This window comes from Saimiri boliviensis, chromosome 6, assembly GCF_048565385.1.
Source record: "Saimiri boliviensis isolate mSaiBol1 chromosome 6, mSaiBol1.pri, whole genome shotgun sequence".
Taxonomy (NCBI): domain Eukaryota; kingdom Metazoa; phylum Chordata; class Mammalia; order Primates; family Cebidae; genus Saimiri; species Saimiri boliviensis.
In genome coordinates this window covers 76,477,705-76,549,793 of record NC_133454.1, presented here as the reverse complement: position 1 = coordinate 76,549,793, position 72,089 = coordinate 76,477,705, and the positions used below count along the sequence as shown (strand labels likewise).

Genomic DNA, 72,089 nt, shown 5'->3' with positions numbered 1-72,089 from the left:
AATTTTTCACTCATTCAGTCTTGTGGGGAGCTGTGGGTGACCCCCCACATAGGCACCGAGGAATGAAAGCTAAGCAGAACCCTGGCACAGTTAGGGCTTAAAGAATACCTCACTTTATAGTGTTACTACTCAGCTATTTTCTTTTATATAATCCTTTACATAATCATATATTAGTTTATAGAAATAGGGCTTGAAGGCTCCCTTTATATAATCCTCCATATATAATCATATAATAGTTGATAGTATGAGTGCCTAAAGAATATTTCCCTACATATATACTTATATGCATATCTTAGTTCATAATCGGAGGAAGGCCTAGAGTGGACACAGTACAGAGCATAAACTAAGGGATAAGCAGCTTATAATCGGAGGAATGCCTAGAGCAGACACAGTGCAAAGCATAATTTAAGGGAAAAACAGTTATACCAGGACAAGAATCCATAGCCCAGGCAGCAGCGTTCAGTATCGTAAAGATACCTGCTGTATGGCAGGCTTGGGGCAAGAGTAACTCCTCCTAATAAAGGAGTTGTAGGACCTTGCTCTAGTTCTTGTAAAAGGCTGCCCTCAGAACGGCAATCCACCTTGGTAACTGTGAACTTTAACAGCTCTTGCTACTGTGCTGCTTAAAAAGCATCTTCCCATAGAAGCCATTAAAAGCTGCCAGAAGGTGGCAGTAACCCTGACAGCTCTGCCACTGCTATGTGACTTAAAGTATCCTCCTATAAATCTTCTTAGAAGTAGTTTTCCCATAGATAGAAGTATTGCACACTGCACCCTCTTCACTTTGCACGGCCCACCTTCAAGCCTCGGTAACCTAATGGGGGTGGACTCCTCACTGCACACGGCCCTTGCCTTCATGGGAACGGGCCCCTTGCTGTGCACGGTCCACCTCCTGGCCTAGGTAACCTAATGGGGGTGGACCCTATGTTTTATTGCTCACGACCCTATCACTATCCTTAAAGATGATTCCACTCACTGCCCTGCCCCCTAACCTATACACAATAAATACTCATGCTTCTAAACATTCAGGGCCTCGCCAGACTCCGCATATAGGTGGCATGGCCCACTAAGCCCAGCTACATTTTCTTTGTACTTCTGTGTCCTGTCTCTTTATTTCTCGGATCCTGCACCTCAGCACAGCATAAAGCTCACCCACGACCCTGTGGGGCACACAGCCCTACATCTGGCTCCCAATATGCCCTACAGGGAGGTGTATGTGTCCAAAAATTTATCTGTTTCTTCTAGATTTTCTAGTTTATGTACATAGAGATATTTATAGTATTCTCTTATTGTTGTTTGTGTTTCTGTGGGATCAGTGGTGACATCCCCTTATCATTTCTGATTGTGTCTGTTTGGTTCTTCTCTTTTTCTTATTAGTCTAGCTAGCAGTCTATCTATTTTATTACTTAAAAAAAAAAAAAGAAAGAAAAAACAAAAAACAGCTCCCAGATTCATTGATTTTTTTGACGGGGTTTTCGTGTCTCTATCTTATTCAGTCCATTCTGATGTTGGTTATTTCTTGTCTTTTGCTAGGTTTGGGGTTTCTTTGATCTTGGTTCTCTAGTTCTTTTAGTTGTGATGCTAAGGTATCAATTTGAGATCTAACTTTTTGATATAAGCATTTAGTGCTATAAATTTTCCTTTTAACACTGCTTTTTCTGTGTCCCAGAGATTCTGGTACATTGTTTCTTTGTTCTCTTCATTTCAAAGAGCTTCTTGATTTCTGCCTTAATATCATTATTTACCCAGGAGTCATTCAGGAGCAGATCATTCAATTTTTATGTAGTTATATGGTTTTGAGTGAGTTTCTTAATCTTGAGTTCTAATTTGATTGCCCTGTGGTCTAAGAGATTACCTGTTATAATTTCAGACATTTTGCATTTGATGAGGAGTGTTTTACTTCCAGTTATGTGATCAATTTTAGAGTAAGTGCCATGTGGTGCCAAGAAGAATGTATATTCTGTTGTTTTGGGGTGGAAAGCTCTGTAGACATCTATCAGGTCCATTGATCCAGAGCTGAGTTCAAGTCCTAAATATCTTTGTTAATTTTTTTGTCTCTATGATCTGTCTAATATGGACAGTGGGGTGTTAAAGTCTCCCACTGCTATTGAATGGGAGTCTAAGTCTCTTCATAGGTTTCTAAGAACTTACTTTATGAATCTGGCTGTTCCTGTTTTGGGTGCATATATATTTAAGATAGTTAGCTCTTGTTAAATTGAACCATTGACCATTATGTAATGCCCTTCTTTGTCTTTTTTGATCTTTGTTGGTTTAAAGTCTGTTTTGTCAGAAACTAGGATTGCAGTCCCTGCTTTTTTCTGTTTTCCATTTGTTTGGTAAATTTCCTTCATCCTTTTATTTTGAGTCTACATGTAACTTTGCATGTGAGATGGGTCTCTTGAATACAGCACACTGATGGATTTTGACTCTATCCAGCTTGCCACTCTGTGTTTTTTAATTGGGGCATTTAGCCCATTTATGCTTAAGGTTAATATTGTTATGTGCAAATTTGGTCCTGACATTATGATGCCAGTTGGTTATTTTGCAGACTGGTTTATGTATTTGCTTCATAGTGTCACTGGTCTGTGTACTTCAGTGTGTATTGTTTTGTTTTGTTTTGTTTTGTTTTTGTAGTAGCTGTTAATGGTTTTTCCTTTTCATATTTGGTACTTCCTTCAGTAGCTCTTGCAAGGCAATCCTGATGGGGAAGAATTCCCTCAGCATTTGCTTGTTTGAAGGATTTTATTTCTCCTTCACTTATAACACTTAGTTTAGCTAGCTATGAAATTCTAGGTTGGAAAATAATTTCTTTAAGAATGTTAAATATTGGCTCCCAATCTCTACTGGCTTGTAGGGTTTCCACTGAGAAGTCCTCTGTTAATCTGATGGGCTTCCCTTTGTAGGTGACCTGCCTTTCTCTCTGGCTGCCCTTGACATTTTTTTTTCTTTCATTTTGATCTTGGAGAATCTGATGATTATGTGCCTTAGTGTTGATCTTCTTGTGGAGTATCTTATTGGGGTTCTCTGGATTTTCTGAATTTGAATGTTGGCCTATCTTACTAGATTGCAGAAATTCTCCTGGATGATATGCTGAAGTATGTTTTCCAACTTGATTTCATTCTCCCCACCTGTTTCAGTTACCCCAATCAGTCATAGGTTTAGTCTTTTTACATAATCCCATATTCCTCAGAGGTTTTACTAATTTCTTTTTATTCTGTTTTCTTTATTCGTGTCTGCTTGTCTGCATACTTGGTTCTGATCAATAACATCATCTGTCCTGTCATTGAGAGGTAGCATTATATTTTTTTCTTCAGTTGTTATTCTGTGGATTATATCTTGTTTGAGAGAAATAAGAGACTGCTACTCCAGATATATAACAAAGGTTCCAAACAGGATAACTTAAGTGATTATTATTCATAGAACTAAAATCCACTTTTATTTTAATAAAACAAAACAGCAACAAATGACTCTATTCCACTAAACCTATTTATACTCATCTTTTTAATTCTCAGGGCCTATTTTTCTGCAATATCACAAAACAAACTTCACTTATGGTACAGGATAAAATAAGATACCTTAGGTTTCTGATGACAAGTCTACTGCTAGACATATCAGAGCTCCTTCACAGGTTATTTGTGCTTTTCTCTTGCTAATTTTAGAATCCTTTCTTTGTTCTTGATCTTTGAGAGTTTGATTATTATACGCCTTGGACTTTCATTTGGATTGAATATGCTTGGTGATCTTTAGCCTTCCTGTACCTGGATATTTATATCTGTTTCTAGATTTGGGAAGTTTTTTATTATTCTTTCAATAAGCTTTCTACCTCTTTCTCTTTCTCTTTGAAGCCAATGACTCTTTCATTTGCTTTTTAGATTTTTTTTTTTTTTTTTTTGAGACGGAGTTTCGCTCTTGTTACCCAGGTTGGAGTGCAATGGCGCGATCTCGGCTCACCGCAACCTCCGCCTCCTGGGTTCAGGCAATTCTCCTGCCTCAGCCTCCTGAGTAGCTGGGATTACAGGCACACGCCACCATGCCCAGCTAATTTTTTTGTATTTTTAGTAGAGACGGGGTTTCACCATGTTGACCAGGATGGTCTCGATCTCTTGACCTCGTGATCCACCTGCCTCAGCCTCCCAAAGTGCTGGGATTACAGGCTTGAGCCACCGAGCCCGGCCTGCTTTTTAGATTCTATCTTAGACATCTCTTAAACATCCTTTGTTCCTTTTTTTTTCTTATCTAACTGTATTTTCAAATAGTCTGTCTTCAGTCTCACTGATTCTTTCTTCTGCTTGATCAATTCCACTGTCAAAATCCTCTAATGCATTTTTCAATTCATCCATCATATTTTTATATTCCAGAATGCAGGTTTGATTTTTTGAATTATTTTAATCTCTGTTAAATTTTTCTGATATATTTCTGAATTGATTTTCTGTGTTTTCTTAAATTTTACTGAGCTTCGTCAATACCACTGTTTTGAATTTCCTGTCTGAGAAGTCATACATCTTTATCTCTTAGGATCAATCAGTGGCACCTTATTTAGTCTGTCTAGTGAAGTCATATTTCCCTTTATGTTCTTGATGCTTGGTGACATTCATCAATGCCTGGGCACTGGAGAACTAAGTATCTATTCCACTCTTCACATTTTGGTCTTGTTTGCACCTGTTCTTCAGAAAGCCTTCCAGGAATTCAAAAGGGACTGCCTGCTGAGATCTTTAAGCCTGTGCTCATTGCAGCCATTTCAGCACTAGAAGGTGCCCTAAGCCCAGGTTCACTGCAATTTCTTGCAAATTCCTAGGTCCTTCATGTCTGATAAACTTGGAATCAAGGAGAATTCCCTGGGTAATGTTCCCTGAATTATTCCATCTTTTTCACACTGTGCTACCTTGAGTTTGGAGAGAAATGACACAGGAACTCCTATGGCCACCCCAGCTGATGTCATGTTGTGTTGCATCCCAAACATGATCTCCTATCTCAGTGCAGCACTAGGGCTTAACCAATGACTGTGGTGACTATGGCCTGATTGCCCCTAAAATTAATTTAGGACTCTAGGGTTCTTCACCACTATAGTCAGCTGGTGGTGAAGCAGCTCAGCACTCAGGTTTCTTCTACTCTTGGAACTAGTAAATAAACTTAGTGAACTTGTAGAATTTAAAATTAAGATACAAAAGCCAATAATGTTTCTATACACTAGAAATGATCAATCTGAAAAAGAAATAAGGCAATCCCATTCCCAATAGCTACAAAAAAATACCTAGGATTCAATTTAACAACAACAAAAAAAAGTGAAAGATCTCTACAAGGTAAACTATAAAACACCAATGAAAGACATTGAAGAAGACATAACAGACGAAAGTATTCTCCATGCTGATGAGTTGGAAGAATTAACATTGTTAAAATGTCTATACTACCCAAAGTAATTATAGACTCAATGCAATTATAATAAAAGTATCAATAACATTCTTTATAGAAATAGAAAAAAAAAAAACCCTAAGCTTCCTATGGAACTACAAAAGATCCCAAATAGCTAAAGGCATCCTAACAACAAAGGACAAAATCTAGAAGCATCACACGATCTGATTTTAAATTACGTAACAAAGTTATAGTAACCAAAAGAGCATGGTACTTTCATAAAAACAGACATATTGACCAATGGATCACAAAAAAAAATTCAATAAATCCATTCATAGCCAACTCATTTTTTACAAGACACCAAGAACATACATTATGGAAGAACAGTCTCTAATAAATTGTGCTGAGAAAACTGGATATCCGTATACAGAAGAAACTAAATTCTCATCTTTTACCATATAAAATAAAACAACTCAAAATGTATTGAAGACTTAAATGTAATTACCGAAACTGTAATTCTACTGGAAGAAAACATTGAGAAAAAGTTATCGGATCTGGGTTGCGCAAAGATTTTTTGGGGAAGACCTCAGAATCAGAAACAACAAAAGCAAAAGTAGACAAGTGGAATGTTTCGGACAAAAATAAATTATAAATGCTTAAATGACAAATGCCTGATGTGATGGTAACCCCAATTATCCTGATTTGATTATTACACATTCCATGCAGATATCAAAATATCACATGTATATCATAAATCTATATGTATTATGTATCCATATTACAAACAAAAATTTTTAAATTAACATATAGTATTACATTATTAATCTAGACAGCTTCTGCACAGCAATGGAAACAAGCAATGGAGTGAAGAAAGGAGCCAAGAAAGAATGGGAAAAAATATTCACAAATTATCCATGCAACAAGAGATTAATAGCCAGAATATCTATATAAAAAACTAAAACAATTCAATAGTAAAAAAAAAACACAAATAATCTGATTTTAAAATTAGCAAAATATCTAAATAGACATTTCTTAAAATAAGACATGCAAATGGTAAACAGGCATATAAAAAAAATTCTTAGCATTACCAATCATCAGGGAAAGGCAAATCAAAACTGCAATGAGATATCATCTCACCTAAACAACCACAAAAGAAACACAACAAATACTGGCAAAAATGAGCTGAGAAAGAAATGTTATTACACTGTTGGTGAAACTGTAAATTAGTGCAACCATTGTAGAACAGCATGGAGGTTCTGAGTAAAGCAAAAATAGAACTACCATATAATTCAACAATCCCACTGCTTGATATATCCACAAGAAAGGAAGTTGATACATCAAAGAGATACCTACACTCTGATTACTGAAGCACTTCTCACAATAGCCAAGATTTGTAAGCAACTTAAGTATCCATCAATGGATGAATGGTTAGAGAAAATGTGATATATATGCACAATAGAATCTTATTCAATCATGAAAAAGAATTAAATCCTGTCATTTGCAGAAATATGGGTGGAACTAGAGGTCATTATTTAAGTGAAATAAGCCAGGCATAGGAAGACAAATGTCACACGTTCTCACTCATATGTGGAAGCTACAGAAGTGGATCTCATGGAAGTAGACAATAGAAATGTGGTTACAAGAGGCTGGGAAAGGAAGAGGAAAAGAGAGAATCAAGAGAGGTTGGTTAATGGGTACAAAAATAAAAATGAGTTAGATAAAAAAATGAGTTCTAGTATTCAATAGTAAGGTAGGGAAATTACAGTTAAGAATAATTTAACTGCATATTTTAAAATAGCTAGAAGGGAAAAATTGTAATGCTCTCAACACAAAGAAAAGATTAATGAGGTGATGGATATCTCAATTACATTGATTTGATCATCACACATTTTATACATGTATCAAAATATCACATGTATCCCCAAAATATGTACAATAATGATATATTAGTAAAAATACCAAAAAAAATGAGTAAAGAATGCAAGGGTGCCTGTCTGCATGTACTTTATAGTCTTGACTCTGCTGCCAAGCAGAGAGATGAAACAGGCAGAGGTGGCTCCTTGAGTCTTTCTGAGACTCAGAGCATATAGTTTTTTCTTTGTTTAATTAAGGAATATGAATTAGATAAGATTCACAGAATTCAATCTACAAATACAAAAAAAAAAAAAAAGAAAGAAAGTCCCAAGGTATCTCATTATGTGAAGAGTATCTCATTGTATAAAGTGAGCTTTTTCCAAGGACTTCCCTAGGGAAAATCTTGTTCGTATCACCTCTCAGGACCTCAGTCTTTTAGGAATTCCTCATAGAAAATTATTCAGATCAGTGTTGGTGCTTGAAAAATAATTGTTTACCCCATCCAAGAATACAGCAAGAGTCTGAAATGAAACTTGCTGCAAAGCCCTGTTTTGCTCAGCTGTCAGGAGAGATGATTGAGAATCACCAGGATTCAACACCTACTTGCAGATATACAGCTTAGCCCTCTGGATGTCTATTGTACTTGGTGTGAGAAAAAAACTCATCCTAAGACTCCAGGTAAAAAGGAAGGCGCTAAAGTGACCAAGAAAGAAAGGTTCTGAAGGGAATAAGAACCTCCCAAACTAGAAATCTTGTCTGTCCTAGAAGAAACCCAAATCTTTACTTTTATAACCCACAGTCTATTTGAGAGAAGAGATTTTTCTTTTTCCCTTCTCTAGAATTCTCAGCCTTTGAAATATTACTACTGGGCTGTTCTTGAGGGGGGACAGTTTAGGTGCTGAGAGTCCCAAAAAACAAAAAGTATTATTGTAGCTCAAACTATCTACCCCTTTTCAACTACTAGGATTTCCCTGTCCTGTAATCATTCAGTCATTTCACCACAGGTGTTCTCTTCCTCTTTTGCTTTTTTCATGATCTCTTCTTGGTGAAACCTCTGGACTCACAAGACACTGCCTAACATGCAAGACAGAGCTTCCTAAAATTGGCCACTCATTGTCTCAGAAATAGGGGGAAACCAAAGCTTGGTGAGTACAACGTTTGGTGTATGTATGCTATAAGCACCAGTACAGTAGTCTTCAGAGGTATTGATAAACACGAGGGGTAAGAATGAGAACAAAAAACAGGGTTGCAGATTGAGGGTCTATTCCTATTTCCACTGGAATAAGAGCAACTACCCTTCATGCTCTCCCATGTGCATACCTCATGTTCCTCCTTATTACATACAAGATGTGTCCATTCCAAAGAGATCACCTAGGTGGACCAACATCAACTGTGCCTTCCAAATTTCATACTGTGCTCTAGATAGGATGAATAGTGCCTAGGAACATTTCAGTGTGTGTATGTGACAGCGCCTTGTGCAAGGAGGAGTCCATTCATTCCTGGATGCATTCAGTGATTCATTCATTAATTCAGTCACACATGGAACATTTCTTGAAAACGTACTACATACCTGGGAATTCAGACGTACAGAGTGAGGCAGAGTTACTACCCTTTGAAACTTAGAGTTATGTCAGGGAGACAGTGTCATAAATAATCATGGATAATTTAATAAGTATATTTTAAAAGTATATAGTTTTATACATATATCAAAACATATCCATTTCTACACATTAAATATGCACATTTTATTGCATAAAAGTTCACCATAATGAAGCAGTAAAAAAGATGTACTTATCAAAAATTGTTGGAAATGGGGTCAGTAATGAATTATTCCATATGTCCTTAAGAACATTTGACTTACAGTGGTATTCTTTTTAAAGTTGTTGACAATAACTCTTAATCAGGAACACAGTTTACATTGTAACTCAGTGTACACACACACAAAAAAATTGAAATTAATACTTTCTCATAACTATGCACATATTGTAAGAATCAGTATTTTTTTCTTCTTCAAATTTTAATAAATACTGCTGTTACCTCACTAAATCTGTCTCATTAACCATGAATGCGTTATAAGTCAGTTTCAAAAATACTGACTTAAGCAAGAGGTTATGTTGGCTTTTGATGTCAGAATTTATCACTGATTCTCTTGTATCATGTCCTTAGAGTGAAGCTAAAGGGAAAATCTTTCTCATTTAATTTTACCAATCCCTCAAAGTGTTCCCTGCCTCTGCCTTCCTAGTCCCTCAAAGCCAATAGACCCTCCTGCAGGTTGGACCCTCCTGTAGGTTCAGGATGGATCCAATTCAGATCCAGTCTTCATGGGAATGCATGATTAGAAACTTCACTGTCACTCAGTAGTCTTGAAGCTAAGTCATATTTGACAGCTCATGTGCCAGTGCTCCAGCCACATCTCACATTTCTCCTATACTGCCAGCTAGACATAGAAACTTCTGTGTGAAAACAAACTCTAATATGTTTGTCATCTTTGATTCTTCCATTTCCAGAAGGTCCTGCCAGGAGGACTGAATTTCTACTTTGATACCTTGTTCATTCTAAAAGGTAGCTCAATCCTTTCTAGGGATATCTGATTCCAGCTGTGAGTCCCAGCCATTTTCCCCTGACCCTGCTACCTTTCCTAACTCTTTCTGATTTATTTACCCATTATTTTGGATTCACCCTTCATTAGCTTAGATTCAATATTTCTATCCAACATAGGGATGGAAAAATTATAAAATCAAATGTGTTCAACATTTACAAGAGATTTTTAGATCAAACATCTGTTCTTCCAACAAGATCTTCACTTTCTGTATTTGGTGCAGTAGTAGTCAACATTTGACTGATTGTTCTAATTATGCTCTATTACGCTACAGTAGAAAAATCTACTGTATTCCTTGTTTACTGCTGACATACAGCAAAGTATAGACTTGGAATAGTGTTTCCTGCCTGGCTTCAGAGCACTGGACCAGTGCCTGGTTTCCTATCAATGCACGCATTCAACTGGTTGAATATTCTGCATCAAACCTCAGCATGAATGAGATCAAACACTGTTATGCCAGATAAGATATTGCAACTATGCAGTAGTTGCAGCTGCATTTGGTCTTCACAAAGGGCCCTTCCTACCACAGTGTGTGGTGCTGCCTAGATGTGGCCACTTGTCCACTGTCTGAGATCTATGACAATAAGGTCTCTTCATACCTTGCTCTTGTAAACTAGCATCACCATGAAGGATAGTTTTTCTTTCCAATAAAGAATTTAGGAAAGCATCAGGACTAAGGGTCAATAACATGATCAAAAATAACTTCTTAAATTTCTTTTTCTTGCTTAGAAGGATAATAGAGAATTCATTGGAAACAACAGAAAAGTTGATTATTGGTCTCTCCTATTTGATGGAATTAAAGAAAAAATCTACTGTATTATAAGTAAACTAGAAAATAAAAGACAACCTGAGATTTCTATTAAAGGGAGAAATCGTTATATTTTTTCAAGTCATTATAATATATGTGCATCCTTTTTCTTTAGTTCAAATAACATACAATTTTCTAAGAAGACATTTTTTGACATTAGCCACACAACTGTTGAACAGTGACTCTATGGATGATAATGTTTTGCCAGCAAGGAGCAACAAGAAGGCATATTCCTGAATTCTCCATACCTACCAACCGCATGACTTTAGTAGAAATATAAGGATAGAAAAATTATAAAGTCAAGTGTGTCCAATGTTTACAAAAATTTTCTGAATCAGAACATCTGTTCTTCCAATAAAACCTTCACTTTCTGTATTTGGCACTCCATCATAGTCAATGTTTGATTGTACTAATTATGCTAACTTATAGACAGGAATAAATAATGGGCAAAGAAAACCAAACCTATCTTACTGAATTCATCTTGCTGGGCTTTTCTTCTGATCATCGAACCCAGATCCTCCTGTTTGTGATATTTCTCATCATCTACTTGTTGACTGTGTTTGGGAATCTGCTCATCATACTCCTAATTCACATTGACTCTCGACTTCACACACCAATGTACTTCTTCCTTAAAAATCTGTCATTTACTGATCTCTGTTTCTCTACAACCATTGTTCCCCAGATGCTATCCCATTTGCTCATCATGAGAAAGACCATTTCTTTTACTAGGTGCTCAATTCAAATGCTTTTCTTCCTAATAGCAGGGTGTACAGAGAGTTCACTTCTAGCAGTGATGTCCTATGACCGCTATGTGGCTGTCTGCAAACCCCTGCACTATTCCACTCTCATGACCCAGAGAATTTGTGTTCAGCTGGTCATGGGGTGCTGGGCCAGTGGAGCATTTGTGTCTTTAGTAGATACCACATTCACTTTATGTCTCCCATATCAGGGACAGAATATAATTAATCATTATTTTTGTGAGCCTCCTGCCCTCCTAAAGCTGGCTTCAGGGGATACCTACAGCACAGAGATGACCATATTTGCAATGGGTGTTGTAATTCTCCTGGGTCCTGTGTCTCTCATCCTTTTCTCCTACTGGAATATTATCTCCACTGTGATTCAAATACAGTCAGAAGAGGGGAGGCTAAAGGTTTTCTCTACCTGTGGATCTCATTTCATTGCTGTTTTCTTCTTCTATGGGTCAACAATTTTTACCTACATGCAACCTAATTTGAAGCAAATGAATAAAGGGGATAAGGTGGTCTCAGTGTTCTACTCAGTCATAACATCAATGATGAACCCTTTCATTTATAGCCTAAGGAACAAGGATGTGAAGGAAGCATTTAGGAAAGTATTTGGAAAATAGTGTCTCTGAGGCAGTAGTCTATATTGGTATGTAATCAGAGGGCAGAGACATTCTAAAATGGTTTAACGTCTTTAACAGCTTTTTTCCCTGAACAATCTCTAGTCTGAGACATCAGCAAAAGTCATACAGGTGCCCTTGCATCCCTAGAAATATTTTCAGATTTGTCTAATGCAGCCTTGCTCAAGCTTATTTACTGTGGCTGCAACTCACTTACCTCATAACAGCTTTTTTGGCTAGTATATGAAAGAATATTTTTAACAGTGAAGACAATCTTTTACATGTGGTGCCTTACAGTGCACCAATCCATGTTCACCTAGGGATGTCCCCTTCTGTCTCTAAACTCCACAGCTGCTTCCTAGACTCATAGCATGCCAACATCATCTATAGCTGTCCATTGCTTTTTGTGAAGTGGGAAAAGTAGGGAGGTACTTTATTGTTTTCCTGGAAGTAGTTTAAATGTGGAGTTCACTTCTCACTTCATGATCTCCTCTTGATGTATCTACAATAAAACAATTATGGGTGAAGAATAACATGAGCCATAGAAAATGGGTTGGCTTTGATATGAGTCAAATTTGCTACTTTGACTTCTAGCTGCTATAGCTTCAATGCCCATGGCCTGTCCTTACTTTCCAGTATTGTTTATTCTATGTGATGGTATCCTTGCTGAATTGAATTATTGTATATAGAACAACTCTGCATGGGAAAATAAATGTGTGCAATAAATACTTCACTATATACACATGAGGTATACTATTTTCAGATTATGTGGACTAACATGTTAATACAAAAAGAAGCAGATCTTTGACGAAATTGGCATTCTGTTTTCATCAGACTCTGAACTATCTCTAAATGCTGGATAATGAAAGTTGGACTTAAGAACTGCAAAAATGCAAGGTGATGTAATTTGGACTTGTGTCCCCACCCAAATCTCACATCAAGTTGTAATCTCCAGTGTTGGAGGAGGGGCCTGGTGGGAGACGATTGGATCATGGGGATGCTTTCATATGGTTTAGCACCATCCCCCTAGTGCTGTCTTATGACAGAGTTCTCAAAAGATCTGCTTGTTTAAAAGTGTGTAGCATCTCCCTGCACCCCTCCTCCTGCTCCCGCCATGTCAGATGTGCTCACTTCCCCTTCTCCTTCTACCATGATTCTAAATTTTGGTGATGCCTCCCCAGAAGCAGAAGCCTGCACAGCCTGCAGAACCATATGCCAATTAAACCTCTTTTCCTTATACCAAATACCCAGTTTCGGGTATTTCTTTAAAGCAGCACATGAATGGACTAACACACAAAGCTAATAATGCAAAGGCTAATAATGTACCTAAAATATGTGAATTAATACACATTATAAATGGATATTTCTAAAGTATTAAGCAGAATTTTAGGGTCAATGTGTGGTTTTCTGTAGATATACATAGAAATATATGTATATATATAGCCTGTAATATCAAATATGGCATATGAAAAATCAAAGCTGAGTATTGTTTTATTGCAGTATAAGAAAGCAGATAATAAAGCCTATTGAAATCATTTTATTTCAGTGCTTATCTATCAAAGACCTTTCTTGATTAGTCATTTAAGTATCTAAACCTACCACACTGGTAACTTGCCTACTGCTAGAAGCAATTTTATACCCTACAACGTTCAATATGTTGCCCTCTGTGCCATCAAAGGGAATAAAGACTATCTAAAGATTAGGTAATAATGAATATTAGGACAGAAAAAGTCAGTCTGTTTTTGCAAATATAATGGTCAGTCCAAAATTCTGTAGTCATCTGCATATTGTCTCATGAAAGGTGGGTTGGTGGGCAGATAGTGTCAAATAGTGGCATGCTGGCTTTTAAAACAATGGCTACTACCTATTAAAAAAGACTAAGACTGTGAAACAGTTTTGAAATGAAGATGACTCTACAAGAGGGTCTTGACATGGGGCATGCCAAAGAGAATTATCATGCACACATAAACTTACAAAACTGCTTACAGAAGAAATGCTATACATTGATTTAGTCAGATTATAACATTTCTAACCTAAAGCTCTGGTCAATTGTCAGTATAACCAATACCAGCACTTTTGGTTTTATCAACCTTCAGATTTGTTGAGTGGTAAAGTTGAAAATTCAAAAAGTAGGCAATGTTTGTTCCACAGATGGCAGGTTGTGGGAAAGATATCATGTGCGTCACAGATGATGGAAGGACTGTAGTGGTCCGCAAAGTCCATCTCAAGGGGCAATCACGCCCCTTGGAGATAGAAGAAAAATTGTGTCCAACTGTTCAAAAACTGCAACTAGCGTGCCATTCTAGTTTTATAAATAGAAAGATCACTAGGTTTTCAGCCTAAGGAGGCATTAAAACAAAATCTTCAAAAATCATAACAAAGGTATAATATTCCCTTGAAATTCATACTGCACATTTCTGCTTGTGTTATAAAAACCAATACTATAAATAAGTGCTACTCAAAGTGTGATCCATGAGCTGGTATCTTTCTATGAACTGCAAGTAATGTATATGCTTTACAAAATATTGGTCCAGCTGGGCACAGTGGCTCATGCTTGTAATCCCAGCACTTTGGGAGGCCAACGTGGGTAGATCACGAGGTCAGAAGTCTGAGACCAGCCTGGCCAACATGGTAAAACCCCGTCTCTATTAAAAATACAAAAATTAGCCAAGCATGGTGGTGCATGCCTGTAATCCCAGCTACTCAGAAGGCTGAGGCAGAAGAATCGCTTGAACCCAGGAGGCAGAGGCTGCAGTGAGCCAAGATCACACCCACTGCAGTTCAGCCTGGGTGACAGAGTGAGACTTGGTCTCAAAAAAAAAAAAAAAATTATCAGTCTTTAGTGTATGAAAAAATTCAAAAATACAAAAAGAAGAAAACTAGCTCTGCACTACAGATCTTTTGAGAAGCAGTGTTATAAGTAACAGCAGCTACTCTTAGACATTCGACTGTCTCATGACCACTCTCTCTTTTCTTGCCATTAAGTAATAAGGAAGTCATATAACATAATTGGAATAATCAATGAAAAAGTGCTCATGGATCACTCTGAATTTATAAAAAATTGTATACCTTGTCACCAACAAAAAACTAGTGGAGTCGACAAGGTAAGAAAACACAAATAGTGGCAGTAACTTTTAAATGAAAGCACCAACTTCTGACTAGATGCCAGACCGTCAGTGACTGCGCAGCAGTGTCTAGATAAATGTATAGCACTTGAGACACTAACAAATTACCATAGTTACATTGTTCTGGGAAACACCCATGTTTTCTAGAACAAACATTTTTTCACACTTTAAAGGTAATAAATTTTCTTTCACTTATGCCACAGTTTGTATGACCATTACTTTTGTATTTAATCAACTCATATAATATCAATTTTAGTAACAGATTGAGTCCATCTAATTTATTTATTAATCTTCTGGATGCTAAATATATAGCAATGAACTATGGTTGCAATTCCTTCTTTTCCAGAACTTACATTTTGAAAGAGGGTGATACAAAATAAACAAATAAGCATGACGCATAATATGTCTGATGTTAATAAGCGCTATGAGAAACTAAAAACAAAGGAAGGTGGATTGCAATTTTAATTAGGTAGAAAGGCTACCTAATGGTTAAAGGACGTCTTACATTCAGAGAAATTAACATTTGTGCTGTGACCAAAAGGTGGAGAACAAAGAACCAACCAAGGAAAGATTTGAAGGAAAAGGGTGCAGACAGAATAGGGAGTCTAACAGCTTGCATAAAAATACGATGTTTAAGATCAAGGCAGAGGAAGGTGTGTCTGGAGGCTGAGTGACAAGAGAGTGGTAATGAATGTCACCGAAACAGGCAGAGGCCAGACCTGTAGGTCTTACGTATTAGTTTCCTACAGCTCCCATAACAAGTTACCACAAACTCTGTGGCTTAAAACAACAGAAATGTATCCTCTCAGTTCTAGAGGACAGACGTCTGCAGTCAATCTATTTACAGTCTCTGCTCCCTCCAAATGTGGTCCTTCCTCTTCCAGCTTCTGGTGGCTTCTAGTCAATCTATTTATAGTCTCTGCTCCCTCCAAAGGTGGTCCTTCCTCTTCCAGCTTCTGGTGGCTTCCTTAGCTTGTGGCAGCATAACTTCAGTCTTCACCTCTTCATGTCACCTTCTTCCCTTTGTCTCTATCTTCCTTTCTTCTTATAAGGATGCCTGACATTGGATGTAGGCCCCACCCTAATCCAGGATGATCTCATCTTGAGATTTGCCTTAATCACATCTGCAAAGATATTTATTACAAAGATGGTCACATTCAGAGCTTCCAGGTGAACTTATCTTTTTAGGTAACACAAACTAAACCATGGCAGCCTTGGGAGTTCCAAAAAAATGATTGATTTTATGTTCAGTGGAAACCCAACATGATACTATATCTTGGAGGGTCACTTTGAGTGTTGTAATGAATTGTGGAGACAAGCGTGGAAGCAGGAAAATCAATCAGTGAGGTTGGCTCTCTTGCAGTAGCCCAGGTTAGAGATGATGGACTGAACTAGGATTGTAGCAATAGAGAACCAGAGAAGATACCAAGACATGAGTATATAGGATGTGCAAAGTGAAAAAATAGAGGATAGAAATATCCTTGCTAAGTCTTTGGCCTGAGCAATGCTGTGGATTCTGGGGAAGACTAAAAAGGAAGACTCCGGAAAAATCAAGAATTTTCCTTTGGACATGTTTATATGGTCCTGTGTTGTGTGCTGATTTAGTTTTCACATTGTTCTTCGTTATTTTGATAGATACAATAAAGCCTTCATTTAAACAGTCATAACATCCTGGACTGCACCATGTACCTCTAGTGTGTTTCCCCCATTAGCAGAAGACAATTAGAGCATTTTGAGTACAAATGCTGACAAGAGTTCTGAATTCACTGGTAGTTCTTAGTTTGGCAGGCATCATCCAGATGCAGAATATACTTACATCAGTTACCTTTTACATTATCATCATTACTGAAACCTCTATTTAAAAAATTGTGACAAAGTACTTGGAGACCCCTGAGGTCCACAGGTTGGTTTGAGAAACATTAATCTAGTACCTGACATTAGACGAGATTTAGGTATTTCAGTTTGAGATTACAATTAAAAATGCCCATGGATATCTCTTACTGTAGAATGGTTTAAAAAGTTAGCAGCACTGACTGCTCCAGGGAATATCCTCATTATAACAGCTCTTGGGGCCTCAGGTTTAAAGATTGCCTTTAAGGAAATCCTCTAGACTTGTTCCCAGGTGAATTTTGGATTGTGTCCTTTAATAAGACGGTGCTCCTTGAGTTGAGCTAGAGTAAGACTGATGAAATACCAACCAGATGAAATACCAACCTCCGCATATTTGGTAAATTGCAGTGGAAGGTGCCTAGCAGGATATGGATTAGCATACTGCAGAAACCACAACTTTCTTCATTCATCGCTTATCCCTTCATCACTGCACTGTGTCCTGTGCTTGCCTCATGCCAGTGCTCCAGGTGGGAGTGGTTAGAATGGGGAGGAGTAATTAACTCTTTTAAGGAGTGTGACATCTTGATTCTGTTCATGAGGACTTTGCCTTTCCTTCTTTTGCTTCTTTCTCTTTACCATTTGGCTTCTGGAGAGAGTATGTGCTCTTCTTTGTTGCTTCTCCTGAGTAATGGCCTCATAAATCCTGTATTGCAACTCCTCCTCGACCAAGGATACCAGAGTGTGACTGCAAGAGTTATGGATACCCACTGCCTCTCCTTCTGCAATAAAAGCTAATTTTATTGCAGATTCTCCTCTGCCCCTTGCTGTCTCAGTGCACCCCATTCAAGGCTCCCTTTCTCATTCTTCTTAACCATGTGAGTTTAGGCATTGAGAGTCAGCAAGATTAGGACAGAAACTAAGCCTGCCACCCCAGATACACAGACAGAAACTGCTTGTAGTCAGATGTCCCTGAATGGCCCCACCAGGCTGTGTGAGCATGGCAGTCTGCATGAGAAGGCATGCTGCTCTCTTCCCTATATTTGGTCTCTGTCACACTGACCTCACCCTTCTTCATGGAGATGTTGCTGACAGTGTGTCCATAATCTCCCTTTCACTGGGTGATCAATCCTGGAACTTTCTAAGTCAAGATCTTCCCACAACCCCAGGTCACACTTTTCTTGAGGGAATTAATATGTTGGAGTGGGTCTAGGCATGAGTCTGCTTATTCATTCATTAAATTAACTTTTATTAAAACCCTACAGTGTGTCAGGTGATATTAAAATACAGATGATAGAAATATATGATTTATGTTACATTACCTTCAAACAGCAACTCTGTCCAGGGAGACGAACAGGTAAACAAATATAAAAGACTGTAACAACTGCATGAAAGGAAGTATGTATGAATATTTTTTGAACATTGTGAAGATAAAGGTCAAAAATGCCTTCTAGACTAAGTAAAAAAACTTTAGAAAGTAGTCACATTAAAGCTGTCTGTAGGCAATTAATGAATGGTTAAAGCCAAAGAAGCCAGAATGTTTTTGTGGGAAATGTGAAATTTAGGAAACTGCAGAGTATTTTTGACTGAAGCCTGCGATAAAAGGTGAGGAAAGAGGCAAAAATGATTTTGTGCATATGGGTAGTAGACAAACCACTCAAAGAATTGGAAGAGAATTAAAAGAATGGAAGAAATGGAGTGATCAAATAGTACAAAATTTCACCTCGAGATCTAATGTACATGTACGTCATGGTGAATATAGTTGATAATAATGTGTTATGTACTGAAGTCTGCTAGGAGGGTAGATCTTAAATTGAGTGTTTTCGCCACAGGATGAAAAAGAAAATGGTAACTGCGTGAAAAGGATATGTCAATTAGCTTGATTGTGGTGATCATTTTGCAAGGTATACATATAAAAATATCAAGTTGTACACCTTAAATATATACAATGTTTACATGTCAATTATATGTCAATAAAGCTGTTTAAAATAAGAAGCTGAGATAAGCATTAACAATTTTCTAGTAATATCACTTTGCATTTTTTGTGATTTGTTTTTCCATATGAGATACAGACAGTCTGGAAAAAACAGAAATATTAACTTGGGAATGGGGTTTAGAGAATATGATTAGTAGAATGCAAGAAGAAAGGCAGTAAGATACAATGTCCTACAATCACAGAAAAAACAGGTTTCAGAACTATTTATAGTTAAATTATACCAAGTCTTATAAAGACTGAAGAAGATACAGGATACGAGAACATAACGGCTTTGATGGGATCATGGATACAATTACGAAAACAAAAATGAGATTGAAAAATGAGATTTGAGAGATCAGTGATGTGATACAAAGTAGAAGCAGTAAGTGCTGAACATGTATTTAATAAATTTAATAAAAGAATAAACAAAATGTATATAATGGATACAAGGAATAATAGAACCAAGGGAGGTTTGGTGGCTTTTTCTTTTTTCAAATAATATAATTTTTTAAAATTTTGGTTTAGAAACCCCACAAAATTTATCATCTATACCATGTTTAGGTACACACAGCTTAGTGGTGCTAACTATATTCACATTGCTGTATAAAGAACTCTAAAGTCTTTTCATCTTGCAAAACTTGCAAAACTGAAACTCTATACCCATTCAATAATGCCCCATTTCTCCCTCTCCCTAGCCACTGCAAACCATCACTTTACTTTCCGTTTCTATGATGTTTGACTGCTTTAAATACTTTATGTAAGTGGAATTGTTCAGCATTTGTAATTTTATGATTCGTTTACTTCACTTAGCATAATTGCTCTCAAGAGTGTTCCTTATTGTAGCATGTGACAAGATTTTCTTCTTCTTAAAGGCTAAATAACATTCCATTTTTTGTACATATCAAATTTGGTTTATCCATTCATTGCTTGATAGACATTTCCAACTATTGGCTATTGTGACTTGTGCTGCTTTTTTCTCTTTAAAGTGAGAGATATTGAGAATATTTGATAATGAAACTAAAGGAATAAAAACTAAATCAAGAAAAAAAGAAAAAACTAGTAAGTTTTAAGAAAGGCTTAAAACTGTGTTGGTATTAGTGTACAGCAAAATAAGAGCTGGCTTGATTTCACTCTCAGTCTGCTTTATCTCCCTAATTATTGTTTCAAAATTATTAGATTTTCAAAAAGAGGCAATATGTGTAGTGATGAAGAACATGAGAATTGAATCTGGGGACCTGGGGTCCAATCCCAGGTGTTCACTCCTAGAATATTGCCTTATCACCTTACTCCTCAGTTCCATCATCTACATAAAATTGGCAGAGTTAGAACAGTCTGAAGATCAAATGAGATAATGCAGGCAAAGAGCTTAATACAAGGCTTCTCAATAAACAGCAACTTTAGGAAAGGATGTGTGCAATGTTCCAGAACGTAAAGTTGGAGGATAGAAAGAGTGAAAGAGATGAGGACAAAGAAATAAGAAGGGTCCAGATGATCACGTTTCTATTGAAAATGTTAACTTTAGCATTTATTTAATTCTTAGGCAGCCTTTGTTGATTCTGATGTCTACTCTGATCCAAAGATTTTTCTTTCTGTTTTTGCAACACTCTAACATTATCATTATTGTTAGTTACAGTTTATATTGTCTGTATTCTATCATTATAATTTATTCATATTTTATTTTTAAATGTACTTGTTTTAAATCATTTTAATATTCTTTCTTTGCTTAAAAAATGCAATCTAGGTTATAAAATAAAACAATATAGATACACATTAAAAAATGAAAGTCTCCCTCCAGCCATTTGCCCTGTTCCCAACAGAATTCCACTTCCCTGGAGGTAATCATTGTCAACAGTTTATTTTCTACAAATCTCCAAGCCTTGTATACAAACTTTTCTCCTATAATTTAATACTGAATTTCTATGAATCCTTATGTATGGTTATTTTTTTAATTTTTAATTGTGTGGAAAGTTTAGGTTCTATTGTTAGACCTATATGAAAATCTTAATTTTTAAACCTTTAATAATAAAGGAGTTTTGTTTTTTTTTTTTTTTTTTTTTTTTTTTTTTGAGACGGAGTTTCGCCCTTGTTACCCAGGCTGGAGTGCAATGGCGCGATCTCGGCTCACCGCAACCTCCGCCTCCTGGGCTCAGGAATTCTCCTGCCTCAGCCTCCTGAATAAAGGAGTTTTTAAGTTGTTTTAAAATATATTTTGTTATTATAATCAAACTCTAATAAACTAAGCAAAATTGATCAGCACATTTGAATCTTATTGTTAGGTACTTGAGATTTTAGTTTACTGGTTTTTTTTTTTTTCTACTTTATATGTTTGAAAATTTAACAAAATAAAGTTTTTTCAAAAAAGATAGACTAATCTGATTAAATTAACCAGTTCTTGCCCTTATCCTTCATTCTATATGCTTAAATGCCTCTCATTCTCTCTTACCATATTTGGCCTTGACTTTGAATTTTGCTAGCAACACAGTTCCAATCTCAAAGCATAAACAAAAAATAAAAGAACATTAAGGGTCAAAATAATTAATGACAATAATCATCTTCCTCACTCAAACACATCAGCCATGTGTTACTATGCTTTGTCCTTAAAATTACTTCCAGATCATGATCCCATTTTTATAATGGGATATTTTATAATATAACGAGCTAGGCTTGTTTACTGACATTAATTATTTAAATTGTTTATATTTTATTTAATCTTTACATGAACACTATTAGATATGTATTCCTTACAACAGCATTTTACAGATGAAGAAAGCTAGGCCCAGAAAAGCTGAGTAATTTGCTGCTGACCAAACATCGACTAGAGAAGCCAGAATTCAAACCTGCAGTACAGCTTCAGAACCTCCAGAGCTAATCAGTGAGCTGTGCCGCCCCCTTACGGCCAATAGCAGTTCAGGATGAGTGGACTTGAATTGTAGGAGAAACATCTGTAGAAATATAAACATCCCACGAATCCCCGTATGTACCCAAATATACTCACCTATTTACATTTCATTTAAAAGTTTAAAATGATCTGTCACATATAAAGTATGATGGTTTTTCACTTCATAACCTATCGTAGTAATCTTGCTATATTATCAAACTTAAAAGTAATATCCTTTGAAATTTTATCTAAAAGGCAAAATATTATAAATATATCTCATTTGTTGTATTAATGTACATGTTCTTGCTTCACGTTCATTGTTCAGTTTTACCTATTTTGTGGACAGGAATTAAAGTCCTTGCATAATGAGTTATAGGTCTTTTATTACTAATTTTCTTTTTTTTTTTTTTTTTTTTTTTTTTTTTTTGAGATGGAATCTTGCTCTGTCAGCTCACTGCAACCTCTGCCTCCCGGATTCAAGCGATTCTTTAGCCTCAGCCTCCTGCGTAGCTGGGATTACAGGCCCGTGCCACCATGTCCGGCTAATTTTTTGTGTTTTTAGTAGAGATGGGGTTTCACCATGTTGGTGAAAATATATTTTAAATATAAATAATATATTATAATAAAATATATTATAAATATATAATATATAAATAATATATATAATATATATTTTTATATCTAGATATAAAATATATTATAAATAATATATAAATAAAATATAAATATAAGTAAAAAAGTTAACATAGCGAAGCAAATGAACATATACGTTATCTCATGTAGTTACCCATTTTTCATGTTTCTGGCAAGAGCAGATACAATCTACTCAGCATGAATCTCAAATACAATACAATTTTATTACTGATAGTCCTCATGTTGTACATTAGATCTCTACATATCTGTTCCTTTTATCCTCCAACCTACATCTTCCCATTTCTGCCTCCAAACCCAGCTCTGTCCCTGTTAACCACTGTTTTGTTTTCTATCTCTGTATATTTAATTTTTATTTTTTAGATTCCACATACAAGTGAGATAGTACACTATATTTTTTTCTGTGTCTGGTTTATTTCATTTAGTATAATGTTCTCCAGGTCGATCATGTTGTGACAAATGGTAAGATCTGATTCTTTTTTAGGGCTGAATAGTATTCCACTGTGTAAGTGTGTGTGTGTGTGTGTGTGTGTGTGTGTGTGTGTGTGTGTATTTTCTCCATTGACAGATTGTTTTCGTATCTTGGCTATTGTGAATAATACTGCATTGAACATGGGAGTGCAGATATCTTTTCTAGGTGGTGCCTTCATTTCTTTTTGGTATATACCCAGAAGACAGAATGCTGGGTCATATGATGGTTCCGTTTTTAATTTCTTTAGAAACTTCCATACTATTTTCCATAATGGCTATACCAATCTCCATTCCCAACAAAAAAAACTGAATTTAAAAAAATTCAATACATTTGGGTTGAATTATTGCTTATATTTACATTATGTGTGTATACACATGGATATACATACATACGTAAATAATTTTAAAAGTGAAGAATTGTGTTTTTTAAAAAACTACATTTAGGATGCCACATTTATCATGTATTAAATTTCCACATATAATGAGTTATGTTCCTACACTATATTTATTGCTTAAATTTTTTGTCTATTCAGTATTCATTATATTAATAAGAGAAAATTTACAATATATTTTGTAATTGAATTACTCATTTAGATAAAATTTGGAATAAATATGTTAAATTCCTTTATAAAAATTCTCTGTAAATATGGTTGGAATTACAGTGAATTTTTTTATAAGACCTTGTGGTTCTATTTATAAAATCAATGTTTCTATTTATCTATTCAGATATCATGTTTCACACTTTTCTTTAAATAGGTCTTGGATCTTTCTTGTGCATACCTTGTTAAATTTAGGTATTGTTCCTTTTCCGAAGAAATTCTTTTTGCTTTAATTTTTATTTGATTGTCTTGGGTACATAGTAACACAAGAGTTTTTAGTTGCTCATCTTGCATCAAACCACATTTCCAATCAGTTATCAGGGTTGAATTGGCTCTTTGGTTCTTTCAAGATATATAATCAAATTATCTGCAAATAATGTTTGTCACTTCTCTCAATATTTATTCCTTTAATACTTCCTATTGCCCAGCAGATAAGACCCTCTAGAAGTGTTGAAAAATAACTGTTAAATTATGCTTGACTGTTATTTTGTGCCTATTGACCACTCTGTTATTGTGGCTTAGTCCTAAAATTGTGGAAATGGAGACACTGTCTCCCAGAAGTGAATGTGAGAGAAAAAACTGTGTAAAAAAGCTTAAACTCTGCAAGCAGTTTTTGAGAAAGAAAGAAAAATAATTGCAGAACACAGAAATAATGAGCAGGGTTCACAAGAACAAGTTTGAGAATTTCTGTGAGCCTTTGTCTCATCAACTGTATAATGGAGATAACTACCTCACATTGACTTAAAGAGGATTTTTTTTTCAGTGAATGCAAACAAACAAACAAACAAACAAACAAACATCAATAATAACTAACATCAGGAGAATGCCCAATACAAAATAATCAGTGTTATTATTGCCAGAGACCCTGTGCAAAAAAAAAAAAAAAAAAAAAGGAATACAGAGGACAGATTAGGGGCTATTTTAATGATGTTATTGAGCACAACTCCTAGTGAAACAGCTATTTTTATTGATGTGCCTCAGCACCCTTTATGTGTTGAAAATAAACGACACAAGAATTTGGACAAGGGATAGGATCATAGACTATGACATTTTCCTTTACCCTAATTCTAATTTTCCATTGCTGCTCAGAGCGCTTCATTAGGATCATTTTGCTAACATAATTTTTAAAATCAGCCTTCATAAATGTTGTCAAACAGCTTACAGTATAAAAAAGTTTACAGTACATTGCTAATTGGTTTAAAGCAAATCATTTTGTTTGCTTCCCAAACCTACATAAAAGGAAGGATGCACTGTAATAAGTGCTGAAGACATCACTAAGGACTCTAAACCATTAGGTGGTCCAGTCAAGGCTTGGTCATGTAGCACACTCAGGATGATTTCTCCCCTAAGGTGGCCCTAAAAGATTCAAAGGGAAAATATCAAAAATGCTTTTTAATTGTCAGAACTATTGAGCAAAAGGAGAATGCAGTTTTTTTTTTTTTTCATGTGGAAGCTATTAAGAGACAAAAATCAATACAGTAGTTCAATTTTGGACTGATTAATAAAATATGTATGTTACTCAGAGTTTTTAAATAATTGATCAATATGTGTTCCTTTTCTTGTTGCTGACCTATAAACAGGAATAAACATTGATGGGAGAAGAGAACAAAACCTATGTGAATGAATTTGTCTTCTTGGGCCTTTCACAGGATCCAGAGACACAAGTTCTGCTTTTCTTCATTTTCCTGATTATCTACTTGCTCACTGTGCTGGGAAACCTGCTGATCATTGTACTCATTCACATGGACTCCAGACTCCACACACCTATGTATTTTTTCCTTAGAAATTTGTCCTTTGCTGATCTCTGTTTTTCTACTACCACTGTCCCCCAGGTGCTAATTCACTTCCTGGTGAAGAAGAAAAGCATTTCCTTTGCTGGATGCTCAACACAGATTGTTGTCTTACTTCTGGTTGGATGTACAGAGTGTGCACTGCTGGCAGTGATGTCCTATGACCGGTACGTGGCTGTCTGCAAGCCCCTGCACTACTCCACCATTATGACACATTGGGTATGTGTCCAGCTGGCTATAGGATCCTGGGCCAGCGGAGCATTTGTGTCTCTGGTGGACACCACATTCACATTGCGTCTACCCTACCGAGGAAGTAGTATCATTAACCATTTTTTCTGTGAACCTCCTGCCCTCCTGAAGCTGGCTTCAGCAGACACTTACAGCACAGAAATGGCTATCTTTGCAATGGGTGTGGTAATCCTCCTGGCTCCTGTCACCCTCATCCTTGTCTCATACTGGAATATTATCTCCACCGTGATCCAGATGCAGTCCAGGGAGGGAAGGCTGAAGGTCTTCTCTACCTGTGGTTCCCATCTCATTGTTGTTGTTCTCTTCTATGGCTCAGCAATATTTGCTTACATGAGGCCAAACTCCAAGATAATGAATGAAAGGGATAAAATGATCTCTGTGTTCTACTCAGCAGTGACACCCATGCTGAACCCCATCATTTACAGTTTAAGGAACAAGGATGTCAAAGGGGCTCTCAGGAGAGTAACTGCAAAATAATTATGATGACCATTTTAGGGATTTGGAGAGAAGTGATTTTCTTGTTAATTTTTTCCATTTCACTTTTTTCTCTTTTCCTATATCTTACTCAAAAAGGCAATTCAACAAATTGCCTATTCAGAGCAAGGCACCTTAGTAGACACAGGAAATAAAAGGAAGAAAAGAAAATGCAAGGGAAAGAAAAAATAAAGGAGGGGAAAGAATGAGGAAGGAAGGTAGGAAAGAAGGAAGGAAGGATGGACAGAAGGACAGACGGACGGAGGGAAGGAAGGACAGATGGGCAGATGGACAATCACTTCTCTCCTGGCCCATAGAAACTAATAAGCAAATTAAAACAAGTAGGAATATGACTATACGTCAATACCAAAGTACTAATAAATATAACTATCACAAATACGAGGACATACTTCTGCCAACATCTTTTGAACACATATTACATATCCTAGGTACATTTATGAAGCTAGGGATATACATATAAAAAAAACAAAGTTTTATGTGTCATATTTCTAACATGGCCTTGGATTCTAAATTTAAGAATTTCTGAAATTGAAAAGAGAGCACATTTGAGGAGTAACAAATTGTAGAATTTTTTCCAAGAGTACATATAAAGTTAGAAAAATAATGAGCTATAAGGCTGAAAAGTAAGACAAAAGGTGCAAATTGAGAAGTGCCTTGAGTTCAATACTAAAGAATTCCCAGCATGCAATTCTAAGAAAACTGAAGATTAGAGGATTTGTGAGATGGTGATGAAAACTGGAGATAAATGTAAGAAAAGGAAGTCTGGGGCACTTTTTATGCCTTAGAAACTACAGGAAAGGCGTTTGAGCTTCATAATGTAGGCTGTAGTTTTACATAACATGACCCACAGTGATGCCTAGATAGCTTGTTAAAAATGTTTCTCAGTACAGGGTAGGGTGGGGCAGTTTATCCCAAGAATTTCCATTTATAACAGGTTCCAGGTGATTCTTAACACACAAAAACATTCATGCTGTTTTTTTAGGTAATAAGATAACTTTTAATATAAATGATGGATGCAATTATTTGCTTAAGTTCAAATCTTCCATAGATTGTAAGCTCCATGGCAAAGAATGTGACCATTTTGCTGATCTCTGTATTACCGTTGTAATAAAATGTGCAGCCATTGTTGCTGCTCAAGAAATAGACTTGAATTAATGAATAGAGTTGGAGTTTGGGAAAGAGATATGGACTAGAAAAATAAATTTGGATGTTAAATAAATGAAATGCAATTTAATACTCTTAAAGATGTATGACAAATTTTAACCAGAAAACCAAATGTATAGGTGATTTCATTAAAATGCAGGTACCTGGTCCTACAGCTGACCATAAGAGTGATAGAGTGATGAAGATGGACGCTCTCTCTCTCTCTCTCACATATATATATAAACCTTATAGCTCACTATTTTTCTAACTTTACACCTATTCATATATATGTATGTGTATATACACACATACATATGTGTGTATATACACACATACACATGTTAGGTGTATATGTGTGTATACACACATATATAATTATGCATACATGTGTATATGTATACACATGTGTATGTGTGTATAGACATATATATGAGGTGTGTGTATATATATATAGCTTCATATATATATGTATATATACACATACACACAAATATATATGTATAATTATTGAAAGATCCTGATTTAAATCTGTAATGCAATCCTGGATGAGACTTGACATTGCAGAAAGATAATGGGAAAGAAGTACTTGAGAGACTGAGTTGGGAGGACTGCTTGAGTCCCAAAGTCCAAGAGTCCAGGAGTTTGAGGCTGTAGTAAGTAATATTTGTACTTCTGCATTGCAGCCTGGGTGACAGAGCAAAACCTCACCTCAAAAAAAAAAAAAAAAAAAAAAATAGAAAGAATCCAGACAAAACCCCGGAGTTACCAACATTTCTCGGGAAGTGAAAAATAGCTAATCAAGCCTGGAGCAGCAAGAATCAGAAATTCAGGAGGAAAAGCCAAATAAAAGCATGTCAGGAGTGACAAGAGACCTTGAAATACTATGCAGCCATAAAAAAACAATGCATTCGTGTCCTTTGTAGGGACGTGGATGAATCTGGAAACCATCATTCTCAGCAAGCTGAGACAAGAACAGAAAATCAAATACCACATGTTCTCACTCAAAGGCGGGTGTTGAACAATGAGAACACATGGACACAGAGAGGGTAGCATCACATACTAGGGTCTGTTGTGGGGGGTGTTAGGGGAGGGACAGCGGGTGGTGGAGAGGTTGGGGAGGGATAACATGGGGAGAAATGCCAGATATGGGTGATGGGGGATGGAGGCAGCAAACCACCTTGCCATGTAAGCACCAATGCAACAACCCTGCATGATATGCACATGTACCCCAGAACCTAAAGTACAATTTAAAAAATAAAAATAAAAACTCAGATAATTAGAAAAAAAAAGAAAAGAGACCTTTTGGAAAAGATTTCTAAATGTCTGAGTTTTATGTATTGATAAAAGCCTACTAAATTTATCAATTATGTCATTACTGATCTTGGCAAACATTATTGCAACAGAATGATAGAGTCACATAGTTACAGACTTTTAGCAAAGATACAGAATACATTCCAGAGAAGGCAACCTTTAAGTTGAGAACTGAATGGTTCTGTCCTGGATTCTTTCTTACTAACTAACTCACTATCCTTTTTGTTTTTTGAGATGGGGTCTTACCCTGTCGCCCAGGCTGGAAAGGAGAGGCAGATATATTGCTCACTACAGCTTCAAACTTCTAGGCTCAAGCAACTGTGCTCAAGAACTGACTAACGAAGAGTTAACCAGGTAGAGGTATATTGTAGGGGTAAGAGGCAGTGAATTAATTATTTTCCACGGTATTTTATTATTCAACGTTTCTATTTTTCACCTTGTCAAAATAAACGTTTTAATATGCCATGGTGTTTTTTATTTCATACATTGAATTTATAGGTTATTTACCAAAAGATTAACATCCTGAAATAAAAAATAATAAGTATTTTTATTTAGGATCATGGCATAGTCCTCTATTTCTTCAGCAAAGAGATACACACACACACACACACACACACACACACTCATGCTCATATAATTTTCACATTGTTATTACAGATATTATGCTACAGGTATTCCTAGATTTTATAGAGAAAAAACAATGACAAACACAAAGCACAGTTCATGCTCTCAAGGAGCTTTCATTTTGGAGGGTAGAGTCAGAGAGTAATCAAGTAAACTAAAATATAAAAAAAGAAAGTTAAATATAATGATAAGGGCAATGAAGACAATAAAACAAAGTATGCCATAATGCCTTTTGGTTTGGGGGCATGCTACCTGCATTGGTAACTTCTTTGAGAAGTTAATATTTAAGATGAGAAGTAAATACTGTGAAGTACTAAAACAAGCTTTAACAGAGATCACAGGCTAGGAGAATAGCTACTAATTGGCCCTAAAGCAGGAACAATTTTGGACTATATGATGGACAGCAAAGAGGTCAATGGGTTGAGATTAGAGTGAGGGTCAGGGAGCACAGTTTCGGACTTGGGCTGAAAAGCTGGCAGAAACTAGACGGTGGGCATCTGTATGGAAAAAATGGCTTGACTTGATTTATATTTATGAAGATCAGTCTATGTACTAGAGGGTAAAAAAAAGATTATCTTGGGGCGAGAGTGGAAAAAGACCTATTAGGAATGTCATGGAGCAACAGTAAACAAGTTATGGTGACTTGGACTGAGACATTTGTAGGGGAAACCAAGAGACATACACATATGTGGAATTATTGTATACATGAAGCCCATAGGATTTACTTGTTAATGTGGTAAAGCAAAGAGAGAAAACAGTGTTTATACTGAAGCTTTCAGTTTGATCACATGTGTGGATAGTGATGCTATTGATTTAGGTGGAACGAATTGAGGGAAGAACAGATCAGTAGGGGGATGAATCAAAATTATACTTTAAGTTTAAAATTTCTATTAGTAGGAAGTGGTCAATTAGATATATAAGTCTGTGCATTGAAGTAGTGTGGTGTTTGGGACTCAAAATTATACGGACAGAATTTAAATCTATATAAGTGGATGAAATTACTCAGGAAGCGATTCTTGATTGAGAAAACAGGGAAGTCCATATTAGTATCATCTGAATGTGGAAACATTCAGAAAGAAAAAGATAAGGCAAAAAAAGGGTAGAGATTAAAGAGGCAAGCCAGGGATGTGTGGTGTCTGGAAGCCAAAAGAAAAATTTCCCAACAGAAAGATGTGGTCAATTACATCAATGTTGCTGAAAGGTTGATGGAGGAGAATATGGAAGTGAACATTTTATTTAGCACATTAATGATAATTTTGACCAAAAAAAAAGATCCATAGAAAGAGACCAGAGCTTGATTCAAAGTGGGTTAAGATGTAAATAGAAGATCAGCAAAAGAGAAAATGGACATAGATACTCCCTTTGTATTTTTTTTTCCTGCCAAGAGAAGCTGAAAATAATGCTACAGTAACTGAGGGGGACTGGAGTCATGGAAAGGCTTCTCATTTTTTAATTTATTTTTATTTTTACTTTTGAGGCAGAATCTCACTATATTGCCCAGGCTGGAGCACAGTGTTGTGATCTCAGCTCACTGCAGCCTCTGCCTCCTGGTTCAAGCAGTTATAATGAGGGAAAACAGGAAGTGTACATGCAGGCACAGGTGTGCAGAATATTTGAAGAGGGGCTTTGTAGCCAACTGCTTCTGTTCTAGTGAAGTGTGAGGCAAGGCATCAGCTGAGCATGATGGTGTGAAATGGTCATTTTAAAACTGCTTTAGACTAGGCTCAGGAAGTATAGTAGTACACCATGTTCAGGAAGGCAGGGCTGAGTGTTGTAAAAATGCTCAAATTATCAAATTAATTTATCAGTTAAATATATTCACAATCAAATTACAAATGAGCTATTAAGATGTGAATGACAGAATAAAATGTCTTCCGAAAGAGTAAAGAGGAGAAAGAAGCTATAACTGAATAGTTAGCCAAACTACAGCTTATTAGAACATGTCTGATGAAAGTAATAGAACAAATTAATAGAAAACTGAAGAATTGGCTAATGCCCCTTTTCAGCCTTAGCCCACCTGCACCCAGGTGAATAAATAGCCATGTTGCTCACACAAAGCCTGTTTGGAAGGTCTCTTCATTCAAAGCACGAATTTTTCAACATTAGGTGCGGGAAATCCGGCGCGGGGGAAATCCTACGGGAGACCAAATCCCCGTCCCCGTTCTTGTGCTCCCTCCATGAAGATCTACCGACCAACCTGCGGTCATCAGACCAGCCCACAGACGCACACCGCCGGCTGTTTTGGTAAGCAGTCTCTCTTTCTTGCTTTCCTATCCTTTTGTCTTTTCCTTTCTACTTCCTCCCCCTTTCAGTTTCGTCCTTTTTCCACCGCAAAAAAAAAAAAAAAAAAAAAAAAAAAAAAAAAAAAAAAAAAAAAAAAAAAAACACCAAGGAAAATCGGAAAATCAGGTAAACTACGTTCTTCTGTGAGGCTCATGACCAGAAAATCCTACGTAGGTCACGGACCTGGGGACCCAGTTTCCCCAGGGGTCATACTATCATAGAGACGTTCACCCTAGTCACTCGCCCACCAGGCTCATGGCCGATATTGGTGGCAGGTCAGCCACCCACCAATGACGAGGTTCAACCCAGGCTCAATTAGGGACCCCTTTTGAGCGGCTGGGTTACGTGCCCATTTTCCTTGTCTCTGCTGCCTTTCCAGAACCATGGGCAATCATCCATCTTCTATCCCTCCCTCCTCTCCAATGGCCTGTGTTCTAAAAAACCTCAAGCCTCTTCACTGTCTCCTAACCTAAAACCCAAGCGTCTCATCTTCTGTAACATTGCATGGCCACAATACAAGTTAAACAACGGCTCCAACGGCCAAAAAATGGCACTTTTAACCTATTTTACAAAATTTAAACAATTTTTGTCGCAACACGGGCAAATGGTCTGAAATTCCCTATGTCCAGGCATTTTTTTGCACACCAATCCCTCCCTAATCTCAACTCCTAGCTTACAGTTCAGTCCTGCGGCTGCCTCCTCTGCCCCTCCTCAACAATTCCCCCTTCCAGAGGTGGCTGGAGCCAAAGGCATAGTTAGGGTGCACACTCCTTTTCCTTTATCCAGCCTTTCCAAATTGGCCACCAGTTAGGCTCCTTTTCATCAAATCCTCCACTACTTAACCCAGTCCTGTAACCTCACCTGGAGTGACTTAAATATCATCCTTACTTCTACTCTCACACCTAAAAAATGCTTAATATGCATTTTATCACCCAATCAATCCCAACATTACAAAAAGGTACAAAAATTAAAATCTGGCCCTCAAACTCCACAACAGGAATTAAGCAACCTCACCTTCAAGGTGCTCAATAATAGCGAAAAATCTGCCCGGCGGCAGCTTATCTCAGAACTACAGATGCTTGCCTCTTCCATAAGACAAACCCCATACTCTCCACCGGCTCACAAAGATTTCAAAACACCCAGACTGCAGCGCGTCCAGCCGCCCCTCCTGGACCTTGCTTCAAGTGTCGGAAACCTGGCCACTGGGCCAAGAAATGCCCGCAGCCCGGGATTTCTCCTAAGCCCTGCCCCGTCTGCACGGGGGACCCCCATAGAAAGTCGACTGTCTGACTTACGTTGCTGCTCCCAGAGCTCCTGAAGCTCCAATCCTCGGCTTGGCGGCTGAACACTTAACGCTGCCTGAGCATCTTGGAAGCTCCCTGGACCATCATGGATGCCAAACTTCAGTTAACTTAAGGTGGAGGGTAAGTCCCTCCTTAATCCCTTCTTAATCAACACGGGGCCTCCCACTCCACGCTGCCTTCTTTTCGAGGACCTGTCTCCTTGGCCTCCGTAACGGTTGTGGGAATTAATGGCAAGGCCTCCAGGCCTCTCAAAACTCCCCAGGTCTGGCGTCAATTAGGCCAGCACTCCTTGCCACATTCTCTCCTAATCATCCTCACTTGTTGAGTTCCCCTGTTAGGCCGAGATATCCGAGCAAAATTATCTGCCTCCTGAGCTATTCCTGGGCTAGATTCACACCTCATTGCTGCCCTCCTCCCCAAACCCGCACCTCCCTCAATATCTCCCCTTATGTTCCCCAACCTTAACCCTAGGGTGTAAAACACTGCCTTCCCATCTGTTGCTACAAGTCACTCACCCCTCACCATCCCCTTAAAACCTAACTACCCTTACCCTGCCCAGCCCCAGTACCAAATCCCACAACAGGCTTTCAATGTAAAACCTGTTATCACCCTGTATTGCAACATGGACTTTTAATTCACCCTCCTGCTTCTTCAGCATCTATACTCAAAGGGGTATTGTGTATCCCCTTCCAAAGCCCAAATTTCTTCCCCGTCTGTTATAATCTTTCACCAGCATACACACGCCCTTCCTGCCAACTGTATCCAATTAATTTCCCAAACCCCAACCCCATCCACCAAACAACAGCTTCTCTCCTTCCTGGGTGTGGTTGCTACTTTTACCTGTGGATACCAGGTTTTGCTATTCTAACTAGGCCATTGTATAAACTCACTAAAGAAAACTTATCCAACCCTATTAATCCTAAATCCTTTCCTCACTCCTCGTTTCGCTCCTTAAAAAACAGCTCTAAAAACTGCTCCCTCCCTAGCTCTCCCCAACCTGTCTCAACACTTTTTCATTATATACTGCTAAAATCCAGGGCTGTGCAGTCGGAATTCTCACACAGGAGCCAGGCCCATGGCCTGTAGCCTTTTTATCCAAACAATTTAACCTAACAGTCCTGGGCTGGCCCTCATGACAACACGCAGCAAGCAGCAGCTGCCACCCTAATACTCTTAAAATCCCTCAGAATCACAGGCTGTGCCCCATTTACCCCCCAGCTCTCACAACCTCCAAAGTTTTCTCTTTACACCTCACACACTTTCAGCCCCTTGCCTTCTCCACCTTTACGCAGTCGCCCCTACTACTTAAACCACACCTCAAAAAGTCTGTTTCTGTTATTTTCTGTCTAACCGTGCTCAAATTCACTGTACTCATTTACTTTTACATGCCCTGCTTTTGTTTAAGTTGCCGGTTTACACGTTTCCTCCAGGTAATTACAGCTAATATTTCACTCAATCTGGCTCCCGTTCTCTGCTCAAACCCAATCTTGTTAATAAAAGTGAGTGGTTACTTATAAATACCACATGCGTCCTCACACACCATAAAAACAAAAGCGCTCCCTCCACACAGTTAACCTTCTCTAATACTCCTTCTCCTTCTCTTATTTAAACCCTGTGTTTTTCCAATTAATCTCTCAATTCCTATAAAATCATATACAAGCAATAACCAGTCAATATGACAAAAGCTCCTTCTAACAACCCCACAATATTACCTCTTTCCCCAAAATCTCCCAGCAGTTTAAATTCTTTCCCATTTTTAGGTTTCCACCCTGCCCCCAATCCTGCTGGAAAAAGCCTTGAGAAACTTCGCCCTCACCCCCTAAAACCTGTTATCAACCCCTCTTCTCTAATTCTTTCTCTCCCTATATAAAAAGACAGGTATATCAGGTCTCCATATGCAAGTCTGGAGCCTGAAAGTCTGAAGTCTGCTTGCCTGGCCTGAAGTCTCCCACCCCCTGCCTGAGTTAGCCATTGTCCCTAATCGCCCAGCAGAGCTTCCCACAAGTCCCTCACCCAACCCTGCCATCTTAACTGTTCTTACGATAATGTAAATACCTCTAACCCAACCCTGCCATTGTAACTGAGTGTGTATACTCCTTGCCCCTAACCCCTACCACTGTAACTGAACTTACTCTGTAACACCCCCATCCCCCAAAAAACTACCCAAACCTATAAAACCAACTCCTATCCCACTGCCCTTTGCTAATGCCCTTTTCGGCCTTAGCCCACCTGCACCCAGGTGAATAAACAGCCATGTTGCTCACACACACACACACAAAAACAAAAACAAAAACAAAAAAACAAAACAAAACTGAAGGATTGCTTTAAAATATTACTGGAAAAATGGTAGGTTTGATGAAAGTTAAAATATCATTTTCACATGAAAAGATATATTAGACATTTATTTTTAAAGTTAAACAAATTAATAGAATGACAAAATATGTAAAGTATATAAATTGTTACCTAAATTGGACTGTGTAACAGACATCAAAGACGTCAATGAGAATAGAAAATTATATCCTAACAGTAAAAATCACTGGGAAAAAAACATAAAATATATCTTTATGCAAATATTTTAAATATTTCTCTGTCTAAAAATATCTACTGTGAAGATATTAGAAGCCAAATAACAAATTGAAAAGAAGTTATTACCACAAATATAACAAAGTCTCCATGTTCCTGACCTGTAAAGAACTTCAACAAACTGATAAGAAAAACGTGAGCAAGTCACTTAAACAAACTAAAATAAACAAATATTATACCTTATCAATTAGTGAAGACTATTTATATGTAAAATTTAACATGAAAAAAGATGTAGTGGTTAAGGACACTTATATGTTGCTGTTAAGAATGCAAAATATTTAACATTTTTTAAAAACCAATTTGTCTTTTCATATAAAGAGTACTAAAAAGATTTTTAACCTTTGTTTCAGTAATTTCATTCATAGGAATTTTCTATAGAAAAAAAAGTCCTACATCCAAGAGATTGACATTACTGATTTCAAACACAGACACACGACAATGTTAAAGGTAAAACCATGATAGGTAATAATGTTACAAAACACCCATATGATGTAATGTTATACTATCACTCAACAGTATTTTCAGGGCCATTTATTCTGTAGGTGTTAAACTTATTAAATACTTATTATATGACACATGCTGATTATAAATATAAAGATGCCTTATATTTATATTTACTAACTTGTTTAATCCTCACAACACTACAAAGTAAGTCTTATTGTTAATGTCAATTTACACTTTACAGACTTGCAAACTTGCAGACTTGGGCACAAACAAGTTAAGTAATATGCTCAAAGTTATAGAACGAAGTGGGGTGTATTTTATTCTAACTCTGGACGCTGATAATAGACCCTGGACTCTTTGCAGTGCTGTATACTGCCATTATATACTATAGGGAAAAATAACCATATGCTAGTAGGTTTTAAAAATCTGTTTTACACACACATATCAAATTAGTAAAATGCATGCCTGTATTAAAATGGAAGGAAATTCATATAAATTTGTGTAGGAACTATCCTTACTCAGCCTTGCCTTCCAAACATGATATACCACTATACTTTCTGAACCTAGTGTCAGTTACTGTTTTAAATTATTATAGAATTGACTTAAAAAGTGTTAGCGATCTTCAGACAGCAATATCCTCCAAAACAGTGTCATTTAATTAGCCATAATATTTTAAATTGTTTTTAAGGTTCAAAATGCAACTCACAGCTTTTGTTGACACCTTTTGTTTTCACTATTCTTAGACTTACAAACTGATAGTAGTGCAGCATAATTAAGCTGGTGAGAAAATGCATTATGTTGTCCTCTCCTTGAGCACAAACACACAGACACACTGACTCATATATCCACACCCACCACACGTGACCACTGCAATTGTTGGAATGTTATAAGATAACCTTGGATAATGGAAAAATCACTATTTTGCTTGTTTTTCTTTATTAGCAAGAAATAAGCAGAGTTATTTATCATAAACTTTGCTTATAGACTGCCTTCACCTCTGTTTTCTTCATTTCATTAATAATTGAATTTTAGGAACTATAAAATATCGCCATGTCAAAAACCAACAAAAACAAACAAGCAAAGACACTTGTTGGAGTGTTTCATGTGGCTGATGTTTAGAAAGAGAAAAAAAGAGTCAGTACAATGCAAATACAAGCAAACTACTACCAGTTGAGGCATTTGACAAGAAGTCCATATAATCTTTTAATAAGATCAGTTGGTATAAATTTGTGCAAATCTCAAGACATCTCCCCCTTTGATGTTTGAGTTTTGCTTGGAACTTTCCTTTCTCTGGTTCTTTTCCTTTCTCTGATCCAATATATACTTCCAAGAGTAGAGGTCATGTCCCAAGGTGGGACCCATTTAACTAAGTACCATCCTGGAAAAATAAAGAGTAAATTTTATATAGAGTGAAGAGTAATTTTAGATAATATAAATCATGCCCTATAAATTACTTCATGGAAAGAAGATTGAAAGAGCATTTGACAAATCCAGTTACATTCCTTTACTTTTCTGTTAAATGCTATACTCTGAACTGTATTAATTTACCATTAGTATTTGATTCATAACATGAATTTTCTGACTTTGAGGAGAAATAATTTTGGAAGGTAGCCAGGAGATCTCCCTAGAGCGTGGAGTGTGCCAGCAGCATGTATTTTCCCAGGACCCTCCTCAAGGCCCCCATGACTTCCTTATTTCTCAGGCTGTAGATGAGGGGATTCAAGGCTGGAGTGACAATCGTGTAGAAAACAGATATGATGTTGTCTTGTTTGGGATTGTGGAAGGAACTGGGCAAGACATACATGAATGTGGCAGCTCCATAGAACATCCCAACCACAGTCAGGTGGGAAGAGCAGGTGACAAGGGCTTTCTTCCTCCCCTCATTTGATGGCATATGGAGCACAGTGAATAAGATTAGTGTGTAGGAGGCCAGTATAGCAGCAAGAGAGGGAATCAGGAAAGTCACACCCATCACATATACCATGAGCTCATATCTGGAGGTATCAGCACAGGCCAACTTCAACAAGGGTAGGATCTCACAGAGCAGATGCCTGATCTTCTGGGCTCTGCAGAAGGGATAGTGCATGGTATACAGGGTATATACTAGGGCACTTAGGGATGCCAGGATCCAGGATGTGGCCACCATGAGCCAGCAGACTCTTGGGCTCATGAAGGTCATGTATTTCAGAGGATGACAAATGGCCACATACCTGTCATAGGCCATGAAGGCCAGTAGGAGGTCCTCAGCGCCACCCATTGTCAGTGCCAGGAACATCTGAAGGGCACAGCCTCCAAAGGAGATGGTGTTTACTCTGCGCAGAAAGTCTGCAAGGGCCTTGGGAGTGACAACAGATGTGAACAGAAGGTCCATCAGAGAGAGCTGCCCAAGCAGGAGGTACATGGGCACGTGGAGCCGGGTTTCCAATGTAATGGCCAGGAGCAGCAGGCCATTGCTGGTCAAGGCCAACATGTATAGGACAGTAATTGTAGCACAGACCACTTCAGGAGACGCACTGTCATTCAGAATTCCCACCAAGATGAAGGCACTTCCCAAGGTGGAGTTCCAGAGCTCCATGCTGTGGCTTCTTTCATTACCTAGAACAAGATGGATACTCCATGAATTTTTGCCAAGATGAACTCTAGTTTTGTAACATCAGGGGCTCCGTAGGACATGAATCAACTGAGATAATACCGTTTCCACTGATCATTGGCTTTTCCTCTTGATTTCTGAATGTCTTACTTTTTTCATAGTATTTTAATAAAAGATCCATTGAAATGGAGAACAGTAATAACTAAACATTAAGAGATACATAAAATCTTATTTAAGACATTAAACCTGAACATGTATCTTTCCAGAAAAATTAAATTATCTTTCTCTTAAGATTAAAGAAATATTCTGCCACACACACCCTAGATTGTCCTTGGACATATTCAGTTTTCTTCATAGACCGATTTTGATATGAAATTCCAAACAGATACAGAGATTGGATTTCAATAAAGCACTTTCCCTCCTTCTCCGTAGAGCTAAGAGCCACATTTGTTTGCAGTACTCAAGGCAGTAGATGAAAGCCTCATTAGTAGACTAAAACTTGTCCACCTGAATTACCTCTCTTAGCCAGCCCTACAGAAGCTTGAGAGAGAAGGGATGATGGACTGTCTGTTTGAGACAAGAAAATGGTGTGTTTGAGGAGGTGTTGCATTTAGAGCTAAATACTTTAGGATCAATGCAAACATGTTTATTTAAAACAGGTTAGCTTGGAAGGACTCAGAAATATAATATATGAGGTCCTTCCTAGGAAGAGTGGGATATTTGTGTTTGGGAAAAATGGTGAAAGGGAACAAAAGAGCATCTATTTTATGCTGTAATCATGCTGAATAATTTTAACCTCTATCCTGCCTTTGACCAGATGTTCACTCTCCCTTCTGCAGGGCTAGAACATTTAAACTTGATAGAAGGATCATGGTGATAGAGGAACTCCTTTTCTGGAAAGCAGCTGTTGGCATTGTGGTACCCAATGCTATGGAGAAGCCAAGGAGGACAAGGGCCTAAGATTGATAGGAGTCTGTGTGCATCATGAAACTGGACAGATAAAGCCAACTCTGAACATGCAGTTAAAGATTTTGAAATGAAGCATTTTTCTATAAATCATCTCTCCATATTATGGCATCTATGTTTTAATATTTCACTGGTTTCCACTGACCTTTTATGGAGCCATTAGTACCTTAATGGTATGAGAACATGTAATGGGCACATCATCATGTTTTAGATGGCCCATTGAGGGATAGGCATCATCTGATAGATGCAAAAATGCATTCCCAAAAGGAAGCATAGCACACAGGGTCTAAAGACAAGTATTGTGATTTCCACCAGGAAGCAGATACCCATGCCTGGGCCGTAGCACAGTCCTTATTGGTTCTCTTTTCAGGTTTGGAAAATTAAGAATGCACAAACTGGAACAGGCTATGAAGCCCAAATATTATGCCAGGAAATCTGGCAGACAGAGTAGTTTAAGTTCTCAGGATATGCTTTGGACTCCGTTTTTCCTACACAACTTGCCTAGAAGCACACCTTTCCCTGAAAGAGATACAAAATCCTTACCTCAGGTGGTGAGAAGCTGAGCCATCTGACCACTCAGACTTTCCTAGGGATTGTTTGAAGGTCAAGGATGTTCCAGTCGAAATGGGAAGAAAGTATGTGGTTTTGTTCAGCAGTATTCAGTTGGTTTAATTTTTGCCAAGTTGGGTTAATTGTCTGAAAAGTCCTAGTGAGATCAGACATTAGGGCCCTTCTATTCCTTCCACTTATCTGCAGGTCTACCCTAGAGATGGAAGTGGGTGCAGAAAGACAGCTAATACAGAATTTGGGTAGTTTCCTATACAGGAAGAAGATTACTTTCCTGTTCTCCTATCTGTGAAGAATTAGTAGAAACTACTACTTTCATACAGGTTCCCAGGGAGAGACCCCTCTAGCCCTAGAGCAGTTACCAGACTGACTTCTTGGATTCAGATACTCAGCCTTTACTTAATTCTTGCTGGGGTCAGGGAGCAAAGATAAAGGCTGCAGGGTCCTGGAGGAAGTAGATATTGAGCCGATATTGAAAGAGCTGCCCAAAGAAGATTATTGTCCCCTGCCTCACTCTCCCTGGAGCCAAAGGTGAGCCAGAACCTTGTCCTGAGAGACGCCGCCCTGTCTTCTGACCCGTAATCTTTTCCCTTTATTTTACCCTTATGTTCCAAGGGACTTATCATCTCAGCTCAAATGGCCTCCCTGGAAATGTTGGCCCAGGACCAGGATGATAATTAATCCTTGTGGGTGTTTCCTGGCCTGGAATTCCTGTATTCTTCCTTCACTAAATAAGCTCCAAGGCTCTGTGTTTCTATTCCACAAGCAAAGAACTGATGGCTCATTTCTAAATTAACTAAATAGAGCAGGACACAAAGCCTCCTTGTGTGGCCAGCCCTCTGTCCCAGAATATAAGGTTGATTTCCTTACTTATGTGGCACACTGCTTCCTTCTTTATGGTCCTTTTACCCTGGACTATTTCCTATTCAATATGACTGCTCCCTGAGGAGTCTAAATGTGAGGTCTTCCCTTCATTGACCTTTGGCAATTCAATATGGCTTATGTGTCTTGGTGTTACTGTGTTCTGCCACCAGTGATGCTTAAAGAGTAAATGGACAATTTTCCAAGTTCTAGAAAGGAAAACAAAAAGGAATTCATGGAGTACTGAACTTATAGGATATCAATATCAATGAAAACATTTTATATTCTCCCAGAAATAAAAGACAGATTAGCCACTAAGTAAAGACAGCTAGATAATAATGGACTATCAATAGCAGCAATAGGACAAGGAAGAAATATATTCAAAAGTGCTGAAGAAGTGTAACTACACACCTAGAATTTGAGGCACAGCTGAGCCATCATTAATGAATTAGGTCTAATTAAAAATGGAATTAAAAGTATTTATCCCCAAACACTCTCAATAAAATAATTTTGGCAAGGAGAAAAGTGGTGCCTAGGAAATGTATACAAGGAGAAACAGTGAACTTGGAAGTTGATTCAATAAGTGAATTGTCAAGTTTAATTCTTCAAAAACAAAATATGTTTATATTTTTTAAAGAGTCAAACCAAAATTCTTCACAAAAATAATAACATGAGTGGAATTTTCCTATGGGTACTTGAAGTCTGTAGAAGCAGAATATTAGAAGCTTCATACTCATTTATTTAACACTATAATTTTCTGTTTTCACTGTTCATTAAAGTACAGTCTACATATGGTAAAATTGACCTTTTTCAGTATACAGTTTTGCAAGTTTTGACAAATGTATATAGTCATGAGACCACCACCAAAATCAAGACATACAAATTTCATCAGCCACAGAAATTTTCAGGTGCCTGTTTGTATTCCTCCCCACCCCCACCCGCCCCTGCCAACTGTCTGATCTGTTTACTGTCACTATTATTTTGTCATATAAATGACATCATACATTTTGAGTCTAACTTCATTCACTTAGAATAATATGTTTCAGATTTATCCATATCTTTTATCTACTAGCGGTCCTTTCCCATTTAGTTCTGAATAGTATCCAACTGTGAGAATGTATCATCGTTTGTCCATCCATTCACCAGTTGAAGGACATTTCTGTTTTTTCCTATTTTGTTGATTATAAAAAAGCCATTATAAACATTTATGTACAGGTTTTGACATGAACATAAATTGTCTATTCACTTGGGAAAAGATGTCAGGGTAAAACTGATTGGTTATGTGGTTAAGTGTATGTTTAGGTTTATAAAATACTGACAAACTTTTTTGTATGGACTAAACCATTTTGCATTCCCAATTTTATTTCCATTTTGCATTCTTTTAAGCTGTGAACTATAGGCTTTTTTAAAATTCTAACTCAAAATGAATGAAATATTGCCTGAGGCCTTACATTTCAAGTCTTCCCAGTTAATATGCAACAACAACAAAAAAAAGAGTTTTGTAAAGGAAACAGGATTATTTATGCAGATAAAGAAGGAGGTACGATTCAAAACAGAAAACTGTCTAAGAAAACACATGCATGCATACATGCTTTGAGTTAGAGACTGAAGGCATTATCATAATTAAGTGCTGTCTAGTTAGGAACATTGAAAACATTCTTACAAAATTGCTTAAAATTTTTTTGAGATATGTAAATTATACAGATTTACTAAATGAGTTTGCGCTTCAGAGGAAGTCATGCCCTTGGGAGTTGAAATGCACTTAAACCTATGGGATGATGAAACTGCCAGAGAGTATTCAATGAGAAGAAAAGGAGCCTTGCAATGGAGCCACAGGCTGCTTCAATACTTAGATGCCATGTTGAAGAGGAAAAGTTGGCCAAGTAAAGACTGAGTCCAGGGGAGTACTTAGAAAACCTATTGGTCATAGTAGCCTGAGAGTAAAAGATGATGCTACCAAAAGAAGAGAATGATCCAATGGTGCCAAATGTGGCTGAATGTGTGAGTAGGATGAAGATAAGGAAGAGATACTGAGTTTGCTATAGGAACATCATTGCTGACTTTGACAATTGCAACTGCAGTAATGTGGGACTGAGGGGAGAGAAGCCTGATTACAGTGGTATGAGCCATGGATGGTAGAAAAGGATGTGGAAACTTTGGGTATATACACATCTTCAAGATGATTTGCTCTGAGAATCGGGGGACTTGTAAGGGAAATGTAATTTCTTTCTTTTTTGTTATTGCATTTTAGGTTTTGGGGTACATGTGAAGAACATGCAAGATTGTTGCATAGGTACACACAAGGCAGTGTGGTTTGCTGCCTTCCTTCCCCTCACCTGTATCTGTCATTTCTCCCCATGCTATCTCTTCCCACCTCCCCACCCCCCCGTCCCTCTCCCATTTCCCCCCAACGGACCCCAGTGTGTAGTGCTCCCCACCATGTGTCCATATGTTCTCATTGTTCAACACCTGCCTATGAGTGAGAACATGCAGTGTTTGATTTTCTGCTGTCATGTCAGTTTGCTGAGAATGATGGTTTCCAGGTTCATCCATGTCCCTACAAAGGACGCAAACTCATCATTTTTGATGGCTGCGTAATATTCCATGGTGTATATGTACCACATTTAAGGGAAATGTAATTTCAACGGAAGACTTCCCTAAGATCAAAGATTCTAGAGCATGTATGTAACCTACAGCAATATTCCAATAGAGAGATGATGTAGAGGAGAATCAGGTAATTGCAAGACCAATTTCTTTGGCTACTAAGAGAATTAAATATGAAGAGCATTAGTGGAGGGTTTCACCTCTTATAGGCACTTCCAAAAACCAAAAGCTATGTGAAGATGTATGGTAAATTGGTAGTGGAAAATGAGGAAGTCCTATATGATTGCTTCTAGTTTCCTAATGATGTATAAAATAGTTTCAGAAGCTGAGAGTGAAGGTATAAAATGGTATTTTCAGAGAACAAGAAAGAGGTTGTATTAGGGCTATGCAAGTTACTATATTCTTGGTGCAGAAGACAGAATATTGCAAAGAGCCAACATTCCCAAAGTAATATATGAGTTCAACATAACCACAATGAATATAATAATGGGATTTTTTGACATTTGGCAGATGAATCAAAAGCTTATCAGAAATAACAGATAATAAAAGATAATAAAAGGTCAGTGAGGAGAAATGGAAAAAGAGAGCTTTGAGGGACTACTGGAACTAGCGAGCTAGCTCAGAAAAACTCTTTATTACCATATATATAAGAAGTCAGTATATGGTCAAGTGATTGTAAAAAATAATAATGCATTTTTAAAGGTCATTACAAATGCTAAAAGGAAAATCAGCTCTTTGAAAACAATAATTTAAAGTCTCAACATACATAATACACCTAAATAGCTTGGAGATGAAATAAAAAGTTAAATATAATTAACAAAATCATTAAGCATATGTATAAGAAAGTATTTTCTGAAATAAGAATGGAAATGTTAAGAGTAAAATTGCCTGAAAATTGTAAGGAAGAACATGGATTTTTATAACTACCTAAATATTGTGATCTTTCTCTATCTAATAAATCCTACCATGTAGCCAAATTTAAAAACTGAAAAAAATGGCCACATACATAAGTGCTAAATTGTTTGTAGCTTTCATCTATAAAGATCTATAAAACATAATTATAAAAAACAAAATAACAATGTAAATTAAAACATCTATTTTATTTCCTTGAAGTGTTTAATAAATTAGCAATGATAAGACAGAATTAGAAATTACATAGTAAGGCAGGCATTCTCACATAATACTAGCCAGAAAACAAAGTGTCTCTAACTTTCTGGAAACCAATTTGGCTTTTTGTAATAAGAACTTTAAATAGAGTCTTGATGTTTATCCCAGTAATTTAACTTTTAGAAATTTCATCTAAGATAAAATTAGACCCTCATATAAGAATATTTCGAGGAGTAAAACTAAATGTCAGCAAATGCCTACATAGATGCTAGAGAACTCATGTGATAATATATAGTCATTAAAATTACATTTTTTCCTAGACACATACAACCTACAAAGACTGAAACATTTAACAAATAACTAATGCCAATCTTTCTCGAAGTCTTTCAAAAAAATTAAATGGAGAGTATATTTCCCAGCTCATTTCACAAGGCCAGTATTACCCTGATACCAACACCAGAGATGAACAATACAAGAAAACAAAATTAAAGACCAATATCTCTGATGGACATAGATGCAAATCTCCTCAACCAAATACCAGCAAACAAAATTCAACAGCCTATTAAAAGGATCATTCCCCGTGATCAACTGGGATGCAAGGATGGTTTGTAAATCAATAATGTTACAAACCACATTTATAGGATAGAGGACATAAACTGTGTGATCATCTTAATAAAGGAAATAGAAAGGTTGAATGTCAGATAGAGACGAATTGATTATTACCATAAAGTCAGCTCCCATAATGCAAGGTAGGACCTTGATAATACCCTCATCTTCCCATAAGGTCATGTAACATCTTACTTCTGAGCTCACAAGCTAACTGCCTTTGCTCATTCCTACATGTGGACCAAGCTAATCACAAACAGAATTTATATTATACTTTAACTTCAGAACTAATGACTCCCTCTCTTTTGAGACAGACCCCCAAGGAAATAAGGAAGTAGGCATTTAAATGACAGTGATTAAAGATTTATAGAAACAAGGTGGACTTGACAAGTAGTTGACCATGAATGAAGAAGTTTTGCAAACTTCTCAGACCCTTATGCCCAGACGTCTGTGGTCACGTTACCTCCTGGCCTTAGCCCCATCCCTGTTCCCCCTCCCTCTAACATAAAAAAGCCTAAAATTTAATCAACTTTAGATAGTTCTTTAGGATATTAGTCCACCATCTTCTCAGTTTGCTGGCTGTCTGAAATAAAGTTGTCTTCCTTGCCCCAACAATTTGTCTCTCAACTTATTGGCTGTTGTGTGGCAAGTAGTAGATGTGAACTTGACAATAGTCATTAGCACTCCATCTCTCTGCTTCCTTTCACTATGGCTATTAACCCAAATTTTATGTCCATCATTCTCTTCATTATTATGTAGTTTTATTGAATGTACACATATTCATAAGTTTATTTTCACTTAAGTTCTTAACTCCGTAAAAGAAGTACTGAAGTACCATGATACAATGAAAAAATAGATTTTTATATTATTTCTTCTGTTGCACTTCTGAAATAATTTTCTCAAGTCTATTTTTATACGAACAGAAAGTAGAAACTCATTTTCAATTTTTAAGTTCAAAGAGAAAAGATGTGATAACTCCAGGAGCAATTTTCAGCATTTCCTGGTGAAATGAGTGATTAAAGAGATAATCACTTTATGAGGAAGATCAAGCAAAGAATCTGGTGAGGGATGGGAAAGCCTGAACTAAAAGCAGTGGTGAGTACAGGCAGGTTCTGGGTCGTCATCCCAGAGCTCTGAGCCGCTGAGCTGACTGATCACAGAATATGCAGTCCCATGCACCTGTGTGCACACACAAAAAGAGGGAGTAGAAAGGAGAAACAAAGGACTGAAAAATAAATTAGTGTTGGATGCTCATTAAAGCTCAATGAAGGAAGACCTGATATTAACAGAAGAATAGTTAACTCCCTCTAGCTGGTAGTAGCCCAGGCTAGTGGCACAAAGAGGGATATGGGAGTGGCAGCATCTGTAGAACCCATGAGACATACTTTATAATATGGATACAGGGCTGGACAGGGAGGTAAGAAACAGCCATTTGGTCAGAAACAGCCTCTGACTGGTTTTCCAGTCAGTGATTTCTAGGTTAAAAATAGTTCTGGTTTTGTGAGGCAGGAGAAAATATTTAGCCTCCAGTGAGTGGTGAAAGAGCAAGTTCATGAGGTGCAGAACAAGGCCTCAAGGTGCAGATCTCATTCCGTGATAAAGATTGAAGAAATGGCAGGCCAGGAGACATGCCCAAGGGGACTCATTAAAATCCCATTTCCTGGAGCAACATTTTCAGAGAGGTCATGTCAGCTGAGAGGGTGAGACTATGAAGCCTCCCCCAGGACAAGGCTCACTGTTGGCCCAGGGATAGTGAGGCTGGGCATTGGTGGGTCTCTTTTAAGCAGCTCCTCTTATACCTCCCTTTTCCACATTCCTGCTGTGCTCGTCTTTTATCATTAATCCTAGCATGAGGGGAATATGTAAAATCTGAGGACCTGTACTCAAGAACTCAGCTAGAACCATTCCAAAGCAGTAAGGACTTTTTCATAAGGACAGTGAATGAGAAAACTTTGAAGGGGATTCAGCTCCGTGCTTCTGCAGGATCCTGCCCTGTGTTCTCAGCTGCCTGTCTGCATCTATCTCTATTCTAGAAAGGATCTGAGGTGCCAGTGACTGGAGGAGGCTTTGACTTCTCATCCCAGAGACAGCCATACACACACCTACATTCATCCCTGACGGAAGAACCAACTCTTCTTTCTTTGTCTTCTTGAACCTCTTTATCCCTCAAATGATTCTCAAGAGAGTTGGTGTGGTCTGGAAGCTGTGCTCCTTCCTATATGAGGTAAGGGCTGTGTCTCTGTTTCAAGGCAATATGTGAAGTCTGGAAGTCCTGAGATACAGAGTCAAGACCCTACACTGCTCTCCTTCTCAGATTCTCTAGTTCCTCAGGCTTCATTGTTCACTCACTCCCATCTATACCTTATGCACCTTGTACACGTACCATCTTGCACATGTGGGGACACCCAAAATAATTCTGTGCCACTAGCCAGCCGTGAGTTCCTAGAATTCTTGATGCTGAAAAGTCCCAGTACTTACCTTTGTTACATCTGTACTTCCCTGGCCTACAATAATTTGATGTGAGTCCCCAAATGAATTGTACCTCCAAGGAGGACTATCTAAAATACGCTGAAGTGACTTTCCCCTGCAAGCCTGCTTGCCACTAAGTCCAGTGCCACAGGAGAAAAAAAAAAAAAAGCCAATTGATGTAAATTCAAAAAATAGATCTACTGAGCAGAGAAAAAAATTTTTATACAAATATACTTTCAGAAATTTAGCTCTACCTTACTATTGACTGACCATTTTCCATGAAATATAACAATGCCTCTCTTAATCTCAGCCTCTGCTGACTTCTCTTGGTTTGAAATACCCACAACCACCAGCAGCTTTTTAGAAAGAAGCTCTTCCTCTGTAGGCTCTGTGTGTGTTCTCTGGCCTTTCCCTTTAGATGACCCCAGAGGTGAGGACCCAGTGAATGGAAAAGGAAGGAAAAACGATAGTCCAGGATCAGAGGGAGGAGATAGGTATGTAGGATCCTGAGTCCTGGTCACGCCACCTTACTCAAGCCCTGATTTTGGTTCTCTTTGAAATTCTGTCCAAACATCTGGTGCAGGAATTTAGAGGAATGTGCCCAGCTAATAGTTTTACTCATTTTATTTCCCTGTTCATCCATCCTTTCATTCAAGAAAAACAAAAGCATGCATTTCAAATCTAATATTTAGCAGAAATACTGCTTAGAATTGTTTTGGGACTTGTTTTTTTTGTTGTTGTCAACAGACAAATTTTTCCAGTCAGTGGTTCCTAGGTTAAAATTATGGTTTTTGTTTTGTAAAACAGGAGAAAGATCTTAGACTCTGAGTGGTAGAGGGCATTTTTCTGGCTGGTTTCTGCCCAGACTTCACTGGGCAAAAGTGCAGGGAGGACATTCCTGTACTATATTTTTAATATGTGAATGTTCTGATGCTGTCCCTCACTTTTTAAAAATTATAGCCTGACCCTTTTTTATTTAGCCAGCTCCTGTTTATCCTCAGCCTGTAGTTTGTATGACACTTCCTTGATGAATCCTTTCCTGAAACTTCACTTATATGTTCTCTTAGTATATTTTCTTTCATTTATCAATCATCACCATTGGCTGTATGTAGGTGTTTGTGTGATCAATTTTTCACATCTACGCAGTTACCCGAGTGTAGTGCCTGATATATCATAGGTCCTTAGTAAATATTTATTGAACAGATGGGCCTTCCAATGTCAGGATTTTATGACGTTGCCACTTAAAGGTTCTAACTCTGAGCTGACCAGGATAGTGACATGAATGGATATTTGAAGAATTAGGTGCAGATTATGCAAGGGAAAGGTAACTAATTTGATGAAGGATTATTTTTCTCTTCCAAAAGGCCTCCTGTCTTCCATCCAACTGTGAAAAAAAAACTGCACTCATAAAGAGCAAGCCAAGTGAATGCTGTCCCACACATACCTCACACTCCACCTCTCCTCAATCCCCACCAGCAGTGCTATCATATGGATTCAGGGTTTGGCAGGACCACCATTCTTCCTTGTATTCCTAAGATTTGTGGGGAGAAATCTTCTCACCTTGAGTGCGTTGCTGTGGCTCACAGGTAATTCTATTGCTTTGGGCCTTTTCTGCAGTGTCTCCTCCTTTGTAGCTCACCCCTTGTATCATGTGCCCTAAACACAAGCACCTGCCATGCCACCACAAATCGCATTGCCTTTATTCCTGCCTGTTTCTGAGTAAACATCTTATTGTTATTTTCAAATAGGCAAACTCCTTTTGTACTGTTCCTCTAGATATAGCTCTAAAATCTATACCACATGACTGTTAAATTCAGCTGACAATTCTCTTTCCGTCCAGCAGAGTAGCAGTTGAAGACTCCAGGTGATCAAGCAGCCCAAGAGCCCGGAGAGTCTCCTGTTGAGGAAGGTAATCAAAAACAATGAGACTGGTTTAAGGGAGAAGAGAGTAAAGATTTTCTTTTATAAATAGGACTTTAAAAACTGACTTGGAATTCCAAGTACATGTTAAGCAGAAAAATAGCTGTATCTTAAACCAATGCCTAGTGTATTTGTTCATTGTAAAAAGAGAAACACTTTCATCTATCCACAAAGATGTTTGCTTAGGCTTCTTCTTCTGGAACCTTATTTGAAGGGATTTCTAAATGATTAGCTATTAACAACATACCAAAATACCTGATACTAATTTAGTTGATGGTTTATCATAATTCAATAAAGGCATTCAGAAATCAGAGTTACGTTAAGAGATGAAAAAGATACCATATTACGGGATTCCTATTGGCCAATGCACAGTGACTTAGAACAATCCAAAGCTAGAGTGAACACTTAGAAAAGCTTCCACTGATAATATATTTTGTTCTAGGCCACTAAAAAAAAAAAAAACAAAAAAACAAAAAACCACATCATGGAGCTTCGGAACGCCACCTTGGGAAGTGCCTTCATCTTGGTGGGAATTCTAAATGACAGTCCGTCTCCTGAAGTGGTCTGTGCTACAATTACTGTCCTTTACTTGTTGGCCCTGACCAGCAATGGCCTGCTGCTCCTGGCCATCACATTGGAAGCCCGGCTCCATGTGCCCATGTACCTCCTGCTTGGGCAGCTCTCTCTCATGGACCTTCTGTTCACATCTGTTGTCACTCCCAAGGCCCTTGCAGACTTTCTGTGCAGAGTAAACACCATCTCCTTTGGAGGCTGTGCCCTTCAGATGTTCCTGGCACTGACAATGGGTGGTGCTGAGGACCTCCTACTGGCCTTCATGGCCTATGACAGGTATGTGGCCATTTGTCATCCTCTGAAATACATGACCCTCATGAGCCCAAGAGTCTGCAGGCGCATGGTAGCCACATCCTGGATCCTGGCATCTCTGACTGCTCTAGGACATACCACGTACACCATGCACTTTCCTTTCTGCACGTCCTGGGAAATCAGGCATCTGCTCTGTGAGATCCCACCCTTGCTGAAGTTGGCCTGTGCTGATACCTCCAGGTATGAACTTATAATATATGTGACAGGTGTGACTTTTCTCTTGCTCCCCATTTCTGCCATTGTTGCCTCCTACACACTGATCTTATTCGCTGTGCTCCATATGCCATCAAATGAGGGGAGGAAGAAAGCCCTTGTCACCTGCTCTTCCCACCTGACTGTGGTTGGGATGTTCTATGGAGCTGCCACATTCATGTATGTCTTGCCCAGTTCCTTCCACAGTCCCAAACGAGACAACATCGTATCTGTTTTCTACACAATTGTCACTCCAGCCTTGAATCCCCTCATCTATAGCCTGAGAAATAAGGAAGTCATGGGGACCTTGAGGAGGGTCCTGGGAAAATACATGCTGCTGGCACACTCCATGCTCTAGGGACAGCTCATGGCTTGCCTCTCACCATTCCTCCTCCAAATAAAATTCTCTACTTACTCATTCTTTATTACTATACTCTGTCTGAGATGATACAAACATTTTTTTAATTTTAATTTTATTTTCTACTCTGTAGCTGGTAGGTACAGTGATGAGTTAAACTCATTTGGCACACATCATCCTGACTTTGGAAACCCATGTTACAAGAAGAACTAGATGAGGGGAGAAAGCCTTGAATGGGTGTTGTAGACTCACTGTCTGGTAGGGCGTCATCCTGACACATTACCAAGTAGAAATGGTAGGGGATTAGCTTTCCATTTTAACATCATGTAGCAGTGAGAAGCAGCAGTAGTTTTGGACTGACCAAATTCCGGTAGCCTCTCAGCACCAGAGGAGGACTGCTCCCTTTGAAGCAGATTCTTTATTAATAGAGGGAATAATATATTAGGCTTCCTGTTTATTAAGTAAATAATTGTTTGAATACTTAGTGGAAATGAGTAAGAGTTATGTGACTGCATTGGTACTCTACACCTGAAGAGACGTTCACATTGGTACCTGAGTAATGATAAATAATTACATTGAAAGAGTGGGGCTGGGCACAGTAGCTCACGCCTGTAATCCCAGCACTTTGGGAGGCCAAGTCGGACAGATCACCTGAGGTCAGGAGTTCGAGACCAGCCTGGCCAACATGGGGAAACCCGGTCTCTACTAAAAATACAAACATTAGTTGTGCATAGTGGCAGGCACCTGTAATCCCAGTTACTCTGGAGGCTGAGGCAGGAGAATTGCTTGACCCCAGAAGGTGGAGGTCGCAGTGAGCCAAGATCAAACCACTGCACTCTAGCCTGAGTGACAGAGACTCTGTCTAAATAAATAAATAGAAAAAGTGGAAAGGGATAAAGAAAGATATTTCTACTTGGAAATTTTGACAGAGTCTTTTTGAAAATGGGCATTTTTACATTGCCTAAAATTAAAACTAAAATAAAGAATGAATAAAATAGAATTGAAAGTACCACTTTTAAAGTGAGTACAATAACAAGAAGAGAAATTTGTTGGGCATATTGTCTAAATTTTTTAAAATGTGGACTTGTGGCTATTAGAATATGTTTTTAAACATTAAAACAATTAAAAAAGCTTATACTCTTGAGGTGAATACATGTATATCTGTGTGTCCATAGGAAAAAAAGTATGAAATACATAATTTACTTTTTTAGCTAGCCAAATATGCTTTCTTTTCATTTTATTCATTGGTATGTGAAGATTTATAGCAAAATCAGGGAACTTAAATTTGTTGAGTGCAGAATTTCCAAAATAACTTGGCTTACGTAGGTGTTATTATTCTTGAGAATAGTGCTTTGTCAACACATAATCATTTTTTCTACAGAAATAAAATTACATTATTTAATCTATAAAGCTAAACCATAAAAAAGATAAAGCTAATCTATAAAATTAATCTGTTATTATAAAACCTGAGAATATTAAGAAATTTGGAATGAATAAAAAATCACTTAAAAGTTTTTCTTTTTTGTTGTACATATATGTATTTTACTGAATTTAAATATCCATGATGATGAAGGTCATGGGTTTTTTCATTTGAAATTTGGTGAATCTTCTTTGCTGTGAGGGGATATTTTAAAGTAGTGATGAGGAAGGGAACCAGAGTGCCTGCATTTGAATCCCTCTATTCCTTTGGTCATCTATGCATCTTTGGACACTAAATTAAATTCTTTGTACCTCAGTCTGCTGTTGTTAAAAGTAGTCATATTTACAGGCCTGCTCTCATGATATTGTTGGGTAAATTAAATAAGATAATAAATATCAGATACTTAGACCACAGCTTAGTAAATTGTGCTTAAAACATTTTGGCTGTTATATGGATAAATTGTAAAAAGCCTTCTAAAAAATATTATTTTATTGTTTCCTTTTAGAAATGAAACATTTGTTTATTATTTTTATTGACAAAAATTGTATGTATTAATGTGGTACAACATGATGTTTTGAAATATGTATACTTTATGGAACTGCTAAATCAAGCCAACTAACATATACTTTACCTCACATACTTATTTTTTTGTGTGTTAAGAACAGTTAAAATCTGCTTTCTCAGCAATTTTCAAGTATGCAATATATTCTAATTATTGCCGTGATGTACAATAAATCTCTGGAACTTTTTCCTCCTGCCTAACTGAAGTTTTGCGTCCTTTGACCAGCATCTCCCAAATCCCCTTACCTCAGCATTTGGTAACCAACATTTTACTCTGTTTCTGTGAATTCAACTTACAGGTTCTGCATGTAAGTGAGATCATGTGATATTTTTCTTTCTATACCTGGCTTATTTCTCTTAAAACAATGTTCCCCAGGTTTATTCACATTGTTACAAATTATAAGATTTCCTTCTTTTTTAAAGGAGTTTCGATTGTGTATACATTTCACATTTTTTAATCCCTTTATTCATTGATGGACACTTAGGTTGATTCCACAGCTTGGCTATTGACAAAAATGCTGCAATGAACACAGTGCAGATATCTCTTAAACGTATTAATTTCATATTCTTTGGGTATACACCCAGAGTGGGATTGCTGGATCATACAGTAGTTCTATTTTTAACTTTTCAAGGAACCTCTATACTGCTTTCCCTAATGTGTGTACCAATTTACATTTCTACCAACAGTGTGCAAGAGCTCCCTTTTCTCCACATCCTAACCAACACTTGTCATTTTTTTTTTTTGGATAATAGCCAAACAGATGGAAGGTGATATCTCATGTTAAGGTAATATCTCGTTTGATGTGCATTTCCCTGAAGATTATTAATCTTGAGAACATTTTCATATACTTGTTGGCCATTTTTATGTCTTCTTTTAAGATATGTAAATTTAGGTTCTTTCTCCATGTTTTACTTAGGTTACTCCTGCTTTTGAGTTCCTGATATGTTTTGGATATTAACCCTTTATTAGATGTATGATTCAAAAATATTTTTATCCATTCTATAGGTTGTCTCTTCACTTATTTCCTTTGCTATGCAGAAGCTTCATTGCATAAATGTGGCATATCACACTTAGTGATTTGCATATGAGGCAGCATATAGTTGATCCTTCTTTTTTCTTTTCTTTTTTTCTTTTTCTTTTTTTAAGACAGAGTCTCACTCTATCGCACAGGCTGGAGTGTAGTGGTGCAATCTCAGCTCACTGCAACCTCCACCTCTCAGATTCAAGCAATTCTCCTGCCTCAGCCTCCCAAGGACTATAGCCACCACGTCTGGCTAATTTTTTGTATTTTCGATATAGACGGGGTTTCACCATATTAGCCAGGATGGTCTCGATGTCCTGACCTCATGATCCGCCCACCTTAGCCTCCCAAAGTGCTGGGGTTACAGGCTTGAGCCACCACAGCTGGTCGATTCTTCTTCTTTTATAAAAAAAAGTTTATTCAGATATTCTATGTGTTTTTACTGGATAAGTTGATCCATTTAGATTCAAGTGATAGGTGAGGTCTTACTACTATGATTTTATTGTTTTCTGGTTCTTTCATAGATTATTTGTCCTTCCCTTTCTAGTTCGCTGTCTTTCATTGTAGTTGGGTAATTTTCTCCACTGGCATGCTTTGATTCTTTACTTTTTATCTTGTGTATATCTTCTATAGGTTTTTGCTTTGTTGTTACCATGAGGCTGTGTAAAACATCTTATGGCTGTAATAGGCTATTTTAAGATGGTAACAATTTTAACATTGATCACATACAAAAAATCTATACTTTTACTGCACCCTTCCCCCAACATTATATGTCTTTGATGTCACAATTTACATCTTTTCATATTGTATTTATATAACTTAACAAATTATCAAATTATTTTTGTTTTTAATAGTTTTGTTTTTATACTTTTCTTTGTCTAGGAAAGTCTTTGTCTCTCTGTTTATGAAGGACAGCTTCACTGAGTACTGTATTCTTGGTTGGCTGTTTTTTTACCCTCAGCACTTTGAATATATCATCCAACTTTCTCATGGCTTACAAAATTTCTCCTGAGAAATCCACTGCTATCCATATTAGGACTCCCTTAAATGTGGTCTTCTTCTTTTGTCTTGATGCTTTCAGGGTCCCTCTTTGTCTTTGATTTTTGACATGTTGATAACACATCTTGATGTAATCTTGTTTGTATTGAATCTTATTGAAGACCATTGACTTTCCTGTGCATGAATATTTATATTTTTCCTCAGCTTTGGAAAGTTTTCTGTTATTATTTCTTTAAGCTTTTTGTTTCGTATCTTTCTTTTCTACTTCTTGACCTTCTGCACTGTGAATATTTGACCTTTTGATGCTCTTTCATAAATTCTCTAAGATTTCTTCATTCCTTTTATTTTCTCTTCTGACTATATTTTTTAAAATAAAATGTCTTTGAGTTTACAGATTCTTTCTTCTATTTGATCAGTTCTGCTGTTGACTCTCTCTATTACAGTTTTCAATTCATTTATTTTATATTTCAGCTCCAGAATTTCTGTTTGAGTTTTTTGTATAAGCATAATCTCTGTTAATTTTTCTCTTTTGGTAGTTTATTGTTTTCCTGATTTCATTGAATTGTCTCTTAAGCTTCCTTAAAACAATTATTTTGAAATCTTTGTCAGACAGTTCATAAATCTCCATTTTTTTAGGATCAGTTCCTAGTGCTTTATTTTGTTTCTTTGGTGGTAATACATTTCCCTGATTTTCTTGATCCCTGTGACTACATTGGTTTCTGTGCTTTTGTTGAAAAAAAAAAAAAAAGACTTATTTCAATTCTTGCAGACTGTCTCTGTCTGAGAGAGACCTTCACTATTCAGCCTATCCAGAGATTCTGAAAAAGTCATTGGTGTGAAGTGCAGGAAGGCTTGCTGCTGGAATCCTTTGTCAGGCTGGCTGGTGCCTGGGTCCGGAGGTAGGCAAGCCTGGCCCCTGGGTTCTAGAGGTTGGGCCTGGAGCCTGGATTCACTGGGCTGGACCTGTTGTTTGGGTCCACAAAAGTGGTCCTCAAGCCTGTGTCCATAAGGGCTACCCTAGAGCCCATATCTGCAGGGACTAGACTAAACCTTGTTTCTATCAGGCTAATCTGGTGCTGGGGTGGACCTGGAGCTTGCATCCACAGGGGCTGGCTCAGAGCCTAAGTTGGTAGGAGTGGTCCCTAAAGCCTCTTTCCATGCTGCCTTCTTCTGAGCCCTCCAAACTGTTTCAACCTTTGCCTGTTACACAGTTCTAAAATCGCTTCCAGATTTTCAGGTATCTTTTCAACAACAACCCACTCTACTGGTACCAATTTACTGTATTAGTCTGTTCTCATACTGCTGATAAAGACACACCCAAGACTGGGCAATTTACACAAGAAAGAGGTTTATTGAACTTACTGTTCAACATGGCTGGGGAGGCCTCACAATCATGGTGGAAGGCAAAGAGGAGTAAGTGACATCTTACGTGGATGGTCACAGGCAAAGAGAGAGCTTGTGCAGAGAAACACATTTTTAAAACCATCAGATCTCATGAGACCCATTCACTATCACTAGAATAACATAGGAAAGACCAGCCCCATGATTCAATCATCTCCCACCAGGTCTCTCCCACAACATGTGGGAATTATGGGAACTACAAGATGAGATTTGGGTGGGGACACAGAGCCAAACCATACCAGTTCTAATTATAAGGAGGAATTGTTTTGGGATTGTTCAGGTACACTGACTCTTTTATTCAGACACTAGGGCTCTTTTGTGATCACTGAGTATTATTGTTTTTTCAAATCTTTAAGCATGTCCTGCTTTTGGATTTTGGCCCATGAGTTAGGGATTTTGCCTTTACCTATAATTTTTTTCTGATATTTATATTCTAGCTCTGATCCAAAGTAAGAAAGAAACCATTTCCAAGATGACTGGGTGGAGGAATCTAGAGTGACACTCCACATGGCATAATCCCCTCCTGCCTTTTGAATACTTCTTATATGGGATTCTTCTGTCATTGCACAAAACCAATGAACAATCACTTGCCACAAAACTAGTATAGCAATCAATGACAGAATGGTCTGTTTCATACCATTCTTCTCCATAGACAGCCCGAGGACAGGCAAAGGGAACACTATGGTGTCCTTCATGTGTAGGAACTGTGTTTGCATAAATTGCTCAACAGCAGGGACACTGTTTCCAGCAGCCACAGAGATGTTCAGAGAGCATTTTCTCAATTTTAGAAAACATTACTTCCACACGCATACTTAAATAATTTTGTTCTATTCTCTTCATTGTGAGATCCAAAGCTGCACTCATGTCTTCTTTAAGAAACTGAATATCTTTTATCTCCTGGTGTTTAATGCTTGTCAAGTATCTCTGTGGAAAGATCAGGTTGCTCCCAGGTGACCACAGAATAAATTCAACCACCCTGAAGCAGTGCTGCTTTTATATTTACTATTTTATAGCTACTGATGTGGCTTCATGACGGGCAGAGAGGATGCCATTATTAATGTCAACTAAACTTTTCTCAGAATATTTTCATTTTTTTAAACTGCATTGTCTAAACAGTGTCTCTTAATAAGGATTTTGATGTCATTCCTTAAAAAACCATTCTTATGAAGGTATTGCCAGTAATTACCAAAGTTGCCTTATTTTGCCGGAAACATGAGAATGTAGTTCTCCAGGTTAGCCCTGTTTCCACTGAATACAGGGCAGGTTTCTTACATGTCCCATGCAATTTTAATGGTTTTTTTACCCCCATATGATGGTAGAGACACCAGGAATGAGCTTGTGCCACAGAAAATCAACAAGTGCTTTGCTGGAGGTAGCTTCCTGACAGGAAATCTTAAACCTCGTGAAGAAATCATCTTTCTTGCTTTCTAGATAGTTTACAGGATCATCTGCTCTCTTGAATGCCCTGTGCATTTCCTTACAATTATCTGTTGCTCATTGTAATAAGCACACACATTGATCAATAATATATTTATTTTTAAATGTGTATATTTCCTGAGTAGATGCAGATTTCACTTCATCTGTTGTCTTTAGAATTTTCTGGAAATATTTTGGATTGCAATCACATTGTTTATTGCAAATGTTGTTAATAGTTTTATTAAATCTTGGAACAATGTGATCAGTTAGCCATACTCATGAACTCTTTCTTAATGACATTAATCATCCTTGAGAAAGAGTTCATAAATATGACTACTGATCATATTGTTTCAAGATTAAGTTATATTTCTTAGTCATTTTGATATGTTTGTCATAATTAATCTGAAACTTCTCTGCAGAATTTCTTGTCAGTACATCCATGACGTCCATCTCATTTTTCAAATAATCTCAAAGGATGTTTTCAGAATCCAAATCATTGTCAGGCTCTGTGACTTTAGGAAGAGTTGTGGACACATCACAGACCCATTTTTTTCAACACTGATTGAATTTCTCTTGCAAGTCTTCCTCACTCAATGTTTTATTCTTTACAATTAAAACCAATTTTTGGCTCCTTTCCAATAATGTATTATTACAATCTCTCTTTTTCTCATCCAGCCTTTCTTAATTTTTTTTATTGCACTTTAGGTTCTGGGGTACATGTGCAGATCATGCAGGATCATTGCATAGGTACACACATGGCAATGTGGTTTGCTGCCTCCATCCCCCCATCACCTACATCTAGCATTTCTCCCAGTGTTATACCTCCCAGACCTCCCTACCCCACTGTTGTCCCTCCCTTGGCATCCTCCAACAGACCCCAATGTGTGATGCTCCCCTCCCACTGTCCATGTATTCTCATTGTTCAACACCCGCTTGTGAGTGAGAACATGTGGTGTTTGATTTTCTGTTCTTGTGTCAGTTTGCTGAGAATTACGGTTTACAGATTCATCCATGTCCCTACAAAGGACAAAAACTCATCATTTTTTATGGCTGCACAGTATTCCATGGTGTATATGTGCCACATTTTCCCTGTCCAGTCTATAATTGATGGGCATTTGGGTTGGTTCCAAGTCTTTGCTATTTTAAAGAGTGCTGCAATGAACATTCATGTGCATGTGTCCTTATAATAGAATGATTTATAGCCCTTTGGGTATATACCCAGTAATGGGATTGCTGGGTCAAATGGAATTTCTATTTCTAGGTCCTTGAGGAAGCACCACACTGTCTTCCACAATGGTTGAACTAATTTACACTCCCACCAACAGTGTAAAAGTGTTCCTATTTCTCCACATCCTCTCCAGCATCTGCTGTCTCCATTTTTTAATGATCACCATTTTAACTGGTGTGAGGTGGTATTTCAATGTGGTTTTGATTTGTATTTCTCTAATAATCAGTGATAAAGAGCATTTTTTCATATGTTTGTTGGCCTCATATATATCTTCTTTTGAAAAGTGTCTGTTCGTGTCCTTCTCCCACTTTTGGATGGGTTTGTTTTTTTCTTGTAAATCTGTTTTAGTTCTTTGTAGATTCTGGACATTACCCCTTTGTCAGATGGGTAGATTGCAAACATTTTTTCCCATTCTGTTGGTTGCTGGTTCACTCTAATGATTGTTTCTTTTGCTGTACAGAAGCTCTGGAGTTTAATTAGGTCCCATTTGTCTATTTTGGCTTTTGTTGCCAATGCTTTTGGTGTTTTAGTCATGAAGTCCTTGCCTATGCCTATGTCCTGAATGGTTTTGCCTAGGTTTTCTTCTAGGATTTTTATGGTGTTAGGTCTTATGTTTAAGTCTATCTGGAGTTAATTTTAGTGTAAGGTGTCATGAAGGGGTCCAGTTTATGCTTTCTACACATCGCTAGCCAGTTTTCCCAACACCATTTATTAAGCAGGGAATCCTTTCCCCATTGCTTGTTTTTGTCAGGCTTGTCAAAGATCAGATGGTTCTAGATGTGTGGCGTAGATCTGAGGCCTCTGTTCTGTTCCATTGGTCTATATCTCGGTTTGGTACCAGTACCATGCTGTTTTGATTATTGTAGCTTTGCAGTATAGTTTATTTATTTATTTAGAGACAGGGTCTTACTCTGTCACCAGGGCTGCAGTACAGTGGCATGATCATGGCTCACTGCAAACTCCGACTCCCGGGCTTAAAAGATCCTCCCATGTCAGCTTCCCAAGTAGCTGATACCACAAGCACATATCACCACGTCCAACTAATTTTTAAATTTTTCTGTAGAGACAGGGCTTTTCCATGCTGCCCAGGCTGGTTTCAAACTCCTGGGCTCAAGCAATCCACCCACCTCAGCCTCCCAAATTGCTGGAATTACAAGTATGAGCCACCATGCCCATCCTGTTTTTGGCTTTTGGTTTTGTTTGTTTGTGTTTTAATTTTTTTATTGCATTTTAGGTTTTGGGGTACATGTGAAGAACATGCAAGATTGTTGCATAGGTACACACGTGGCAGTGTGATTTGCCACCTTCCTCCCCATCACCTATATCTGGCTTTTCTCCCCATACTATCTCTCCCCAACTCCCCAGCCTCCGCTGTCCATCCCCTATTTCCCCCCAACAGACCCCGGTGTGTGATGCTCCCCTCTCTGTGTCCATGTGTTCTCATTGTTCAACACCCACCTATGAGTGAGAACATGCAGTGTTTGATTTTCTGTTCTTGTGTCAGGTTGCTGAGAATGATGGTTTCCAGGTTCATCCATGTCCCTACAAAGGACATGAACTCATCGTTTTTGACGGCTGCTTAATATTCCATGGTGTATATGTGCCACATTTTCCCTGTCCAGTCTATCATCGATGGGCATTTGGGTTGGTTCCAGGTCTTTGCTATTGTAAAAAGTGCTGCAATGAACATTCATGTGCATGTGTCCTTATAGTAGAACGATTTATAAATCCTTTGGATATATACCCAGTAATGGGATTACTGGGTCAAATGGAATTTCTATTTCTAGGTCCTTGAGGGATCACCACACTGTCTTCCACAATGGTTGAACTAATTTACATTTCCACCAACAGTATTAAAGTGTTCCTATTTCTCCACATCCTCTCCAGCATCCGTTGTCTCCAGACTTTTTAATGATCACCATTCCAACTGGCATGAGATGGTATCTCAATGTGGTTTTGATTTGCATTTCTCTAATGGCCAGTGATAGTGAGCATTTTTTCATATGTTTGTTGGTCTCCTGTATGTCTTCTTTTGTAAAGTGTCTGTTCATATCCTTCACCCACTTTTGAATGGGCTTGTTTGTTTTTTTCTTATAAATCTGTTTTAGTTCTTTGTAGATTCTGGATATTAGCCCTTTGTCAGATGGGCAGATTGCAAAAAAAATTTTCCCATTCTGTTGGTGGCTGATTCACTCTAATGACCGTTTCTTTTGCTGTGCAGAAGCTGTGGAGTTTGATTAGGTCCCATTTGTCTATTTTGGCTTTTGTTGCCAATGCTTTTGGTGTTTTGGTTATGAAGTCCTTGTCTATGCCTATGTCCTGAATGGTTTTGCCTAGATTTTCTTCTAGGGTTTTTATGGTGTTAGGTCTTATGTTTAAGTCTTTAATCCATCTGGAGTTAATTTTAGTGTAAGGTGTCAGGAAGGGGTCCAGTTTCTGCTTTCTGCACATGGCTAGCCAGTTTTCCCAACACCATTTATTTTTGGTTTTATATAAATAAGCCTTCTACCACTTACTCTCTTACTCTTGCTCAGCTCCCTCTTGAAAAGCAACAATTTTTATATTTGGTCTCTTGAGGTAATTTTCTGTATCTTGCAGGCAGTCTTTGTTCCTTTTCATTATTTTTTCTCATCAGATTACCTTCTTTCAAATAGCCTGTCTTTGAGCTCACTGATTCCTTCATCTGCTTAATTCATTCTTGTGTTGAAAGCCTCTGAAGGATTCTTTGATTTAGCAAATATATGTCTCGGTTCCAATATTTTTGTTTGGTTTTTTAAATTATTGTTTCAATCTCTGTTATATTTTCTGATGTGCTTCTGAACTGCTTTACTGTAGATATAACTGAGTTTTTCTTGGGCAGAGAACTCACAGATCACTATCTCATTAGAGTCAGTTATTGGATTTTTGCTTAGTCTTTCTAAGGAGGTAATGGTTTCCTGATTGTTGTTTCTTGTGGGCATGTATCAATGCTTTGCATTGAAGGAGAAGTTATTTATTCCAGTTTTCTCTCTTCAGCTTATTCTGGTTTTTATTTAATATACTTAGTGAATATTTGCCACTAAATTGCTGCCTCCTTTTTGGGTCTAGGTGGTGCCTTAAGCCTAAGTTCACCTTGGCTCTAGTAAATAATTATAGAACTGACTGCTGAATGGGGGAGGTCTCAAAGGGATTATCCCAGCAACGTGGAAAAGCTGGCTAATGGCTCATGCCCAGGGTACCTATGGAACCTACCTCCTGCAATGTGCTGCTGCTGCTAAACAGCCTCTCTGATTTGACACCTCCTTTGACCAAGTAACAGAGCAGAATTCTCCAGGCTGTGGATGATATTCTCACTTCTCCCCTTTGTCTCTGCTTATCATCAGGGGCATTTATCCCTTTAGGTAGTCACGATGCTTCCTGTGGCTTAAGGCAAAGACAGGTCAACTTGCAGGGAACTCAAAAAAGTGAGAAATCTGGCTGACCACCTCAATTTCACGTTTTCCAATGCAGAAACTTTGAGTTGGGGGTGGGGGGAGATTTTTGATGCTCAGTACCAGTGTGGCCTGGGAACTGTCTCATCCTGATACTTGAGCTCTGGGTTATTGATGGTAAAAATTTCAGTGCTATATATTTGTTTTCAGTTTTCTAAGCAGGAAGAGTAAAGCCAGCTTGCCTCTATGCCATACTTTTGTAACTGTAAATCTTTAATTTTTCTTTTAAATGTCCCTTCTATGATCATTCTTTAAGGATATCTCACTATGCATAAAATTTTTGTCTGATATTTTCTTTCAATGAAACAAATATTTCATTCTATTTTCTTTTGGCTTCCACCATAGCCATTGAAAAATCAGCTCTCTATTAGGTTTTTAAAGGTAAACTCTTTTTCTATGGATGCCATGTATTTGTTGTTTTGTTGTTGTTCTTGTTGTTTTCCACAGTTTTATTCTGATACATCTGAATGTAAAGTTATTTTATTTCGCTTTAATTTTTTGCTTAATGTTTACTAAGGTCTTAAATTTTGTCTTTAATTTATAATGGAAAATTTTCAATCATTATTGCTTAAAGCTATTTACCTTTTCTGTCATATATGTTTTACCAGGTGAATTACTTAAGGCTTTTATAAATTGTCTATACATTTATCTACCTATTTTGGATGTCTCTCATTGGAAAGATTGGTTTGAGCTTCTGAGTTTACCATTAATTAAAGTACAGACTTAAATTGTAGGGACATTGAGGAAGAAGAAATGCACAAGACAAAAATAACTTCAAGATGGTGTTTTACTCTGTTTTCCGTTGCTATAGCAGAATACTTGAGACATGGTAACTAACAATAAACAGAAAGTTATGGCTCAAAGTTCTGGAGGCTGAGAATCCAAAATCAAGGTGTCAACATCTTGCAAGAATTTCTTGCTCTGTCATCACATGGCAGAAGGCAGAAGCACAAGAGGCAAAAGGGAACAATATTCAACCTTTCGTAACAGCATTAACCTCACCCATTATGGCATTACCCTCATGGCCTACTCACCTCTCAAAGGTCCTGCCTCTTAATACTATTACAATGGCAACTGCATTTCAACATGAGCTTTAGAGAGGACAAACATTCAAACCATACAAGATGAAATAACTATTACAGCAATCCAATACACATGATGAAGGCAAAATCTAAGGGAGACCTGCTAGGTTGTCAAAAAGAACTGAATTTAAATAGAGGTTTAAGAGGAAAAATTGAAAAGATATTATCTACTAAATTCAAGTTAAGAAGAAGAAGGATGAATAAGACACCCATTGGTCTGAAAGTATGGTGGTGTCATTTAGTAGGACAAGAATTACAAGAGGAAGATAAATTGAATAAAGTATGAAATTGAAACATATAAAATCTCATCCCATCTGCTGGTCCAGAATCTGTATTGGAAGTAGTGAGGGGAAAACACAACATTAATGAAACATTAAATACAGAGGAGCATCTGGGTCTACAGACACAGATGAAGGTGGCATCAACAGAGAGGCAGGTATTAACGTAACCAAAAGATGATATTAACTAGGGAAAATTAAAAGTAAGAAGGGGTGACAAGCATAAACCAAGTTAGTGGCACATATAAAAGGGCGAGAAAGCAAATAAATATTATAAAGTTCTCTAGGAAGGAGTGACACAGAGACAGGAAGAAAAGCAGGCAACACAGATTTCACAGAAACTAGTAAAGAAAAGATAATCTATTGATGCCATCACTCCTTAAAAGAAAAAAAAAAGCTACCAAACTCAGGCATATTTTCAAATTCCATCTCTCATCTTAATACTTCACATGCAATTGATTCTATGTAAAATGAAGTGGCAAAATCAGTCTAGTAAGTTGCAACCTACTCTACAAACCACAAAGGCAATCTATGTTGAGAATACCCATACGATGGCTTGCACACAAAAAAAGGGTGTTAAAAATTTTTGTTAAAACAATTAAATGAGGAATGAGAAAGCCTTGTAGACTTGCATATTAGTACACTTATACTTTTGGCCATGTGGCTGATGCCTCCTAAGATCAGAACAGTCAGGCTGAGTGTCTGTTTTTTTATGCAGCCATGGCCACAGGACAGCACATCCCTGATGAGCCTCTGCTCAGAGGCAAAAGGCAAGAAGTGGGCCTGGCTGTTGAGCACTGGTTACCCAAGCTGCAGGAACACCTGGGTGTGACTGTGCCCAGGTGTTATAACACCTAGAAGAAAACCACCTCCAGAAGCTGAAATCCCAGACACAACATCCATGGGAGAAAAGAGTCCAGGAGAAGCTGCTTAACCTGTCACACTCAAACAGTCTTTCAGAGTTACAGGAGTCTCAGTGGAGATAGCAAAGAGAAAGCAGAAGGATCCAGAACAAGCACTGCAGGAGCTGAGGGCCTTGCTGTCAGAAGGGAAGCAGAGACAGGAAGAGGCAGTGAGGACAAGAGAAGCAGAGCTGAGGCAAGTGATCAACATCCTTGAAGAATACTAGCCATCTCATGAAGAGCCTCTAAGGGAAGTCATGGAAACCTTGCAGAGACAACTCAACCTCATGGAGTGGACACTGTGCCACAGGGAACCTCCCAGATAGAGACGTGGTGAGATGGGCATCTGGAGGGCTGGCCCTCCAGGGAATTTACAAAGCCAACCACCAAAGAAGACTAACAGAGAAGAGAGAGGAGTTGCTCAGTGTCCCCAGAGAGCTCTTACTCTTGGGTCCTCAGCAAGGAACACAAATGGAAACAAAGAAATTCACATCTCCTCAAGCTGAATTCATGTTTACCCACATGATAGAAAAGCTGGTTTTTAGTTTAACGACTTCAGCCAAGGACAAAAGTTGGGGATTTAGTCTAGAAGCTGGTTTGGATCACAGCAAACATTCAGAATCCAAGGAAACCCAACAATCAAGTTCTGAGCATTTTTATTTCTGCTCAGCCAAGTTCAGCTACATCCCCCTGCCTCCTGCCACTTTCCCACTGATCAGCTCCAGTTATTCAAGCCTGCTCTCCAGGAGTTGAAATTCACTGAAGACCTTCTGGGTCAGACAGCAAACCCAGACAGGTTCTCCTTGCTGAGGCACAGGATTGGAAACTTCTTCCACAGGTTTGGCTCTCATGTTAACCAAGGCCCTCTGCACCTGGGAGGAATCTACTGGTGGAAGGCCATTTCAGAGGGTTATTTCAGGGAGCAGTTGGCAGAATTGAGGCAGCAGTCAGCAGAGGCCCTGGACATTTTCATAAGGGACAGCTACAGTGGCTTCAGAGTGAAAGTTGCTGCAGGTATGAATGTTTCAGACTCTCATTCAGAAACAGCCACTCAGACCAAAACTTTCCAAAACCTCCAAACCAAGGTCCAATTATCTGTGGCCCAAACAGGTGGCCCACCAGAAGCAGATGGCCTTGTCCAGTGGAAAGCTGGCCTCATTGCCAGCAATCAAATCTGGTGTGTCATTGACCTCGGGCTTCAATTGGTACCAATTTGGGACATTATCCTCTCCAGCCACAGAAGCAATTTTAAGGATCCTCTTCAGGTGGCTAACTTCCTGAAAGACGGCTACACTGCTGTGTCTAGCATCACTGCCCATATCCAAGATGAGGAGGAGCTACTGAGTGCTGGGAAGGAGGCAAGGGTTTTTCTAGAGGATGTAAAATATTGGGAGGTATCTGTTCCTGAAGAGCAACTTAAAAAACTGATAAATTTCATGAAAATTTTGAGTCAAAAACTAAAACGTTATGACATTTAGATTGATATATGTCTCAGATTGGAATCTGCAGAATTTTCTAGTAAACACCATCAACTCTGGCAAAAAGTCTTCCATTCATAAGACTAAATATATTAAATCTCATTTACGCAGCTTCTGGATCCCCACATCTACAGAGTGACAAACTTTCCTCAGGCTCACTCCATCATGCAGTGGACCTTGCAATCAGATTCAGAGCAAGAACAGGTCGATATTTCCCAATTTACTCAATTAATTGAGCTCTTAAAAGAAACCCAGAATAACCTCATGGAAGTGAACATCAAATCTGAGTCCCCAGAGACAGTGGAAGAATCTCAGAGGAAGTCCACTGATGAGGTGAGCTTGGCTCTCAGCTGCTTCTTGAATTATCTCCAAAAAACAAAGCAGACACACATACAACTCTTGCTAATTTCCATTGCAGCTGAAGACAGTGATAGTTCCACTAAATCTTTATCCACTAAGCCTAGGCCCCACATTAACCCGATGGATATTCAGATGGCAATTTTTCAGTGTGCAGATGATTTTGCCAGACAATATATTTTGGCCAAACTTTCTACTTGTCAGTTTGCCCTCCCCCTTTTGGTGCCTAATCCCTGTACTTCTCAAATTGAATTCTCTCTCTGGTCTTTCTGTCAAATTACAAGAAGTTGGCAGAAAGAAAGGAAATCACCAAAAGGGAAGAACTATTATAAGAATCAGCAGATGTGTTGTGTCTCTACCTCTGCTGTGTCCTTCATAAGAGTTGGAAATGGCCTCTCTACTTCCAAATCTCAGATTATAAACTGTCTTCTCAGTAAACATAAACTTGATGTGTTTTTTCACTGCTACTGCAGAGGAAGCAGGAAAGACTGACTCTTGATGGAGGGTGTGGTGGAAATCTATTGGTTCTTTCCAGGAGGGGAATATGAGGACAGATTTGACAACTGCGTGACCTTCATCAATCTTCGTGGAGATGCAAAGGAACATGAGCAGCAGCTCACCTTCCTGAAGGAGGTCTCTACTGTCTTTGTGGTCCTTATGTCAGCCTCTGATGACAATGAAGGAAACTGAAAAACTGTCCATAACTTGTGGCAGTCATCAAGGCCTTTGATCTGCTTGCTTGATGACAAAGAAGCAACTATGACCAATAATTCTGGCCAAAGAATGAGAATAGGTATCAAGAATAGAAATGAGGCAGAATTAACAGAGGAACTCACAACTACAATCAGACATTTGCTAGAGCTCTCAGACACTGCTCTCAGCTTAGAAGACTGTTCCTAGATTGCTTGCCAGCAAGGATTTCTTATTGACGAAGACCAGAGAGACTGCAAGGAAGCCAAAGAAAAGGCATAGGCGCTAATGGCCTTACTGGGGAAAATGAAGTTACCTCAGATTAAAGAAAAATTACTACCCCTTCAGGGATAACTGTGGCACCACTGGTGTAAGAAGGACAAAGAACTTTATCATCTTAGAGAAAAGGGAAATCAGAACATTGAGCAACACAAGAATGAGACTGAGACAGATAAACAAATAGTACGGCATAAACAGCTGGCCAGAGCCTTCCCTCTCAATGATTTAATGCAATCTGTCCTTGAGTTTCTTCAAGAGCATTCAGAAACTCACACCAAACTATACTTCTTGCAGTGGCTGAGTGTATTTTTGGACAAACTGCCTGCAGGACACTTGGAAGAACTACATGACAAACAAAGATGTTGGTGGTCGTAAAGCAAAAGGCACCTAATAGTAACTCCCTGATAGGCCTGCAAAATGAGATAGAAGCTATTTCCACAGAGATTAGTGACCATACTATGAAGTTGGTCAGATTTATGAAGCTCTGGAAGAAGCTTCCTCCATAAAAGATATCTTTTTTTCTCTCTTCCCCGAATTGCTGCAGACCTGATGATATCTTGTGTTCCCACTGAGCTGATGGATGGGGATGCAGCATATGTGCCTCTAACATGGGTGGTAGCTATTTTTGACAAGGTCTCTGAGAAACTTGGAGACAAATAGCTATTTGTTCTCTCTGTCCTTGGCCTGCAGAGCTCAGGGAAATCCACCTTGCTGAATGCCCTTTGGGCTTCAGTTCACTGTTAGTGCAGGCAGATATACCCAAGGGGCCTACATGCAGCTCCTGAAGGTAGAGGAGACATTCACAGAGGAACTTGGCTTTGACTTTGTGCTGGTCATAGACACACAAAGACTTCGGGCACCAGAACTCAGCAACAAATCCCAGAATAGGGACAATGAGTTGGCAACCTTTGTCACTGGACTTGCAAACTTGACTCTGATCAATATTTTTGGGGAGAATCCATCAGAGATGCAAGATATCCTTCAAATAGTTGTCCAAGCCTTTCTGAGAATGAAACAAGTAAAAATCTTTCCAAGTTGCCTCTTTGTCCATCCAAACGTGGGGGAAGTTACAGCTACAGACAAAACTATGGATGGATAAAGATGGCTAAAGCAAAAATTAGATGAAATGGCAGCAATAGCTGCTGAACAAGAACAGTGCTCAGACGTAATCTGCTTCAGTGATGTTATTAGGTTTGATGTCAATACTCACGTCCACTACTTTGCTTACCTCTGGGATGGCAACCCCCCAATGGCTCCTCCCAAACCTCACTACAGCCACAATGTCCAGCAACTGAAAAGTAGAATTCTTATGACAGCCACACAGGAATCCAGGGGATTACATCAAGATATCAGATGTAAAATCCCAAGTTCAAGATTTGTGGAGAGGCCTGATGAATGAGAACTTTAATTTCAGTTTCAAAAACACCCAAGAAGTAATGGCCATGAGCAAACTGGAAGCCAGGTAAAACCAATGGACCTGGGAGCTGAGGAGTCATGTGCTGGGCTTGCAGAACCAGCTGATCAACCAGATTCAGAATGGAAAAATCCAGACACTTGAAGAAACCACACTTGAGGTTCTGGTTATGGAAAAATATGAAGCTGTCAAGCAAGAACTTGAAAAATATTTTGATGAAGACCCATGTAGTGAAATACTGATTCAATGGAAAGCAAATTTTGAAAACAAACTAATAGAACTTAAAGAAAAACTTATTTTAGATAGAAAAGACAAGCCAATGAACTCATTAGTTTTAACAAAAAAGGTCAAAATAGACTGGATAAGATAAAGACAGATTATGAAAACGAATTACTGGAAAGGAGCCGACAGTTGGCTTTAACTGTAAAGGGTAAAGAATTGAGTGAGGAAGAGTTACATGAGAAATTCAATCAGCTTTGGAAAAAATGGGTCTGTGATGTGTCCACAACTCTCCCACAAGTCACAGACATTGACATTGACTTAGATTCTGAAAACATCCTTTGGGAGTATTTCAAAAACGACAAATGTTGTAGGCATACTGACGAGAAATGCTGCAGAGGAGTTTCAAATCAATTATGAAAAACATATCAAAGTGAGTAAGAAATATAGCCACATCCCAATGACATTAACAGTCTTTGAGAAAGAGTTCATTAATATGACTACTGATCACATTATTTCAAGATTTAATAAAATTTTTAGCAGTGTGTTATAATCCAAGTTATTTCCATGAGATTCTAAAGACAATAGATGAGGAAGTGAAATCTGCATCTACTCAGAAAAGATACACATTTATAAATACATATATCATTGACTTGTGTGTATATTTATTTCAAAGAGCAACAGAGAATTTTAAGGAAATGCTCGTGTCTACTACTTTGCTTACCTTACATAAGACATGTATATTTCAACCAATATACATGTCTTAAGGAAATGCAGAGGGCATTCAAGAGAGTAAATGATCCTGTAAGTTATCTAGAAAGTAAGAAAGATGATTTCTTCACAAGTTTTAAGATCTCCTGTCAAGGAGCAACCTCCATCAAAACATTTGTTGATGTTCCGTGGTATAAGCTCACTCCTGTGGTCTCCACTACCATATGGGGGGAAATGACCATTAAAATTGTGGGGGACATGCGAGCTACCTGCCCTGCATTCAGTGGAAACAGGACTAACCTGGAGAAACACATTCTCATCTCTCTGGCAGAAGAAGAAAACTTTGATAATTACTGGGAATACCTTCATAATTCAGAATAATTTTTTAGGAGTTACATAAAAAATCATATTAAAATATATTGTTCAGACAATGGAGATGAAAAAATGAAGACTTTTTTTGAGAAAAGCTTAATTGATACCAAGAATATCATCCTCTCTGCCATTCATGAATCCACATCAGTAGCTAAAGATAAAAGCAGCATTGCTTCTGGGTGGTTGGGTTTATTCTGTGATCGCCTGGGGTGCAACTCGATCTTCTCACGAAGAGACTTGATAAACACCGAACATCAGGAGATAAAACCTACTGAATTTCTTAAAGAAGCCATGAGTGCAGTTCTTGACCTCACAGTGAAGAAAATAGAACAGAATTATTCAAGTATGCCCATGGAAGCAATGGTTCCTAGAATTAAGAAAATGTTCTCTGAACATCTCTGTGGCTGCTGGAAACAATGTCCCAGCTGTGGAGCAATTTGTACAAACACAATTCCTACACATGAAGGAGACCACAGTGTTCCCTTCCACCGTCCTCAGGCTGTCAATGGGGAGGAATGGTATGAAACAGACCATTTTGTGACTGATTGCTGTACTAGTTTGGTAGCAAGTGATTGTTGGTTTTTTTGGGATGGCAGCAATTTCCCATTTAAGAATTATTGATGGGGGGAAATGGGGGAGGGACGGGGGGGTGGGGAGGTGGGAAGAGATAGCACGGGGAGAAATGACAGAAACAGGTGAGGGGACGGAAGGCAGCAAACCACACTGCCATGTGTGTACCTATGCAACAATCTTGCATGTTCTTCACATGTACCCCAAAACCTAAAATGCAATAAAAAAAAGAAAGTAAAAAATAAAAAATAAATAAATAAATAAAAAGAATTATTGACAAGCAGGAGGGGATTATGCCACGTGGAGCATCACCTCAGATACCTCCATCTGGCTGTACTGGAAACGGTTTGTCTCTCACTTCAGATCAAAGCCAGAAGACAAATATCAGAAAAAATTTGCAGGTAAAGGTAAAATCTCTCTAATGCATGGGCCGAAATCACAAAGCAGGATGTGCTTGATGACTTGAAAAAACGATAATGCTCTGTGACCACAAAAGACTCCCAGTATCTGAAGAAAAGTGGCAGTATACCTGAAAAAATCCAAAACAACTACTTACAATTAGAACCTTCATCATTTCCATTTTTAAAATGAAATGTGTAAAAATCAATTAATTAACACATTAAGAGATGAACATTTCCAGTAAAAGGATTTCATTTCTCTCTGCTTCAATTCCTCTAGTTTAAAAACAACTGACTAAAATCTGTTAATACATAATGAAATCAAATAACATTATTTTAGAAACCTGTTTCATAGTTGAAACTATTATTCTAGATATTGCTTTTTTATTTTTAAACATTTAAGTCTCAAAGAAAGTCATTTTAATAGAGGAAAATCAAAATCATTTGAGGCTGCAACAAATTTCTATAGAATAACTGTATCAGTATTTCAGCCAATATGTATGTCTTGACTGTAAGCTATAAACTGGCTCACTGCAACCTCCACCTCCTGGGTTCAAGTAATTCTCCTGCCTCAGCCTCCCAAGTAGCTGGGACTACAGGAACATGCCACCACTCCTGTCTTAATTTTTTTTTTTTTTTTTTAAGCAGAGACGGGGTTTCACTATGTTGGTCACGCTGGTCTAGAACTCCTGACCTCAAGTGATCCACACACTGCAGCCTTCCAAAGTGCTGGGATTACAGGCATGAGACACTGCCAGGCTTTTCAATTTTTTAGTGGATTGTTTTCCCCCGCTAAAGTTTAAAGAAAAACTTATTAATCTTTAAATATAAAAACATTCATGGAATGTTCATGATTCCCAAGAATAGAAATATTTATGCATATTCTGTTCTTGGAGAGAATAAATTAGAGACTTGACTTACAGATAGAGACATCATCAAATCAGGAAACATTATTAAGCAATTATGGGAAGT

General features: G+C 37.9%; 4 protein-coding genes and 1 pseudogene across 4 annotated transcripts; 4 read left to right on the top strand and 1 right to left on the bottom strand.

The window, feature by feature from the left end:
* The first annotated feature begins 11,052 nt into the window (after nt 1-11,052).
* Nucleotides 11,053-11,976, top strand: LOC101035188 (olfactory receptor 2D3-like). Its single transcript, XM_003919787.2, has one exon. The coding sequence runs from the start codon at nt 11,053-11,055 to the stop codon at nt 11,974-11,976; it is 924 nt and encodes a 307-aa protein (XP_003919836.1).
* A 13,115-nt stretch (nt 11,977-25,091) lies between these two features.
* Nucleotides 25,092-26,015, top strand: LOC101034877 (olfactory receptor 2D3-like). Its single transcript, XM_003919786.2, has one exon. It carries the CDS (start codon nt 25,092-25,094, stop codon nt 26,013-26,015), a length of 924 nt encoding a protein of 307 aa, XP_003919835.2.
* An 11,256-nt stretch (nt 26,016-37,271) lies between these two features.
* Nucleotides 37,272-38,305, bottom strand: LOC101034562 (olfactory receptor 2AG1). The gene has a single exon (XM_003919785.4). It carries the CDS (start codon nt 38,298-38,300, stop codon nt 37,350-37,352), a length of 951 nt encoding a protein of 316 aa, XP_003919834.1. The 5' UTR covers nt 38,301-38,305; the 3' UTR covers nt 37,272-37,349.
* Nucleotides 38,306-49,899: 11,594 nt separating this feature from the next.
* Nucleotides 49,900-50,850, top strand: OR2AG2 (olfactory receptor family 2 subfamily AG member 2). Its single transcript, XM_003919784.4, has one exon. It carries the CDS (start codon nt 49,900-49,902, stop codon nt 50,848-50,850), a length of 951 nt encoding a protein of 316 aa, XP_003919833.1.
* Nucleotides 50,851-64,447: 13,597 nt separating this feature from the next.
* On the top strand, nt 64,448-71,196 carry LOC101033615 (interferon-induced very large GTPase 1-like; annotated as a pseudogene).
* Nucleotides 71,197-72,089: the final 893 nt, after the last annotated feature.

What these genes read in the sequence shown, in the direction of transcription:
- LOC101035188 (XM_003919787.2), top strand. Translation starts at nt 11,053, where the DNA reads ATGGGCAAAGAAAACCAAACCTATCTTACTGAATTCATCTTGCTGGGC.
- LOC101034877 (XM_003919786.2), top strand. Translation starts at nt 25,092, where the DNA reads ATGGGAGAAGAGAACAAAACCTATGTGAATGAATTTGTCTTCTTGGGC.
- LOC101034562 (XM_003919785.4), bottom strand. Translation starts at nt 38,300, where the DNA reads ATGGAGCTCTGGAACTCCACCTTGGGAAGTGCCTTCATCTTGGTGGGA.
- OR2AG2 (XM_003919784.4), top strand. Translation starts at nt 49,900, where the DNA reads ATGGAGCTTCGGAACGCCACCTTGGGAAGTGCCTTCATCTTGGTGGGA.